Source organism: Xiphophorus maculatus, unplaced genomic scaffold (genome assembly GCF_002775205.1).
Source record: "Xiphophorus maculatus strain JP 163 A unplaced genomic scaffold, X_maculatus-5.0-male Unplaced_Scaffold_BN000159F, whole genome shotgun sequence".
Classification (NCBI taxonomy): domain Eukaryota; kingdom Metazoa; phylum Chordata; class Actinopteri; order Cyprinodontiformes; family Poeciliidae; genus Xiphophorus; species Xiphophorus maculatus.
In genome coordinates this window covers 38601-99548 of record NW_019369760.1, presented here as the reverse complement: position 1 = coordinate 99548, position 60948 = coordinate 38601, and the positions used below count along the sequence as shown (strand labels likewise).

At 40.3% G+C, this 60948-nt stretch overlaps 1 protein-coding gene and 1 long non-coding RNA gene across 2 annotated transcripts; one reads left to right on the top strand and one right to left on the bottom strand.

Annotated features, from left to right (window-relative positions):
• Positions 1-660: 660 nt before the first annotated feature.
• Positions 661-24817, bottom strand: LOC102228937 (melanoma receptor tyrosine-protein kinase). Its single transcript, XM_023330044.1, has 26 exons — positions 24652-24817; positions 14369-14511; positions 13657-13861; positions 12775-12909; positions 12627-12695; positions 12421-12539; positions 11125-11266; positions 10775-10888; positions 10573-10699; positions 9992-10065; positions 9814-9907; positions 9432-9743; positions 9232-9322; positions 8837-8994; positions 8724-8756; positions 8132-8279; positions 7892-8014; positions 7703-7801; positions 6151-6336; positions 5678-5833; positions 5514-5589; positions 4442-4588; positions 4262-4359; positions 3913-4050; positions 2304-2394; positions 661-2146 (listed from the first exon to the last, which is right to left on the bottom strand). The coding sequence occupies exons 1-26, from the start codon at positions 24740-24742 to the stop codon at positions 1812-1814; spliced, it is 3504 nt and encodes a 1167-aa protein (XP_023185812.1). The 5' UTR covers positions 24743-24817; the 3' UTR covers positions 661-1811.
• A 31331-nt stretch (positions 24818-56148) lies between these two features.
• LOC111607832 lies at positions 56149-57196 on the top strand. Its single transcript, XR_002752441.1, has 4 exons — positions 56149-56190; positions 56273-56364; positions 56795-56905; positions 57035-57196. It is a non-coding gene; the product is annotated as an uncharacterized LOC111607832 (long non-coding RNA).
• Positions 57197-60948: the final 3752 nt, after the last annotated feature.

Here is a 60948-nt window from a genome sequence, read left to right as displayed (position 1 = left end):
ACTTCCGTACAAAGCCTGTCGACAGGCTCATCTCTGTCACGCTGTGGAAATCTTTTAAAATCCTCGTCGCCAGTTGTGATATTCTGGGGTTGGAAAGAACAAGCAGAGGGAATGTGGAGACGAAGTCTTTTTAATGGTGGAACGCAGGAACCGAACAGCTACTACAGTACAGTTTTTCTGGCTAACCCCACCTAATAAGTTGGCCTACTAAGAACTATACCTAGAACAGGTATATCTGTATTTCTACCACTAGGAGCAAACAAACCACTCTATTACAAAGACTATTTTAAGTAATTCTTATTTCACGGACTTCCGTTTTAGCACGTCCGCATTTTATTAGTCACATAGACACTTCCGGTGTGCAGGCAACATGTTAGCAGTCGCTGCAGAGCTATTAATATTAATAATGCTTATAGAATTATTCATACGTCCTTAAAAGCTTCAACAACGACACAGGATTTAAGCTGGATGTGAAACTTCAGAAAGAACTCAAAGGTAAATTAAATCATTTATGTGTTCACCATAATGTTATGTAAACCTTTAGTGTTTTTATATATATATATATATATATATATATATATATATATATATATATATATATATATATATATAGTATCTTATAGATACTAAGTATAAAAACCAGCAACCACAGTCAGAAACTTCACTTTGTTTTTTTTTAATCAATAAACATTAAAGACAAACAGAGACTAGCAGTAATATTCAGCAGCAGGACGTCAGGGTTTGGCTCATTTGTGTCAAGTAAAGCAAACTTTCTTTCAAAAATTCAACAACACAAACAATCAAGAGTGAATATTTCAAGTCAGACAACAACAGGAGGTTCTCCTTGTGCTACAGTTTGGACTGAAATGGTTCCGTGAAGTTTAGCTGAACCGCGTTCCTTATTCCAGATTACTGAATAATCTTTAAAAAATTAGTAAACTCTTCAAATCTCCCCACCAACTCTGATGTTTAGTAAAATTAAAATTTTTCCACTTCATCTCCACGTCTCCTGTCGACATGCACACAGATTTTGGTGAGATTTTTAAAAACACTGATGTATCTGTGGGAACGTGATGTCCAAAGAGGATTAAAAAACATGGTGGACATGTCCTCCTCTGTCCTTCTACAACCTATAAAACGGAACCATTTGTGTTATTTCGTTCACCCAACGTTGTCTTCTACAAAATTTCAATTTTAGTAAGCTTAATTTTATTTCCACCTGCTCTTGCAAGGCTTGTATAAAATTGTTCTGATAGAAAACCAACAGATTGTGTGAATGCAGATTCTTTTTTTTATTACAAAATGGCAGTTATAAATATCTGGAGTAGAGCAGTGTGGCCTGAGAATCCAGTTTCACCTGTTTTCTCTTATTCTGAAAGATTTAAGGTTGCATACATCATGTTGACTGACAGTCAAATCATATCTTCAGAAAACTTAAATGTTTTCAGTTCATGAATGTAAATGTTGGAAACAGAAGCGCCCAGGATTAAAACATCTGCATCGTCCTGCAGCATCCAAACCCACATGTGAGAGCAGGAGAGTTGAGCGAGTCTTTTTTAATGTAACCTGAATTAGCTTATGTTTTTACAGTTTATCTGGGTAATGTTCATTTTCCAGATGCGTTCATCCCGTCAGCTTAGAGCCAAAGATTGGACCTTTGCCTGAAGGAACAGGAAGTTCTTGTTCTGTTTCAGTTCCTCTGGAGAACCGACAGTGAACCATCTGAGTTAAATCCAGTTATCTGTCCAATTTAAAACAGACCACCGTTTATCTGAGCAAAGCCACAGCTTCAGTCGGAGCGCTGCTGCCCCCTAGCGGACAGGAGTGTACAGTGCGCCTCCCTGTCCCAGGTACTCCAGGTTCTCTGCTGCAGGGAGGAACATGCCGTTCCCAGTGAGCGCTCCAGTCTGCGGTAGGAAGGCAGCCTGGTAGCCGGCCTGGTAGTCGGGGTCGTCCATGCTGCCACTGGACACCAGGGGGAGCGAGTTTTGGTTGGTGTTCAGGTACTCTGGTCTGGCGAAGTTGGTCTCCGCCTCCTGGGAGGACAGCGACACGGGGCCCCAGCCGTCTGTCAGGTCCTCGTAGTTGGGATTGTAGATATCCGACAGCCTGCTGCTGGTTTCACTCCCAGGCTGGTTAACGTACTCTGGAACACAAACATCAGGAAGATTTATTTAGAGCCTGGACTCGGTTGCTATGGTGAAACTCCTTGTTTGCATCTGACTCGTATCCTGTCTGTTTGACTCCATTATTGTGATCACTTCCTGATTTCTTGAAGAAAGTGATTGCTGGTCAGAACCTACCGTGACCATCCAGGTCTTTCTCCAGCGCGTTCTGGGTCGGGTCGGAGATGTTCCGGAGAGTGATGCTGTTCTCTCTCACTGGATGTCCATTCTAAAAAACACACACAGTTCAGATGGATCAGTGTCCATGTTGGATAAAACATGCCCATTATTTCACTTTACGTATTGTTCTGCCCCCTGGTGGTTGGCAGTAGCAGGACATGTGTGTTAACATCATAGACATAGTAAAGAGTAAACCCCGCATTGGCTGCACAGGAAATACGGCGGCCATCTTGGAGCCGTCGTTCCTCCTACTTGGCTAAACCAAAACAGCAGAAGAAGACTCAGCACTGCCGGATATTTTTGTTGAGATCGACGGACTATTTCCATGAGATCTCAGGGGATAACGTTTCACAAGTAAGATGAACATATTATTGTTTATATTTTATAATTAGAATATTTTTATTGTATTTATGTCCACCATGAAATGCCAGCTAATATTAGCTTTAGTGCTTGATGTAACACCGGTGTTCAGTCCACGCTATGAAGGATAACTGAGATTTTGTAAATTTTCAAAAAGTTTGAATTATTCCCTAACGTTGATTGAAATTATTTGACACAAGAGCGCTATCTTAGAAATAAAACAATTTTATTTATAATTATAAATATATTATTCTAATATTATGTGTTATAACAATCCAAAGCAAATATTACACAAGTGGCAAAGAATATTATTTATATGTCATTCTTTCACAGAAGTAAGACACCAAATCTTCTGTTTTTATTTTGAAGGTTTCATAAAGACACGATGTGAGGAAGAACTGGGAAATGTCTTTAAGGAGAGACGGATTCACTGCTCTACACTCATCAGGTGAGAGAGCTTCTTTACTGTCTACGGCTAAAATCCCAACACCAACTATATTGTAAATTTGAAAACCAGTTAAAATATAAAACACCAAATGTTGATAAATTTATGGTAAATATGTGAATAAATGGAATGTTTTAAATATCTAAGCTGCAAAAACAAGAGACAATGAAAAGAATTGAAAGAAGGAACAAGAAAAGTAATTAAGGAAGGTAGGAAGGACAGGAGAAGAAGGAAGGAAGGAAAAAACAAAAGTACAAATGAAAGAATGACGGACAAAGGAATAAATAAATAAAAGTTTCTCGTTTCCCTTATTCAATGAGACATGAAGACAATGAAGGATTGAAGGACACAAGGAAGTATACTAAGAAGGAACAGGAAAGAAGGAAGAACATGAAACATGGCCAAATGGAAAAGCAGTTACAAATACAACATCCTCCACACTTTAGTTGTTTTTGCTGATCCAGACCTGGAAAGTTACTGAAGTTAAAGTCCAGATTTTCCCAGACTACTCAGAAATCCTGATTTATGTAATTTAATTTTGTGGCAACAGTTTTATTAGCTGGTCTTATGGTTTTATAAGGATCAGATTATTGAGACACAAATTCAAATGAAAATCTTGACAGCTGTCTGTATGAGCGGCAGCCATGTTGGATTCTGAGACCCAGCCGGTGAGGAACCTCGGACTTTCCAGGTCAGAATGAAAACTCCAGAAACTCCAGGACTTGTTTCAGGTTGCTGTTCGGTTAGCATCAGAGTTTTTACCGGCGGGATGCAGGGCTCGCTGCCCTGGCGGTTTATCCGTTTGTATGGCAGCAGGTATTCATCGGCGTCGACCACGTCGTCATCAGAGCTCAGCAGGCGGGAGAAAAGCCTCCGATCAGACAGACTCGGCAGGTTGCCCTGGGAAACAAGTCAGAGGCAACCAAAACAGTCAAATATACTTTATTATTCCATATTTGATTAGATTCGCTTTTTAATGTTCAGTTACTTAATGAAAAACATTTAGATTTTGATTTGAACTCTTTGGATATATTTTCTGAAACATAAAGTGAAAACCCAGAATTGTTCTGTTAGTGTTTTATAGTAGGGTCAGGTGGGGGCAGTGGCGTACCTGTATGACCAGGTACCTGGACGGGTCCCGGGCCATCTGGGAGAACTCGCCCACCAGCTCTCTGAACCTGGGTCTGCTGGACGGGTCGATCATCCAGCCTGCAGGGAGACGGGGACAACACACTACCATGAGGAAACAGCCCAGCCAGCCTGCAGCGCCGCCTGCAGGGTCAGCTCTTACACTTCAGGATGATCATGTAGACTTCGATGGTGCAGATGGGAGGCTGCGGCAGCCGCTCCCCGTTCTCCAGCACCGAGGCGATCTCCTTGGCCGGGATGCCGTCGTATGGTTTGGATCCGAATGTCATCAACTCCCAAACCGTCACACCTGCAGAGACAGGAGTGACTTTAGCTTGGTTAGCCTAGCCTAGCAATAACACCGCACAAAAGGAAAAAGAACAATTTTCTCATTTTCTGCAGGAACACACTTAGCCATTTATAGTTAGAATGACTCGTAGCTGTCCTGTCAACGGACTCGTCTACCTGATTTGTGGACCTCAGGTAGATAAAATATCACCTGAACTTTGACCCCAAATCCCAGATGAGGTAGAAAGGAGGCTTCATGGATGCAGAGCAGAGAGAGAAGGAAGAAGTTCAAGTTCCATCGATCATATCCCCTACTCCAACATCTTTCTGACCTCACAGCCAACCAGAGGTTTAAAGACGAGCAGCAAAAGCAAATGAGGCGGATTAGCAGAGTATGCTAACGGATGGAGTCATCCAGGATGTGTTGCTATGTTACTAATGTTTCTGGTGCCTGGATGTGGAGCTGTTAAGCTGCAACAGTCTCCAGTCAGAGGCTTCTTCAGATTTGTGGCTTGACTGACTGCTACTGGAGCTCCATAAATGAACGCCACGTCCTTTCAACGTAAGATGGGATTTTAGCTAAACTAAGAGCCCTAAGTTTTAATTTTTAGTAATACAAATCACTCATTCTAATTTCAAACAGGAAAACTGGTAAGATTTCCATGATCAGATTAAATATAATCAGGAATAAATCAATATAATCAGGGTTACATGCTAACACTGATGTTCAGCATCTGTTCAGTGTACAAAAATCTCACTCTGGTTTGAGTCTCAAGCATTTAACATTTTGAACAAGAGATGATAATGTGCAACCAATATTCACTAATAGTGTAGAAGTATTTTATTCAGTCTAAATCCTCTGGCTGTGCGGTTTCAGATGTTTAAACCGGCTAACAGGAAGCAGAGGGTGAAGGCAGGTAGGTGGCGCTGTGGGGACGATTCCTCACCGTAGCTCCACACGTCGCTCTGATGGGTGTAGGTCCACTGGAGGATCGACTCCAAAGCCATCCACTTAATGGGAACCTGCTCACAGAGATGCAGCAGTGATTCATCTCTGACATGTTTTCAGTCCGAAGAGCAAACAGAAACCAGTCAGGCATTGCCATGGCACCTTTCCTCCGTCGGCTTGGTATTCCTTCTCGTCAGCCGTCAGCAGCTTGGACAGACCGAAGTCTGTGATCTTGACGTGGTTCGGGTTTTTCAGCAGGACGTTCCTGGCTGCCAGGTCGCGGTGCACCAGGTGGCGCTCTTCCAGGTAGTTCATCCCCTGAACCAGCAGGACACAGTGTGTCATTTAACAAACCAGAACTAACCGCTAAATAGATAAATAAATATTTGAATTCCATTATTTTGTCCAGCTTATCATGAAATGTTGATTTTAACTTTAAGTCAGTGTTGGGAAAAGTTCCCCAGACCGTGTGATCCAGAACAACCCAAATTCACTCTAATCTCCTGACCCAGTTTACATTTTCCCAGCATCTAAACATTTCAGATGGGACTGAAGAGATTAACAGTCCTTCATCCTGATGCGTTCAGGTTAACGAGCCTCAGCAGGATTACCGAGCGCCGATGTTCCTGGCTCACCTTGGCGATCTGAACACACCAGTTCAGCAGCCACTGGCCACAGATCCGCTCCTGGTGCTGCCGGACGTAGTCCAGCAGGCAGCCGTACGGCATCAGCTGCGTCACCAGCTGCACGGCCGACGTCAGGCAGATGCCCAGCAGGCGGCAGACGTGAGGATGGTCCACGCTCGCCATCACGTACGCCTCCTGCAGGGAAACCCGCAGAGTCACAAACACCAACAGTCCATGAATATCACACAGTCATCAGGTCATATTTAATAAAGAATTAAAACCTGGAGCGTCAGAAACACCGACGGTCCATAAACACAACGGCAGAGCAGGTCAGAAATATCATCTGGTCATCTTTAATAAATAATTACTTTATAAAATAAAACACAGTTTGATGCTATATGTAAGAGTCATATTCACTTCATTAATAATGAACTATTTGTGTACATAAATATGCAGAGAAATACAAAAGTATGAATTGTTTTAGTTTAATAGTCGATAAACAGAAGAACTCTGCAGATATTTAGCTGGTCAGATATATTTACTTAATTAAAAAGTCCTTTATAAATCTACAAAGTAAGAGCTATGATGTGATGTGGAATGTTTGTTCCAAAACTAATAAATACTGCATTATTTTAAAAATGTATAAAGTAATTTTAAATCAGAAATTCACTTTATGAAACCACAAAATAACATTAATTTGTTCATATGCCACATTAATTCTGATTTATGCAACAATATTAAAACAGAGATGGCAGAAAGACAAATAAATATACATTTTATTTATCTTTTTGCTCTTTTTTTATCCTTTGGTTTTTGAATTTAGCAAGTGAAAATTGTCCTAATTGAGTTCCCTTTACATCCAAATGTCTGCACTTGCTAACATTTTCTGACCGTTTACTTTTGAACTTAATATTAATTCTGAAAACATTTCAATACAAATCTCAGTTTATCCAAATGGTTACTGCTACGCTTCACCTTCTGTTTTGTGACAGAAGTTTTCTGTATTTTCTATGTATTATTGTCCAGTTTAACATGTTCAGAGGTATTGTGGCTTAACATCCATTCCCATCAATCACCCGTTAACTGTGAATGCTACATATGCAGCATATTGTCATATGATAGGAAACAGCAGCTCTTAGAGATGTGCTGCACGGATGAGTCCTACATTGATGTACAACATGATCTCTGATGGTTTGAAATGAAGGACAGAGGCAGGAGAGTCCATCAGGAAACTGTTGAATATCATGTTTAAAGAATCCCAGCCAGAATGTAAATCCATTAATATTTCTCTGCTAATGAATCACATCAGCCTGTGGGATCAGCGGTAAGCTCTGGACTGGTTTGTGATTAACGATGAGAAAATCTGGGCAGAAACAGAAACAGTAATCCTAATAAATACTGGTGCTGTCCAAAGGGAACAGACCCAACTTCCAACTGAACCTTGTTCTTTCTGTTCAGAAGAGCCAACACAGTTAAAGACGTAAAACACAAGACAAGATGAAGGTTGGAGTCCCACCACAGCTCTTGAGCAAACCGAACCAGAAGAGAAGCAAAGCCTTACGTCCAGAACTTCCTGGTTGACTTTCGGTGACGTAGACTCTCTCAGAACTTTGATAGCGACTGGGATCCGGATGTTTTCTCCGTCAGGGTTCCATAAACCCTGAACAGAGAGGCATGAAGTCAGTTATTTCATCATCTCAGGAGGAGAGAGTTTCTAACAAGGTCTTCTGCTTTCAGCCATCGCTGGTACCTTGTAGACCGTCCCAAATGCCCCGGAGCCCAGAACTCGGTCCTTCTTGAATTCCGTCTCCTTCAGGATTCTCAGGAAGGCCTGATTGGGAGCCTGACCACTCGGAGTCAACGGCTCCACCAGCTGCAACATGTCCAACAACATCAGACACAACCAGCTTTGGAGTCAGAGAGTTTGTCTCCGTTTGACATTCTCCAGTCACTTCCAACGCCAGAGTTGTGTTTTAAGAGTGACGCTCACCTCCTTCTCTTGGAGCAGGCAGCGTATTGTCCTCTTCCGTTTGATTCGCCGGCGCCGTAGTAGAACCACGATGAGCAGCGCCACAATTACAGTGATCAGGAGTCCACTGACTAACCCCACTGCCAGAGAGGAGTGGGAAACGATATCGCTGGTGGGAAACAAAGAGACCAAAAAACAGATGTGTCAAAAAATGGTCGGGTTTATACACTTTCTTATCCATACTGAACGAAATCATCATGTGAACTTCCAGGGTCATTTACATCGACATAAACAGATTAATTCCTGATCAATATGATGTCATTATTTCTATCCTGCTCAACGACTCACAGGAAGGTTGATTGGTATGAAGAAGGCTAAGCTAACCCAACAGACTGATGCTATGTTTGGACAGAGCATTGCTAATGGATTTGGTGTTGATGTGTAAATTATTATTATTTTTTATTTTCTCTGCAAAGAAGTTGGTAAGTTCACTACAGATCCTGTTAGTTCAGGTGGTTCAGTTCGTCAACCAGTCGACTGTGGCAAATAAACTCAGCATTGTTGATGTTTTTGTTTATGATTCGCTCATGTTTTGCTGTATTTGTAGTTTTACCGTCTGCAGCCAGACAGTCCAGGACCAGAACACCTGCAGACACAAAGACAATAAAATAAACCTTCACTTATTTTCTCTGCTGGTTTAAACTTCTCATGATGAAGAGGTTTTACCCTTGGGTGCAGTTCTGATGACACGGCTGGCATTGGCCCATCTTATCCGCATATTTCCAGATCAGAGTGTCTCCGTCTCCCAGTATGCCGTGAGGACAGCGAGGGATGCATTGGGGGCCATCTTGAAAGTGTGCACTCTTGGAGCAGTTGGCTGGCCCCTGCACAAAAAAGGGTTTACTACTCAGAGATAACAGAAATTCATGCAAAGCATTTAATTCAAATTGCAACAAATTATGGCAAAAGGCCAGTTTATGGAGTCAAAGAGAGTTTCATCTCAGACGAAGATGAGGAATACTTTTTGGATATGCAGTGTTTCTCCTGTGAGTAAATGGATTCTGAATTAAAATGTAAAAGCTCTAATCTTTCAGACATTGGTTGAGTGGATGTGAACTCACCGGACCGTAGCAGGTCAGGCTGTCAGTCTGCACCAAACACTCCTGGTGACACTGAACACACCTGCCGTTCACCTGGGCCTCTCTGGGTTCACTGCACCAAGAAACAAAACAAAACAACTAAATTCATGCAAAAAAAGTGCGTAAAGAATAGTAAAATTACGTCAGAACTATAGCTGATGTACAGACTGCAGGTCTCTCACCCCTGCAGCAGGTTGCAGGATGCCACACAGCGCCCCCCTCTGTCCACATGCAGACAGGAGACACACATTGTGGGCCCCGGGCCCCAGCAGCCATCCTCTGAGCACTCGTTGTTGCAGGTTTGATTCTCAGTCCTGGCGTCATACTCTATGCTCTGGTCCTCAGACCGGAACAAGCGCCTCCAGTTGATGGTGTTGGCGTAGCGCAGCTGCAGCGTGTTCTTCAGGATCACATTCCCAGCGCTCACCTCCTTCAGGGAGCGCAGACCGAGCCACTGCAGATGACTCACCTGAACCACCACAAAGCTGAGCCCTCTGGGAGGAAAACATCACTGTTGGTCCACAGCTGGGAAAACTACAGATAGAAAGAAACACGGAAACTCACCTGGAAAACGTAGTTCTTCCTCTGATAATTTCCAGGTTCTGGAACACCGACAGAGACGTCATGTTTTCAGGCCACCACATGATCACCAGATAACCTGCGACACCAACAAGCTGAACTCTGAGGCTGGTTTCTGCAGACATGTTTCTGATCTAATGACAAAGCTAAGAGGAAAACCTACCAGTGATTTCCTTCACTGTCGTCAGGTTCCACAGATGCTCAGGATCCATCGTCCCGATTTTGTAATGTGGATCCCTGGAAGAACAGCCGTTACATAATCACAGACATCAGAGCAGGATATTCAACCAGAATCAACACTGGACAAAAAGTCATGTACAGTTTTCAGTTTGGACAATTAAACTCTGTATTTCTGAATCATATATTGTTTCTCATGTTGGCATCAATCAAACATTCGATTATGAAGCTTGGTAAAACTTTGGTCATCCTGTTGAACGTGACATGAGAACTCCTGGACTCATTTATGGCTTATTTTCTGAACCAGAGCAGAACCCAAACACTGATCTGTGGCTCACCTCCATTCAGAATAATAACTCTTACTGAATCCATTTGCCTGGATTAATCAGTTGGAAGGAGCTTTCATTTTCAAGATGCAAATTTAAGAGGAGCCTCCGATGGACTGGCGACCTGTCCAGGTTGACCCCTGGAGATCGGTACCTGACCCCTTCCTGACCCCACAGAGGGTCAGAATGATGGATGATGGAAGGACAGAAATGTAAGAAGAAAAGGTGAAAATGTCCTCACCCTTCAAAGGAGTTCCTGTTGAGGATGATGTCGCCGTTGATCTTGGTGCAGTTGCTGAAGGACCTGATGTTGGTTGAGTTGACAGCAATAGTGTTGCTCAGAGACCCGATTCCAATTCCATCACACACTGCAGAAAGGACAAGAACAACTCTGGGAATCTGCGCAAGTATGTGTGTGTGTGTGTGTGTGTGGGTCGGTCTACCTTTGGGACAGACTCCGTCGCATGGCTTGCAGCTTCGTTTGCCATTCTCATCTACCTCAAGCATTCCTGCACTGCAAGAGCGAACACATGCGCCCTCTGTCACCACGTAGTTACCTGTGAACAAAGACAAACATTAAGGCAACATCAGAGACTAAACAACGGGCGACTTACTGACAGACGTTTACCAGCTGCAGGACAGATCTAATCAAGCTGCATTTTCAGGAACCTCAAACATCGTCACATAATCAGTTCTTCATCTGAAGTGAACTATTTCTACATGTAACACTCTGCAGTATACAGAGGCCACTGAAGTCTGGATGATCTGATATGAATATGTTTTTTATACTTACTAGGGCATTCCTTGACACAAGCGGCTCCGAAAGTGTACTTGATGTTGGGGTTGTCCACCACCTGGTGGCTGACGATGTCATAGATTTTCGGCGGAGGACAGGTGTCCTTACAGGTTCCATCATCGTTGAAGTCCCTGCAGGCCTGCACAAAGAAACGAGGAACAAATGGAGTTAGAAACTAAATGAAACCAGAATAAAAATGAAACAAAGACTGAACATGAGCCGCATGTCTGTTAGCTAAACAGTAGAACGGATCTTTGTGACTCACAGGAAGCAAAACTCTTTGGAACTGTTGAGAAGGTTATGTCTGAGCAGAAAAAATTTTATAAAAATCTCAATGAATTTCCACCGGTGATAAAGAAAAGTTCATTCCAAAGCCCAGATAGGAAAACCCACTCACTACCTCCATGATGAGCGCCTATGTTCTTGTTCTTCTTCTGGCTTGTGACTTTTAGACCAAAATACATTGTTTACACTTTTTTAGCTGATATATTGAATATAACCTGGATCCATCCATGATCTTCTACTTAATCCAGGTGAAGCCCAGATTTCCCTTTGCCAGTCACTGGAGTCAGCTCTTCCTGGGGGCCAGACATGGGTGAAGGAACATAGACCGGTAAATCAAGAGGTTAATTTTTTTGACTCTGCTCTTTTTTCACCACAACAGGCCAGTACAGCGCTGGCTTCACTGCAGACGCAGAACCAATCCACCCATCAGTCTCATGCTCAATTTTCCCTTGTTTGTGAACAAAACCTCGAGATATTTCAGCTCTTCCACTTGGGGCAGGACCTCGTCCCTGACATGGCGAAGGCACTCTGCCCTTTTCTGGTCAACACTCGGTTGCAAATCCCTCCAGTTTAAACTGGAGATCACGTTCTGATGAAGGCAGAAGAACCACATCGTCTAGATAAAGCCGATCCTCAAACAATAGATTCTTAAGGTCTGTGCCTAGAAATTCAGTCCATAAAAGTTGCGAACAGAACAGTTACAAGGGGCAACTCTCAGTGGAAACAAGTCTTTTTAACCTCTCCCAGCTCTTGCACCAGTCTAAACCTAACAGCCTGAATCAGAGGACCTGTAACCTCACCCTCCTGCAGTGACCTCACAGCTGAACACATTCTCCAAGTCCATAAAGCACCTGTAGACGGTTTGGCTGAACTCCCAGGCTTTTCCAAGTAATTATGGAAATCAAGAATATTAGTTCATGTGGTGATCAGTAGCAACATTCATGGAAAAAGTCATTGAAGTCAATAGTACTTTTACATGAAATGTGATTATGATCATCTGATACGGACCAGACAGTCTGTGGCTCTGGGTCCGGTGCAGCCGCCAGCACAGTGTTCGTTGCAGCAGTCGATGGGTTTGGGACCGCGGCACCTCCTGTTGCACTGCTCGGCACACAGCAGCTTGGTGACTAACGGGGTCAGAGGCAGATTCATAAACTCACTCAACACAAACAGCCAGGATGGTGGAATGTAAAAGAAACAGTGGAAGACTTTACATTTCTGGCAGTGACCTGGTCCGGGTGCCCAACACGACCCATTAACACAGCCGGGGTCACACTTCTGACCTGCAAACACATTCATGTTACCAACAACGTTCTGCCAGGATGAGAACATTAATGAATATTTTAGAAATGTTTTCCATACATTGGCGTTCAAACGCGTGTGGTATGAGGTTCATGGTGGGATTACTGGTTTTATCCACGATATCCCACCAGTTGATGGTTTCTATGTTGCACAGCAGAGGGTTGTGGCTGACCTTCACTCCTCCTGACAGAATCTCTGTTGGAGGCAAACAAACCGTAACAATGAATTTCTGTAAAAATATAGGTTTCACTCAACAACTGAAAAATTATTCATGATGCATTTCAGCCATTTTAAAAATACATTCAGGATGAACAAGAGACTGAACATGGAATCAGAAACATGACAGCAGACACTAGATTAGATGCCGAGTCGATGTTTCCATCCTTGAACATTGAACAAGAACCTAAACAATCTGGAGGTTTATTCATGAATGTGAAATTTCTGACCAGAGCTTTTTCTTTTTCACTAAACCTTTATGATTCTGTAAAATATGTTATGCATAAATTTGTTAACCAGCCACCAAAAAAGTCCAGCATTATGAAACCATGCGTTCACAGCAGAGGTGTGACTCAACCAAACCAATCAAGGTGAACGTCGTACGTCATCAGGCACAAAGTGCCAAGGAGCGGTCTGTTTCCTGCTGTCAGATCTCAATGTTCTGTTGAAAGAAGACTTTCAAACGATCCTGCAGCTCCACCCACTCAACCAGCTGCCAGGAACTCCAACTGACAAACCTTTATTTGCGCAATCCTGTGGGTTTTAAAGCTCCTCCAGCATGCCTTGTCCTACACATTTATGACACATCAGCTAATATTCCCTCAGCTACAGACTTTCTCTGCAGTTTCTGTTGGTTTGGGACACATCTGTAATGTTGACCCTTCTCCTCCTGATTGGTGACACTTGCTTGTGTTTCTAACATCGTCCAGAAGCTGCTCCACCCACCGGTCAGGTTGCTGAGCTGCAACTGCTTCAGGCCAACCTGGTAAACATCTGGTGATGACGGGTTCTTTTGGTAGTTGGACATGACTAGCAGGGTGAAGTTGCCCTCGTAGAGATTCTGTCCTCGGATCAGACGCAGATTGACCAGAGGGATGGTGGACACCTCGTTCATGGCGATCAGGACGTAACCCCCAACTTCCTGGATGGACTGAAGAGGCAGAGAGAAAGAGCTGAAGACCTGAAAAACTATCCAATAACCTTCAGCCGAGGCATTATGACAGGGTTTACATTAATAAGTCTGTTCAATATGTTATAAGAAACAACTGGAAGCTCAAATCCCAAATTAATGATCACATTTAAAATAGGTTTTATCACAAAAGATTGTTTCTTGAGTTTAGGAGCCTTTCTGTGCCTGAATGATTATTCATTAGAGAAACAGATGAACTACTGAACAAAGATCAGAGGAACATCTGCTTGGAATGAAAACAGAGATGATGTTTGGATCAGGAGCTTTGTTTGCATGTCAAAACCTTTCAGAAGATAAAAATGTAAACCTTAAAAGAACAAAGGACTGAAAGTGACGTGATCAGTTTGACATGTCAGGTGTTGCAGCGTCTTTAGAAACTTTATCGGAGTTTGATCAGAAACATGTCCATCCGGAGGAAAACCAGCGGCGCCTGACGTAGCGTGATGACGTAACATGGACCGGACTCACCTGGAGGAAGGAGAGGTCCTGGTTCTCCTGGGTGTAGGTGATCTCCAGGTTCTCCAGAACCACATTGCAGCCGGAGTACATCTTCTTCATTTTGAGGTAGTGATTGTCCAGCATGGTCATCTGGTTGCTCGTCCCCTGGCACACTGAAAGCAGACACAGAGTTCACTGCAGTTCCTCTACTGGCCACTGAGTGGTGCCGTTTCCCCGGTAACCATGGCAACACAGAGTTTAAGGAGAAAAGATTCAGTTTTAATCTGCTGCAAGATTAAAATCTGAGTTAGAATAATTTAGTGAGAAATTTACTGCAGCATCAAACTTCTGCTCTTAGAAAATTACAGGCAGGTGATAATTCAGAGACTTAAAAAGTATTAGCTCTGTTTTAGATTTTAAAATTAATTATTTCTGGTTAAAAACCAAATATTAATATGAAACAAACTAAATTTCTCTTTATTATGGGAATCCAAATATCCAATTTCATCCTCACTCTTCCTCATTCTTCAGACGCGTGCCGATGTTTTACGGTTACACCCTCTGAGTTGTTCAGGTGAAGTTTCCACTCAGACAATTAAAGGAGCATAAAGAGACGAGGCCAGAGGAGTGGCACATCCCAGTAGCAAAGGCTTAGAGGAGTTGAACAAGTCAGAGAGGAATGAAGCTCTGCAGGCTCACGTCTCTGTTAGAAACAAACTGGCAGCTCAGGAGTCAGAGGTCAAGGGTCGGTAAGATCTCTGAGTGGGTTCTGCTTCTGAACGGTGAACTGAAATCAGTTCCTGTCTCTGAGCAGAACGACTGACATTTTGCTCTGATACAGCCACACAGATCAGATCGAACCATTTCAGGAAGGAAGGAAGCCATGTTGGAACATCAACAGACTCGGCATCCTGATGACAGTCAGAACCAATCATTAGGCCAGAGATCAGAATCAACGAGTTTTACTTTTATCAGCTCTGAACTGGGATCAGCAGTACATTTTTTGAAACTCGTTAAAAGCATCAGAACTAAGAACTTCCACCAATTTCTATCCTTAAATGCATAAACTGAAAGTAAAAATCAGATGCAGGTGAGAAACTTTAGCTTTATTTTTTCCCATTAGGTTTCAAAACGACGTTTCTAAGCAGTCAGGCCTAAAAAAACTGGAAATCAGAAAAGTTGAGACATTTCTGCTGGGAAGGTTCATACCACAGCTGGCTGTAACTAAATCTAAAGGACAAATAACTGAATGATGGTCTGTTCAGGTTAAAGGAGGAGTTATTGGTGACTGGAGGCAGATCGGAGCTGATGGACCCCCGGTTTAATTCTCCCAGGGCCCCGCTGACCTTTGGGCCCCGCTGACCTTTGGGCCGGCCCTGGACGGTCCGTCCACCAGATGAACCAACGTGTGTCCAACACTAACAGCTCAGAGATGAACGGCGGTGTGTTCAGATGTTTCTCCCTGATGAAACTGATGAGTCTTTCCTCTGAACTCTGATTGGCTGACTTCCTGCTGTGATGTCACAGAAACAACACAGCTGAGCTGGGAGTGATCCTGATTGGCTGCCGGCTGGCTGAGGGGCCGTCCCATTGGTCGAAGCCTCATGGGGAACGCTCCACATCTGGACTCAGACGTAATGACTTTTCTTATTTATTTATTTATTTCCATCTCCATTCCTCCTTCTATCATCTATCTTGATCCTCTTTTTTCTTCAGGCTTTCCATCTATTTTCACTCCTTCATTCTTTTCCTTCCAATCTGCTTTCAACCCTTCTTCCTGTTTCTCTTTCCTCAGTGCATCTCCATCTGTCCATCCGTCCTCCCACTCTCCTCCCAGCTGTCTCTCTTCTCTCCCACTTGTTTATTCCCATCCCTACATCGAAGATTCCCAAACATCCTTATTTTCCTTCTCTCCTCAACATCCGTCTGCTTTCATTCCTCATTTCTCCTTTTCTCAGAGTCTCTTCTTCAAACCGGTAACATCTCCAACCTGGAAGGTTCATCAGAATTCCCTCCTGCCGAATCGTTCAGTTATTCCAGAGGAATCGGTTCATACAGGCTGACTGCAGGCGTCTGGTCCAGTTTGTGTTGATTTCACACGGTTCTGTACAGAATCACAACCAGAACAGAACCGGACCAGAACTCGGCCAAAACAATCAAACATGAGAGGAAGAGATAGATGAGCTCAGAGAAACTTCAGCCATGAAACGGACCGTTTCCTCCATGGCAAACTAAACTAGTACAAAAATATTAATTATTATTATGTTTTTTCTTTGGTGGATATTTCTAAAGTAACTGAAACAAAAGTGAATAAAAACCATCATTTTAAAAATGTGCCAAAGCAAATGTGGCGACAAGCTAAAATATTCTGAAAGACGATGAATCTGATCATGTAAATCCACAAAGCAGCAGTCAGGGAACAAAATGCCATAAATTCCTGAATGTTTTCATCTCTGGATGTAAAACGACAAAATAATCAGAACGTTTAACGATCCAAGCCGACCCGTCAGCTTCCAGCTTCAGATTTCCAGACCATTGTTAAAATACTGAGGATGGTTCTGCACAGACGGAGTCACATGGAAACAACAAAAACTTCTTTCCTTCCTGTTTTCTATATTTGCTGGTTTTATTCCCTACAGTGTGATTTTTCCAAAACTAAAGTGTAGTCATTGTTCTCTGAGTGGCTGTAAATTCTGTAAAGTGCCAGATAACTCAGTCAGCTGCTGCAGCAGAAACATCCCTGTCGGGTTTGAATAGAAAACTCAGTGGAAGGTGAAGTGTGGTGATAAACAGTTTGTTTGTTCAGGAACAGGTCGGGCCTGTCTGCGTCTGCTGCAGCTCCTCTGAAACCCGACGCAGGCTGAGAGTAAAAGATAGAACCGCGTGACGGAAAAATTCATCATGACAAACATTACAGTCACAAACTAAAGACTAAGAGTTCATATTCATGTTCAGCTCCATCAGTGCAAACACACAAAACCTTAACAAGTGTTTAGTTACACATAATGCATGATTCAGAGGATTTAACAGCAGGATCATTATAGCATTACTTACACAATATAATAACACAGTTGACCTTCAGTTACACCCTGTTTTGTCCATTTTAATGTAATTATGCACAATTATAAAAACAATGAAGCTGATGTACCAAAACAGGAAATATCACTGGAACATCCCAAAGCACAGCTCAACATTTCATCTGATGTGTCAATATGAAATCTTGATGGTTTTCTATTCGTCACTGAACTTCATATTAACAGTTTTTCTGTCTGTGCTGCAAAATGAAACTTTTTAAACTCCTTCCTCTTTTCTGAAACCCTAAAAGTCAAAATTTTCCACAAAAAGCGAAGAACTGAGGCAGACGGACCAAAATGCGTCACATGTTGGTTTAACACACTCCGTTCTGTTATCACATGTGAATCTCTGCTTGTTTTACTCGCTGCCATCAGATTAGTGGAAATGAACGTTCCTGAAACTCTCGACCTGCAGCAGATCACAATCACAGCGCCGGCCAATCAGAGCCAAGATGGTTCAGCCTTTTTCTCAAAAAACACAGGAGATGGAGGTAGAGATAAGAATCACACACAGTTCTTACAGGCTGTTTGATGGAGCAGAGAGTAGAAAGTGGCTCGATGGCAGCAGATTATTTTTGACTGGAAACCTTAAAAAGTGTCTCTAATGAAAGTTTGCTGACATGGAATCGATAGTTTTACGCTCTGACCGCCTGCAGCTCCAATCAGTGGAAACGTTTGTCGTTTCAAATCGTTCTGGTTTTAAACTGCAGTTAAAAGCTTTTATTGATTCGTATGAGAGGCAAATCGACTGACCTCGGCTCTGACCTTCCAGATGAACTGATTCCAGAATCATCTTTAAAATCCACCAGCAGGATTTTGTTAAGTTTTTACTCATTTCTGGTTGGGTTTAACACACAGCTGAGGCTGTAAAAACAGATTCAAAAAATAAACAAAGTCTTCAAGAGAATCTATAAAATACAAAAAGCCTAAAGATCCAATAAAAACCCGGATTATTCCTGGAGTTTATGACTGAATGACTCATAGATCAGTTTATTGTGTTTAAAACGTTTTTCTATAAATGTTCATGAACTGAAAAAGAAGCCAAACAAAATCCAGGAAATCCGAACAAATCCACCGAGAACCAGGAACCTGAGCTGGTTCCAGAAAACTACAAAAATCTATTTAAGTGAATAAAATGTTTTTTATGAACCTCAAAAAAGCAGCACTGAATAACGGAGTTCATTGTGGTTTGAACCTAAACCAAAATAATCATCATTCTGATTTTCTTTGTCGTCACAGACATTTCTCCTACTTTAAATAGGACAATGAGTTCAGATGAGTCTTTGAAAAGTAACGACTGCATGTTGTTCCCCTGAGTGTGTCTGCAGGTTGGTGACCTTGACCTCTGACCCTCGGTGTTGGACTGAGACAGAGATGTTCTCTGATCAACAGCTGAGAATCTGCAAAGTCAGATTCAGTCTCAGCTGATCCGACCCAGAAAAACACTCAGAGCTGCTTCATCCTGCAGGATGGAAGCTGCAGCTCCATGACCTTTGCTCCTGAAGGTCACAGCAGGTCGAATAGGAAGCGGGTCGATTTCCCTGAACAGAACCGGGCAGAAGAGAACCTGTTGGAACATCAGCAGCTAATCACTAAATCTTCCCTGTGTGGATCGTGTTTGACTTGTGTGAGCGGGGTGTGTGTGTTAGCAGTGTGTGTGAGCGGGGTGTGTGTTAGCGGGGTGTGTGAGCGGTGTGTGTGTTAGCGGGGTGTGTGTGAGCGGTGTGTGTGTGAGCGGTGTGTGTGTGAGCGGGGTGTGTGTTAGCGGGGTGTGTGAGCGGTGTGTGTGTTAGCGGGGTGTGTGTGAGCGGGGTGTGTGTTAGCGGGGTGTGTGTGAGCGGTGTGTGTGTGAGCGGTGTGTGTGTGAGCGGTGTGTGTGTGAGCGGGGTGTGTGTTAGCGGGGTGTGTGAGCGGTGTGTGTGTTAGCGGGGTGTGTGAGCGGTGTGTGTGTTAGCGGGGTGTGTGTGAGCGGGGTGTGTGTTAGCGGGGTGTGTGTGAGCGGTGTGTGTGTGAGCGGTGTGTGTGTGTGTTAGCGGTGTGTGTGTTAGCGGTGTGTGTGCCTTGCCTGCAGCGCTGTGCGCGGCTCGGAGCGAGACGCTGCTTGTCCTCGGCCTGCAGCTCCGTCTCTCTCTGAGGAAAATTCCAGCATCGGTTTCATCCTGACAGTTAAACCGTAAAGCTGCGTTTCCTGAACACAGCAGCTTCCTAGAGCAACCGGGTCGGGGTTCTGCTGCAGAACCGGGTCGGGGTTCTGCTGCAGAACCGGGTCGGGGTTCTGCAACAGGCAGATTAGCAGCCGTGACCTCTGACCCAGTGCGTGTCGCGGCAACATGGATCCTGAAAAACTGCGCGGTCACGGCTGACGAAGAAAACTCTGCAGGGTTCAGGTTTCCATGACGACTGCAGCTTTAAGATAACACCGAGGCTTCAGTGAATTCCTCAGAGTCATCATCATCGTCATCGTCATCATGGCTGTGAATTGACCTGCTTCAGGTTCTGCTGGTCAGCAGCTGGATTAATCCTGAGTCTCCGAACCTCAACATGTTTCATCTTTCAATATTCTGCCTCATAAAAGTCCAGATTTATTTCACAAGGCAGGAAAATGGGTAAAAATGGGAGTAAAGAGCAGAAAGAAGAGGACTGGAAGCTGCAGCAGCAGAGCGACGGTGCTGCAGCAGAGCGACGGTGCAGCAGCAGAGCGACGGTGCTGCAGCAGAGCGACGGTGCTGCAGCAGAGCGACGGTGCTGTAGAGTGACGGTGCTGCAGCAGAGTGATGGTGCTGCAGCAGAGTGATGGTGCTGCAGCAGAGTGATGGTGCTGCAGCAGAGTGATGGTGCTGCAGCAGGAACTGATGGATCTCAGGAATAAAGAAACTCTGGAGTCTTTTACTGGTTTCTGTCCTGATTTGTCAGATGAAGAAGAACTGCTGCCCTCCAAACATCCAGAGTTTCTGATTAAATCCTGATCAAATAAATCTGTCAAATCATCATTTTAATGATTTTAATGATTCACCTGCTTTAACACTGTATCAGAGTTTTTATGGCTCAGTGTTTCGCTGAAACACGTTTAGTTTCCTGGAATCAGACGTTTCATGTTCGGCTCAGAAACATTCATCCAGAAAAACTAAAGATTAGAAACCAGAGATGGAGGCTGGAATAATAAATACAACACAAAAATCTAATAATTTAGTAATCAAACACTAAAAGGTTTGTTTATTTCTGTCTAGTTTTATCTCTGTTTATTTTCTGTTAATATTTTTTGTTTCTGATTCATGGTCAGAACCAGAAGCGGCTCTGAGAGCAGAACTCTGCAGCTGCAGGTGTGAAAACAGACGGCGCCGTCCAGCCAGCAGCTCTCAGTGACCTTTGACCTCCTGGGTCTGATCTGCAGGTTGTTGGAACCGGGTCCGGTTCTCTGCCCCAAACAAACCGCCTGCATGTTGCAGAGCCTGTTAAATCCTGCGGACCTTTTCTCAGCTCCATAACTGACATTCCTCACATTCCTGGCAGGAAAATCCCTGGAGTTGCATCAGACGGCGACAAACCGTCAGAACCAACAAACACCAAACCCTGAACCCACTGGGTCTGGTTCTGGTTAGCCCGCCACTCTGATCCACAGATCAGAACAAAATAATCCCACCGGGGCGTTCGGCTTCTTTAGCTGAAGATCATTTTTATAGATTTTAATCTGAATCTGTTTTTGTTCAGAAACGCTGCAAAACGACACAAAAGAGAAACATGAAGAACTGAACAGAACATCCAGCATCACAGAAACATGACAACAAGGTAACAAACTGGGACCCAACAGGAGAAAGACACAAAAAACTCATTAAAGACAAAATGTGTCAACGTGGAAACCACAAAGAAACCAAATCCAGGAAGAGAAACTAAATTAAACACAAAGTCTTAAAAATAAAAACTGACAAAAAGTATTAAAAAATAAAACTTCAGACTTCAGGCCCAAGAATCCATGTTAGCAGATAAACTTTTCCTCAGACTGATCAGCTGACAGACAATAAATTAAATTAGTAAAGTTCACTAAGCCCCGCCCCTTCTGAGCCACGAGCCAATCAGATCTCCAGGATCCACCAGATCAGCTGAATGGTTTTTCTTTTTCCCTTTCAGTTAAAAAGTCCTGCTCTTTATGCCAACAGCGTTGCTGTGGTTACCATTTAAGGTTTTCAGCATGTATCTGTTTTCAGTTGACAGCGGCCCCAATGAAAAACAAGCACAAACACACACACACACACACCCCTACATAAAGCCAAGGTCCTTCCAAAGAGTCAACACACACACACACACCCACACACACACACGCGCACACACACACACACACACACACACACACACACACACACACACACACAGGCTGTCTGATCCTGGGATCTTCAGCTCCAGACTCAACAATCAGAAGTTTTACTGAAGTTCAGGAACAAAAAACAAAAATCCTGATAAAAGCAGAAAGTGAAGGTTATTAACGCCTCACTCAGCTTAACATTAATGATTTTAATGTTGAACATTTTCACTAACATAATAAAACCAGATCTGTCTCCATGACAACACAGTTTGTCTCATATTTCTCTCTATTTGCTGTAGTTAATTAAAGAATCGTTCCGGGTCGTTGAGCCACTTCAGGTTTTATATTTCAGGTGAATCCATTTTTACCTCAGACTCCCAGCATGCATTGCGCCACACAACGTTCTGGACAGCAAGCTAAGCATGATGAGTGTTTCTCTAAGTGAATCACATGTCTGGTCATATTTCAGAGGGTTTATTGTTAATTATTTTAAGGTTGTGAGTCGATGTAAAGGCCGCGCCGTCCCTTTAAGAAGCTGTTCTGGAAGGAGGATCTCAGTCTGAGTCAGTCTGACTTTTCAGAGCCAAACTCCTGCAGCTTCTGAGTCATTTCTGCTCCTGATCCAGAACCTTCACAGACCAAACCGGAACACAGCAGATCCATGTGTTAGAACGGCCTAGTCAAAGTCCAGACCCAAATCCAGCTGAGAATCTGTCACAAACTTTAAAACAGATATGAACAGACATTCTCCATCTGAGTTTATGAAGCTTTACAGAGAAAAATGGGCAAAAGTTTTTGGTCTGCAGACGTAAAATCTGGAGGTTAAAACAGAATCAGTGATAAAAATATTTACAAATATATTTTCTTTACTGTATCTAATATTATCTGTGTTGCTTCGTCTCATAAGATCTTATAAAACAGCAAAACCTTCTGATTGTAACCAAACATGGAATAATCTAAGGGTGTGAATAATTTTATATTTAGTCTGAACTTCAAAATGTCTCGAGATGCATCCGGCGTCCTCTAAAACCTCAACAGGTTAAAATAACTTTTATTTCATTTCTGGAAAACCAGAAGTTTCTGGAAAATGTTCTGAACTTTCCAGACGTTCTGCTGCTTGTTGATCAGCCAGGATTTAACTTTAAACCGTCTTCCTCCTGAACGTCCTGCAGGAGAATTTCTCTGGATCCTAGAATTTCTCTGTCTGAAACGCAGACAGCGGTCCATTCAGAACCAGAACCGTCCTGCTAACTGAATATCTGCCAGACAAAGACTTGGTCCTGTCAGCTGCCTCTCAAACAGCAGAGCTCAACGATCCTCATTGCTCCCTGATTTCAGCCGAACTGATTCCATCGCAGCGAATCGTCCTGGTTTTATTCTCAGACGATGACGAGGATTCAGTTCCTCCATCTTCCTCTCACTGATCATTTCAGCTTTAAATAATGAAACATCTAAAGGCTGAGAGTTTCACCAGAGAACCGCTGAGTCCAGATCAAACCCAGGAGACCATCGAGTTGGACCCAAAGAGCCCAAACGATCAGAACATTTAAATTCTGGAAGAAAACCCGGTTCTGATCTAAACCCTGACGCTCAGACGGTTCTCAGAACGACACAAACTGAAAGACCAGATTCATCCTGAATTATAAAACTGATCAACCAGAAAACAAAACTTTTTACTTTACATCAAATCATCTGATAACATGATTCTTGTTCAGGAAGACGTAAAAATTTACCTTAAAATCAAAATATGCAAATAAAAATAAATATCAAAAAACACGTTTGAGTTCCTCTAAACTTTCAGCTTCAGTTTTATTCATGAAGTTGTAATAAAATGTAAATATCAGCAGAAATAACAATATTTCTGTTAAAAACATCAAATTTCTCCTGAACTCACAGCAACAGATTAAATTCACTTTGATTTAATTATTCACTAAAATCTTCATCACTAAAAGTTTCACAGAATCTGAAGGATCCGAGACGTTTGGTCCTGAAATGATGTTTCTGTTTATTAATAATCCAGACATGGATCAGAAAATCTGATCTGATTTTTCTTTCATTCAGAGAAAAACTGAAACATCCTCAGATTCATTTAAATCTGTTTTATTCTCCGATGTTTGATCCTCTATCTATTTAAACTGGACCCAATCAGAACCGCTGGGTCGGGTTCTGTTGGTTTAGTTAATCAGAACCTGGAGAACCGCAGAAACAAACCAGCTGTAGAGGAAATAAAGTGATAAATGTTTTCAGAGGCAGTTTAATGTCTGAGTCAATAAATGATTATTTATTTTAAATAAATATTTTAAATGTATTTAGAATAAAAGTTGGTTGATTCACAGTCTGGAGGTCAGAACTGGAACCTGGACAGATTCTGATCAATAATAATAACTGATAAACTGATAACAACCTGCAGATAAACTTTATCAACCAGAAACAACAAACTGAATCTCCAGAGAAAATTTATTTTCTCCTGAGAAAATATCTGAGAATCCAGTGGAAATAAAAAGTGAAGCTGAAGTTTGTTGAGATTCTGGATCAGAACCAACAACAGAAACGACTTTAATTCTTTAAGATCCTCAACATGAAGCAGATTTTAAAGTTTCTGTCTGAACTTTTATTAAATCTGATCATCATTTCTTTACAGTTTTACTGCAGACATTTAAATCTTGTTTTAAAGGTTTCATCTCATGTTGGTTCTGATCATAAAATGATCTAAAATCATTTTCAGTTTTAGAGAAATTATTTTACAAACCATTTAATTTATTGAAATAAATGTTTCATATTATCAGAGAAAGGAAATATAAACAGAACTTTTCTCAATAACAAGTTTGTGGAAATAAACCTGAACTCAGTGAAACTGCAGAAACATGAAGGGAACAAACGACGGAACCTGTCAGAGCAGAACCGATCCCGATCAGAACCAGAGTTTGAACCCGCAGCCTCACCCTTTCTGTCCGGGTCTGTGCTGCAGCAGCGGCTGATGCTGAGCAGCAGCAGCAGCTGCAGCAGCGCCGCTCCTCCGCGCAGAAACTCCATGAAGACGGTCCGGTTAGAAACTAGAGTCCGGCAGGTCGGACTGCTGCTCCATGCGCCGAAGGTGTCAGAAGTCCTCGCAGCGCTCTCATTATATAAGGTAGAGGGGCGGGTCCTCAGAAGAGGGTCGGGCCAGAAGAGGATGGCAGGACAGGGAATGTCAGAGTTTTCTTCACCGACAAAATATCGAGCCAGCAGCGAGATTTTCGGAACAGTTCTGAAATCCGATCCCCGACTTCCGTCATTTTCTCAGACCAGGCCTCAAATGGGAGAGCCAGCATGGTTCTGAATATACCACAGTCCACATTGAAAGCCTCCAACACAAACAGGTCTGGGGAATTCAGGCTCTCGCCCCTCCGTCTGCTCGCCCGAGTCTTGGGTCTAAATGGCCGTTTTGGTCTAATTTTGAATTTACCCTTATATTTTCACCATAAAAACTATTTACCTTACCTTGTTTGGTATCATTCTTTTCAGAACATCCTAAACTTTGTGATTTTACAGTGTTTGTTTCATTTTGACAAAATTTATTATCACATTGGAGCAAAAAACACACACAGAAACAAAATCCGAGTAGAAAAAATATTGATATTTTTACTATAATATTCACAAAAATGTTGAACAAACCATTTTTACAGCCTAACATGAAAAGTTTTTGGGTAAATTTTAAGAACTTTTGTACAAACTTAGTAAAAAACAAATTACTAGTCATATTTTCACCATATTGTGGGTAATTTCCCAGGCGTTTTTTTTACAACTATTTACAATATTTGCAAAATGGGTGCCACAAGACAAAACAAATTACTTGTGCCATTGTGCAAAGCAGTTTCTGTCAATCAGAAGGCACAATGGCACATCACAGCCCTCACATTTCCATTGCGTGTCCTTCCTGACTTTGTTCACCTGGAGGCAGTGTCTGCACAGCAGTCTGCCGTTTCTGGCATTTTGCTAAGCACTAATGGGCACAGGAATGTGTTCAGCTGCCTTTCTCCTTGGAACACCTGCCATGTCCACACTACAAAGCTGACTGGCCATCTCCACATTGAAGTCTTTGTGTGTCATGGGCTTCACTCCTTTGGCTTTGCACAACTCTTGGTGTAGGATGTAGGCATTTGCTGTGGCAATGTCAACCAAATGCATAAGCACAGTCTTGTACCAACGATAAGTTTTCCGTTGTGCAGAGTAATACTGGATGAGTTGATCAGACAGGTCAACCCCACCCATGTATTTATTGTACGCCAATAAATGTTCCTCCTCCTCCTCCTCCTCCTCCTCCCTGAATAGAATGGAGGGATCACCAAGCTGGAGATGGAAATTAGCATATAATGTGTTTCAGTGTGCATCTACTCCGATTATAATAATTTACTGTACATATCCCATGCCAAACAAAGAAATGAAACAAGAAAAAAAAAACAAAAAAAACTCATCGTCAAGCTCAAACTCCGAGTCCGAACCTTCTGGCAGCGCGCCTTCGTCCTCTTCACATTCGTACATGTACTTCAGGGCTTGCTGCGCAGTCATGTAGCGACTCATTTTGACACACACTAAACACTAAAAACCGTCTACACACACTAATGCACACTAACTAACACACGTATGATCTCAAAATCTAATACAAAACACTACTTCCAAAAAATCTAATACAAAACACTACTAGTAAAATCCGAAATCTCAACAGCACACCGTTCTCTTCCGCCACAAAACTCTCTCCCCGCGCTGCTGTTCCGATCTCAAGTCAAAATGCCCGAAAATGCTTTCTGATTGGTTGCTTCGGAAATGTGGTGCACTTGGAGGAACTCGGAAAAATGGCTTTCATGTTGCATTCGTTCACTTTTTGGTCATAAAACAACTACTGATTGCACTCAACATGCGTAAAATGCGCACTACGCTATGGCTAAAATGATCGATCATATTCCTGGTTTTATTTGGAAGTAAATATAAAACAAAATCAATATAAAAACACTACTTTTACAAAGTTTGAAGTCTCTACTGTCCAACAGAAATGAAGTGCACACTTCTCATGGCGTCTTGTTTTTATACAGAAGTCTTTTAAATGCATGACGTCATGCCCGCCGCAGGGCGGGCGTCGACCTCTGAGAGGGACCAGCGCCCAGATTCTGTAGTTTTCGATTCCCACACTGCGCTGAAAAGAATTTGTCCCTTTCCAATTTCAGTATCGGTTGGGAAACACCGTCTTCTGGTTTTCTTTGCAGATCGAGGGTCAGCCTCATCTTCTCTTGTATTTCGCTCTAAGACCAATTCCATATCTTCATTGGCACGAGGAATTGCAAGCCTTAGCACTGCCCAGTCATTATAGGTGAGGCTGCATGTATCCGATATTGGTGAAAGCTCCTCATCCTTGTCCAGCTGGTACAGGTAAAGCTCTCCGGTCTCATAACGGAAAACATAACCCCATGACCCCCATAGACCATGAGGTTTTAAAGACCAGTCTGCCTTGAGGGATCCAAGTACCGGGCTCTGCATGCGGCACAAATAAAATTTCGATTTCTTTGGGGCATCCGCTCTAAGCCTGGAGTTGTCATAGATGGATATCGGGGTCTCGCATAGAAGAGACGTTCCGCCTGTCGGTATTTCTCTTTTATCCACAGTTTTTGAGGCAGATGCATCAGGCGACGAAGGTGAGCTTACAGGTTTATCCAACACTGGGCCCAAATCTGGTTTCACTGCGATTGGGATCTCATATACAACAGCACGTTCTTCTTCTTGTTCAGCAAGCAGGTATTTGTTCGTTAACGGTGTTGACTTCATCATCTTAGCGAATGTCTTAGGGCTAGGTAACTTCGAATCCGTATCAGCTGATGCAGAGGAGGTAGGTCCATTTTTCTCAGCAGCAGGATGAACTCGTTTAGTTCCATTCATTGTAAAGTTCTTGAACAACTCTTACAAGTAGAGTGCTTGATTTTTTCCGACATTACTTATAGCAGAAACACTAAAGGCCGAACCCCTTGTCTCTGTTTCTATTGGCTAATTCAAACCCCCTAGAGGTCAGAAGGTGAAGGAATAACAGGTGTCGTAACAGATGGAGTGGGGGAGGGGCGGATATTAATACCAATTAATGATTAGGGTCATAAATCACTCATCCATCAAACTCAGTTCTTTAATTGTACTGTTTTTAAAACACATAGTGGGAACAACAGTTGGCGTAACAGGTGTGAGTGGGGGATGGGTGGGAAAGGGTGGGGTGGAGGTGGGGGTGTGGGGGTGAAGGGGGGTGGATATTAATAGCAATTAATGATTAGGGTCATAAATCACTCATCCATCAAACTCCGATTAAAATTTGACAGAAGGGTGCCCATGTAGTCTCTCTTATGAATATTTCATTAATATCTAAAAACAGATAAAAAATATACAACCAGATAAAAATGAAGATCAAAAGATTTAATAAAGTTTTTAGTTTCTTTATGGACATCAGAACAGATGAGCACAGCGCCACCTACCGGCCATGAAATGTCCAGCAGCTGCTCAGTTTGAAAACTTAATAAATTCAAATGACTGGCAAGAAAAATATGAATTTCTGAAAATAAAGTTATGAAACATTTATAAAAGCTGAATTTTTATTCTCTCTGGACTCCAGAACTAAAGTAACATCAGATATTCAGATCTTATGTTTTATTTTCATAGTTAAATTATCTTTGAGATATTTAAATATAATTAAATGTTTAACTAGAACTTTATTCGTTGCAGTAATAATCAGTCATGATTTAATCCATTTATCTGTTTTGCTCAACATTGTATTAGAAAGTAAACCATTTTTCAGATTTAATTAGGCCCGAGCAGCAAAGCGCTGCGAAGGCCTATTGTATCTGTACTGTTTATTATTATTATTATTATTAGGCCCGAGCAGCAAAGCGCTGCGAAGGCCTATTGTATCTGTACTGTTTATTATTATTATTATTATTAGGCCCGAGCAGCAAAGCGCTGCGAAGGCCTATTGTATCTGTACTGTTTATTAGGCCCGAGCAGCAAAGCGCTGCGAAGGCCTATTGTATCTGTACTGTTTATTATTATTATTAGGCCCGAGCAGCAAAGCGCTGCGAAGACCTATTGTATCTGTACTGTTTATTATTACGATTCTTCCACCCTATTCGCGTGCCTTTTTGGGGGCTTTATCATATTCAAAAACTCACCAAACTTGGCGGTCGCGACTAGAAAATTTTAAAATTTTGAATTTTAAGGTTGTCGCAAAAATCGCAAAAAAAATGGCTCAACGGCGTCAACTAGCAATTTTCTGTTGACACAATGGTATGAACGTACTTCATCGTAGAGACATGAAATTTGGTACACTTGTAGAGCTCACCAAAAGACTCAGAACTTACATTTAATGTTATAAGCCAACTATCACAGGAAGTCAACCATTTTAGATTGAATTCAGATTTTGACCGCGATTTTGACGTTTACAGCCTTCGTATTTGATCGAACTCCTCCTAGGGATTTTGATTGATCGGCTTCAAACTCGGTCAGTCTGATCATAAGGCATGTTTGATTTAAAGTTATCCAAACGGTGACTGTAAGAGCTTGCTGAAGGGGGGTTACCAGGGGTCAAAGTTTACCTACTCGCCATGAAACACGAAACTCTTATATATCCAGAAACTCACAGAGACACCAAACTTTCAGTAATTGATCATCATTAGGTGTCCTAAAATACCCTGTGGTGAAATCATGACATCGCTTAGTCCACGCCCCCTGAGAACAGGAAGTGTCATGTTTTACTGTGAACGGTCGCTATCTTAGCCCTTTGACCTAATCAACATGAAACTGTGTCCAGAGACAGAAGACATGTTGGTGTGTTGTGGATCCAAGCCCTGACCGGCTGCTATGAAGCAGCTGGCTGTGGCGGCGTGGCGAAGTGACCTGTAACGCCGATGCCATACGTTTGCTTCTAGATTCCACATGTTTCCGAGCTGCACCAAACTTGGCCTGAGTGATCCTGTTGTGATGCCTGACAATGCTATGTCATCCTATTATGACGTCATCTAAGCCCCGCCCCCTCAGAATGAATTAGAGAGATCTTCTGTGTAATTACATAATAAACAGTCCATGTTCGTCGTTTGTAGGGCAATGCTGCCCTCTGCTGGCCACTGAAATAGTTTCATTATTTCAGTAATTCGACACCAGAGGGCAGCATTGCCCTACGGAATGAAAGTTCAATGTTGTAATGTAGAGGAAAAAATTAAATAATTTGTAATTCTAACACTAAAACTCACAGAGACACCAAACCTTCAGTTATTGATCATCATCTTGTGTCCAATAATATCCAATGGTTAAATGATGACATCACTTAGGCCACGCCCCCTGACAACAGGAAGTCTCATATTTTACTGTGAACGGTCGATAGCTTCTGCACCAAACTTGGCATGAGTGAATCTGGTGGGATGCTCGTCGATCCTACGTCATCATATTATGACGTCATCTAAGCCCCGCCCCCTCAGAACAGGAAGTGCCGTTTTTTTCCTTGGAAAGCTCTGTTTATGGCTCTTTTGACCTAATCAAGATGATTCGGATGATAAACTCTGTCAATGCTCGCTGCTGGCTGAACCGTGTGGCCGTGGCCAAATGGCGAATATCAGTCCCTCGCCATATGCATACGTTTGGCTCTTATTCACGCATAGATCATCCGATTGGCGCCAAACTGGATATGTATGACCTTTGTTCACCTCTAAAGAGCCCAACGAGGTTGAAATGTAATTTGGCTCCACTGCGCCCCCTAAGTTAATACATCGGCTGTATCTCCTCGATGCATCGACCAATCTTCACCAGATTTTTTGACAGTCGTCGGGGAGCGCCGCCGAAAGCATTCACGGATGTCGCCCGGTGGACGGGCGGGGAAAATGCGCGACAGCATCTGCGGCGGCTGGCAGGCGGCGGTGCTGGAAACTGCGGCAGAGCTTCTGCGGTGGCGAGCGGGCTGCGGCTCTGGAAACGGTGCGAGAGCTTCTGCGGTGGCTGGAACCCCCGTGGTGGCCAATAGGCCGGAGCGGCGCTTGCTGCGAGGGCCGCCCGAGGCTGCTTGCAGCTTTAATTATTCTTACCGCCTCTTCGCGGGCCTTTTTGGGGGCTTTATCATATTCAAAAACTCACCAAACTTGGCGGCCGCGACTAGGCGGTTTAAAAATTTTGAATTTTAAGGTCGTCGCAAAAATTGCAAAAAAAATTGCTCAACGACGTCAACTAGCAATTTTCAAGAGACCCTTTGCTATTAACTTACTTCATCGTAGAGACTTGAAATTCGGTACAGTTGTAGAGCTCACTAAGACGCTCAGAATTTACAAGTAATGTCATAGTGCAAGTATCGCAGGAAGTCGGCCATGTTGGATTGAAGGTCCATTTTTGACCCTATTTGGGCCGTTTACAGCCTTCGTATTTGATCGAACTCCTCCTAGGGATTTCGATTGATCGGCTTCAAACTCGGTCAGTCTGATTATAAGGCATGGCCAATTAAAATTTATCAAAATAGTGAGTTTTTGAGCATGTTGAAGGGGGGTTACCAGGGGTCAAAGTTCACCTACACGCCATGAAACAAAAACCTCTTATATTTCCTATACAAAAACACATAGAGGGACCAAACTTTCAGTGATTGATCATCATTGGGTGTCCTAAAATACCCTGTGGTGAATTTTTTTTTACGTAGGCCACGCCCTCTGAGAGCAGGAAGCGTAATGTTTTACTGTGAACGGTCGCTATCTTAGCCCTTTGACCTAATCAACATGAAACTGTGTCCAGAGACAGAAGACATGTTGGTGTGTTGAGGATTCCAACCCCGACCGGCTGCGATGAAGCAGGTGGGCGTGGCGGCGTTGCGAACACCGTCGAAATTTGTTTGGCTCTGAATTCCACAGTTTCGGGGTGAGCTGCTCCAAGTTCACTAGGATGGAACCTTATCCACCAGCCAACAGGAATCCATAGCGAAATTTGGTGGGCGTGACCTAATTTCTCTTTAGCGGACCCTAGGAGATTTTAAATGATCAGCCCAAGCCATGCTTTAACCTAGAATTACCAAACTTAGTACACATGTGTATCTTGTCAGGACGTACAAAAAAGTCTCTTGGAGCCATGCTCTAAACCCAACAGGAGGTCGGCCATTTTGGATTGAAGTTCGAATTTTGACCCTGATTTTGACATTTCCAGCCTTTGCATTTGATCGAACTCCTCCTAAGGATTTCGATTGATCGGCTTCAAACTCGGTCAGTCTGATCATAAGGCATGTCCAATTCAATGTTATCAAAATGGTGAGATTTCAGCAGGTTGAAGGGGGGTTAGCAGGGCTCAAAGTTCCCCTGTGATCGACTGTGTAATATGTAATTACAAAGGGGATCCTTGTCATGTGTAGGGCAATGCTGCCCTCTGGTGTCGAATTACTTAAATAATGAAACTATTTCAGTAATTCGACACCAGAGGGCAGCATTGCCCTACGGAATGACAGAGTTCAATTTTGTAATGAAGAGGAAAAAATTAAAAATTTGTAATTCTAACACAAAAACTCACAGAGACACCAAACTTTCAGTAATTGATCATCGTCGGGTGTCCAATAATATCCAATGGTCAAATGATGACATCACTTAGGCCACGCCCCCTGACAACAGGAAGTCTCATATTTTACTGTGAAGGGTCGATAGCTTCTGCACCAACTTTGCATGAGTGATCCTGACAATGCTATGTCATCATATTATGACGTCATCTAAGCCCCGCCCCCTCAGAACAGGAAGTGTCATTTTTTTCCTTGGAAAGCTCCGTTTATGGCTCTCTTGACCTAATCAATATGATTCGGATGATGAGCTCTGTCATTGCTCGCTGCTGGCTGAACCGTGTGGGCGTGGCCAAATGGCGAATATCGGTCCCTCGCCATATTCATACGTTTGGCTCTAATTCACACATGGATCATCCGATTGGCGACAATCTGGATATGTATGACGTTTGTTCACCTCTAAAGAGTCCAACTGGTTTGAGATGTAATTTGACTCCACTGCGCCCCCTAAGTTGATACATCGGCTATATTTCCTCGATGCATCGACCGATCTGCACCAGATTTTTTGACAGTGTTGGATCAGAAAAGGTCTTAATTATAATTATAGATGAGAAATAACACTCAGAGACGAGTTCTTCAACTGCAGGCCACGGTGGGTGGAGATTTATTACACTGTTCCACAGATCAACTTACAATACAAAGTCAATTCTGAAAATTCTCCCCAAAATCTCATCGTATTCTTAGTCAGTCTGTTTTATAGAATCTCATTTTCATTGGTGTAAGTTGGTAAGTTTTGACCAATAGCATTACTGCCCGTGTTTGACGTGTGTCTTTACATAAGAACTCTATCAGCTTTCAAATGAGTGTGTATTGGAGTTTCTTTGGGAATGTTAAGACTTATTGACCTCCAACATCTGCTCCATTTCAAAGGTGCAAAACAAGCCCATTATTATTCTTATCTATCCAAACAGTTTATTTCTCAGACATTCTTTCCGTCTCACTTCGGCTTCGCACACACAAGGAACTGGGAGCCAGGTCAAATCGACCTTCTTTGGCGCCAGATTTCCTTAGCAAAAAACAACCCTATAAGGAATATTTCCGCTCTTACATAATCCCCCCTATTCCGCTTTCAAGTGGAATCTAGTTATTCTTAGCAGTTGTTTTTTATCCATTGCTATAGTAAGTGCCATGACTACATGTGAATATAATCCTCAATTATAAACCCTTATAAATGTATATAAAGTTCACTTAAAAGCTGATAGAAATTGGTGAAAATATAATATTGTCTTCATGTGTGAATCAACCAATATAATAATTCCAATACATAGATTAAACATAATTGTCCATTGCTTCCATGATTATCCTTCCATTTGTATAAGATCGAAAAACCCTGATGGCCCTTTGTCCATGTCTTGTCTCAGGGAAAAAACTAGCTTAAGGTCCCCGCCGCCTCGGGCAACCGCCAATAACAGATTGTTTTTGGCACAAATGTAATACAATCATGGATCCACAGTGGACTAAAATTAGAGTATTCATGACAATGAGTAATACATCAATTAACACATCAACATTGATACATAATCTTGATGACAGTTACGAAGGAATGTCCAAAACACACGCATAATTCCTGGAGAAGCCTTTACAGATCCTGTCTGTTTCCTTTGTAATTACATATTACACAGTCGATCACAGGGGAACTTTGAGCCCTGCTAACCCCCGCTTCAACATGCTCCAAAACTCACCATATTGATAACTTTAAATCAGACATGCCTTATGATCAGACTGGCCGAGTTTGAAGCCGATCAATCGAAATCCCAAGGAGGAGTTCGATCAAATACGCAGGCTCTAAATGTCAAAATCGAGGTCAAATGAACTTCAATCTAAAATGGCCGACTTCCTGTTGGGTTTAGAGCATGGCTCCAAGAGACTTTTTTGTACGTCCTGACAAGATACACATGTGTACCAAGTTTCGTAATTCTAAGTTAAAGCATCGCTTGGGGCTGATTTTTTAAAATATTCTAGGGGACCGTATAGAGAAATTAGGCCACGCCCACCAAATTTCGCTATGGATTCCTGTTAGCGGGTGGATAAGGATCCATCCTAGTGAGTTTGGAGCAGCTCATCCCGAAACTGTGGAATTCAGAGCCAAACGAAATTCGACAGCGTTCGCAACGCCGCCACGCCCACCTGCTTCATCGCAGCCGGTCGGGGTTGGAATCCACAACACACCAACATGTCTTCTGTCTCTGGACACAGTTTCATGTTGATTAGGTCAAAGGGCTAAGATAGCGACCATTCACAGTAAAACATTACACTTCCTGCTCTCAGGGGGCGTGGCCTACGTAAAAAAAAAATTTCACCGCAGGGTATTATAGGACACCCGATGACGATCAATCACTGAAAGTTTGGTCCCTCTATGTGTTTTTGTATAGGAAATATAAGAGGTTTTGTTTCATGGCGTGTAGGTGAACTTTGACCCCTGGTAACCCCCCTTCAACATGCTCCAAAACTCACCAATTTGATAACTTTAAATCAGACATGCCTTATGATCAGACTGGCCGAGTGATTCAAATTGACCCGCTGATTAAAATCAATATAAATGAGTCATACAGAAAGTATTTATGTTTTCCTCCATTTCTGCTGAGTGTCACTCAGTGTGGGTGGAGTTTGTCCACGGGAACAGAAAAGATTTCCATCAAAAGTTGTGTGAACACTTTCTGCTTTCTCGCAGTTTCCTACTGAAGTAAGGAGAATAGTGAGAAAGTGGGCTTGTGTGTGTGTGTGCAGAAGCGTTATAATTTCTTCCTAATAAATTGCACTAAACACATTTTTCTTTTTAATTTGTGTTGATATTAGCAGGTTGCGACTTCAGCAGATTCTCATTTTTCTTGATGGAACGGCTGTTTCGCACTTTATTAGCCCAAACTTATTGGAAATCTTTCTGCTAACCAACCATGTCTGCAGAGACAAACAGATTCTCTTCTGCCCTCTAGTGGCAGCAGACAGGTAGCGCTGTTAAAAACAGGTTTCTTCTATTTTTGCTTTTTATTCCAGGAAATCAAACTAATCTTAATACCAGACAACAATAAATACAAAAAGCAATGCTAAATATATTATTTCATGTTTATTTATATCCTTCTAACTGCTACTGGTGACAACTGGGAATACATTTTTCCATTGTTGGGAATTTCTTAAACTGATAGATGCCACAGTTAAAAAAAAATTGTTGTCTAGTTTCCGGTATGAATATCTTAATTTACTTGAAATAAGACAAAATGTATTTACAAGTAACTTTTCAGCAAGATAAAGAGCTTGTTTTAAGTCAATAATTCCTTAATATTGATGAAAAAGAACAAGTTTCTCTGGCAGATTATTTAATTTAAAATATGGGAAATATGTCTTGTCAAAAGTTTTATAATCTGCCAGTGAAACTAGAACTTTTTCACCAATATTTAGGAATTATTGATGTAAAATAAGCTCTTTATCTTGCTGAAAAGTTACTTGTAAATAAAATGTTGTCATATTTCAACTGTACTGAGATATTTGAGTTGATTCTATGTTGCATTGTGTTTCTGTGTTTGATATGATGTAAAGCACTTTGAAATGCCTTGCTGCTGAAATGTGCTATACAAATAAAATTTGATTGATTTGCACTGTAAACTTGACGAAAATACTTGGCAAGATTTTGTGTTTTTGCAGTGCAGTGATCGGTTTCTCACCTGTTGTTTGGGGCATGATGCAGTGGTTTTTCAGGTTCTATTTAAACTCTATACTCTATACTAAACTCTATACATCTGCCAATGGAACTAGAGCAATATTTAAAATCCTGCCAATGTCAACAACACAAAGTGTAAACTTAAAAAAGTGTGGTGGAAGAATGAAAACAGCTCAGTCTTTCTTGTATATTTTTTAAAACGTGTCTCAAATTAATTAACACAACCTCAATATGCTTCATGTTTAAAAAATAAACTACATTTACTTGTAAAAGTTGGTTTATTTACAGAAACGGAGCGGTGCAGTTCTGATCTCATCCACCAGATGGAGCGCTATTTCCACATGAGTACAGTTTCATCTGAGACCATAACAGATTAACATTTTCACAAATGTTTGACAGAAATCAAATGGAAAGAAGTGAAGAAATGTTTTATTTTCTGTTAAATGTTGAACAAGAATTCAACTAAATTAAAACATTTTACTTTTAGCAACTCAGAGGAAATAGCATTTTACCTTTAAATAGGTTAGAAAATAGAATTTTTTCTTTGATTGTTTACCTTGAAATATTCATAACTGGTATACTTGAGTGGTGAATAGATTTATTAGGTGAGCTGGGAGAGTTTTTAGCTTCTTATTTCTTTAAAAACCAAGACGTAGATGTTGTGATGATTGCCTTCAGAAGCTTCCTACACGCCGCCCGCCCACACGCTGACCGCTGTGGCGTTAACCTGACACACCTCAGGACGGGCTGACGATGCGTTCAGGGACCTCTGCTGTTTGGGATCAGCTCATTAGGCTGCAGGGTTCCTGATTAGTCTTACGGTGTTGTGCTGTTGAAAGGCCTCGTTTTTAACCCTGAAGACTGAGCTGGCCTGTAATTAACCTTCTGCTAAATGTCACTGTGGGCGTTTTAAAGCTTTAGGAGGGAAAGTGGCAGCTTTCAGGTAGTCCAGTGAAAAAATTGAGTCTTTCGCTGAGTCCACTTAAATTTATTAAAGGAGACCTGTGACTCAAAATGTACATTTTGCTCGTTTTGTTCTTCCATTTGTGTTTCTGTTGCTTCTAAAAACAAACAATGCACTTAAAAAACCTACCCAGCTGTTTTTGCCAACAAGTTCATGTCTTTTGGTGCCTTGAAAATGAGCCAATTTAAAACCTCACAATTTTTAAAACGCACTCAATTGGCGCTGTGCCGTTGCCTAGCAACCCCAGCAAAGCCCAGCCACATTAACTCGGCTTTGGTTGTTAGCTACATTTTTCTTTTTAAGCTTCAGGATTGCTTTGAATTTCTGACACAAAATCGCCACAATGTATCACATCTTCTCTTCAGAACCTTAAATGAACAAAACCAGCATTCAGTGAGGAACCAACTTACCTTTTCCTGATTTACTTCCGTTATTCGGTGAAAAGAAATGTTAGAGGAGATTTGTTATGCAAAATTCACAATTTTCCATGTTTTCGTTCTTCCATTTGAGTATTATCTGCTTCTAAAAACAGTCCAGCACTTAAAAAAAAAACTTCCAGCTGTTTTTTGGTGTCTGGAAAAGGAGCCTTTTCACAAAGTCTCTCTATTATCAAGTCACATTCCAAAGACGTTGCACCGTTACCTAGCAACCCCAGCAGAGTTCCACGTGTTACTTACCATCCAGAAACCACTTGCTGCATTCTTGTTGGTTATGCAGGAGGCGCCACTCCTGCTTTTCAAAGCTATATGCTTGTATATTTGCGCATCTGTTTGCAGCCATTTTCACATGGAACTGTAAACACCGAGTTAGAAACAGCTAATTTGGTTTTACAGTGACAAAGGCCCTAAAACAACTCATTCTGACTAATGCCTCACAATCTAAAGATGTGCAAAAACATGTTTTGTTTAGGCCATAGACTTTCCTAACCTGTTCAAGGACGCATGATAGGTTACCAGAAACCACTGGCTGCATTCTTGTTGGTTGTGCAGGAGGCTCCACTTTTGCTTTTCAAAGATGTAAGGTTTGTATAACTGTGCAACATAAAATGAAATAAAAAGTATGGATGTTGTTATATAATTCAGGAACATAAAACATCACAACTCATGAAAGCACATTAAGGATGTCCTGTAATTGTTAAATGTTGGAAAAATGTTTTAGTAAAAAAACTGTGAAAGCAACAAAAAAAAAACATCTTTAATGGACTTACTTGTTTCCTCCAGAGCTGCTTTTCTGCATGAATGAGGTCTTTTTTCTGATGCTCACTGTGGATACATGGAGACACATAATTACCTCAAGTGACACAAAGAGCAGAAAACACATTTTCCACTTGAGACAGAAGATGGTGTGTTGCGTCGAGGTGCAGAGAAGAGGAAATAAATTTCAGAGGAAAAACAACGGTCAGCAAGTGTATTCTGATGTTCCCAGCCTAAGTGCCGAGGCGCTCGTTGCTGCTGTGATTATGAGTAATTCCTCAAAACGTTCAGGCAGATGAAGAAGCAGCACATGGATGTGAACAGGTTGTGTTCATGTAAGACTTCAGGTCAGAAATAGGTTCTGTGAATTGTGTCTAAATCAGAAAATGTGCAAGATTCAGCTGCATGTTGAGTCTTTGAAGAGAGGAAAGTTTATTTAAATACATTTTAAGTTAACCAATGTGAGATAAAAAGCATTAAACAAAGGTATAGAGTAAATTTTAGTTTCAAAGAATAAATCATTTCCTCTTTTTTCATAAAATAATTATGGGATCTTCATTAACTGTTTCTTCATACATTTTTTAATAACTGTTCTTAGTATGTTTTCCCACCTGATAGTCTGGTAAACTCAGTTCAATTTGCTACATTTCTCTTTGCACTGCAATATATCAAACCAAACAAGCTATTTGAAAAACCTGTTCCCCTCCTCGCCTGTGGGGGCGCTGCAACAAGAACCACTAGAGGAAATGACATGAAAACCACTGAAGAAGACAATGAGAGCATTTTCTTGTGTTATATCAGCAAAAGTGGAGTAGCATCAGATTTTAGCCATTTCTTTTTTGTTTAGAAAAAAACAAGAGTAATTTCTTCTGCTAGCACTAGGCGAACATGTTTGCTTTGGTTGTATTTACCCAAAATGCCCTGCGCTGTAGTCCACTTCCTGTGTCTGGTCCGCTTGGTGTTCATATATGCATTCAAACCGCATTCATGGCTCCCATGTGTTTGCTGACTGTGGCTGTTGTGCTTCAAGGATTTTCTCCTAGCCTCTTTAGCATCGCTAAAACAGCAGAGGGTTAAAATATTCTCAAAAATATCCATAAAATCCCATTGGTTTAATTAAAAGAATGTCTTACATTTGTCAAAACTCAACACTTTTTAAAACTAAGTAGATTTTTCCCCAGTGTTTTCATCTGCTTTAGTTAGAGCAAGTGTAAATGCAGATTAGCAGGTGGAATTCAAGCATGTTTACATGTGCATGTTTTGAGCAGCCATTTAGGTTCAAATAAACTTAATCTGACTTGATAATTAGCATCTGCTTTTTGAACAAGAATTTAGTTATCAGGAATAAGACTTGCCTGATGAATTCCTTTATAAATGCACTAAAAAACATGATCATTCTAATTGTCAGAATTCCTTCTGGGGGATTTAAAATGATTTTATTCACACAGACTGAGCTGGAAGTTGGAACTGCAGCAGTTAAATTTGACATTTTGCCAAATTCTTACCACTGTGTGAATCTGTCAGAGGAAAGGAAGCGCTCATTTTGTTTCCTCCTGTAATTAAAGAACCACTGCGAATAAAAATGTGAAGGTTTGACAGCTTTTTAGAAAAGCACTGTTATCCTTTGTAGGTTCAAACCTACATGCAGATGCAACACAAAGAACTGAAAGTGGTTTATTTACAAAGTGAAAAGGTCATTTCTGGGGGAATATTGGTTCTGTATGTTCTCGATTCTGGATTTAAGGTCTCGAAGTGAAGAGATGTGAATGTTTCGTGATTCGATTCCAATTTTTAGGGTCATGATTCAATTCTGAAGCAATTTTTAACTCAGAAATCAATTTTTCTATTCAAATGGTTTTGAAATTCTAGTTTAAAATATGACTGAGACGAAGAAAAGAAAGTGGAAACAATCAGTTCAGATTTAAACAAAAACAGGTTTGTGATTATCATTCTGTAACTGGCTCTTAAAAATGGCAAAAGTATAGTTTTACAACATTTTTTGTAGATTTCAGTCTAACATAATGAATTATGTTAAAATAAGACAGACTTTACAGTTGTAGTGCATTTAACGTTACCTTAAAACTAAAAGAGTACATTTCTGCTAAAACACAGAAATTAATGAGTTTCAAAGATTGCCATTTTTAGACTTTTGAAATTCTCAACATTTCTGATTTTTTTCTAGCAAATTGTAAACTTTTCATCCTCTGAAATTTCCTAGTTTTCTAGAAATTTTCTCAGATTAGTCTGGCCTTCTCCGCTTAATAATTGCTGTTTCAAATACTATTTTATGCAATGAAGAAAGTTACTTTTTAATAATATTGAGATGCTCACATAACGACTAAACTAAATTACTCCCTCTATAAGAAAACCTGAAAAGAAAGCAGCCTCTAGTGAACAGAAATAAATACCAATGAAAGCATCCACACTGCCCCAAGTTGTTCAAACCACCTACCGGCATTCTCCAGCACACCACCTCTCCTTCAGCCCCCCATTCCTCCCTCCTCCCCCATTTTCACTGCAGACAACAACACCTACCCCCAGCTAACGGTGACTACAGGCCAGGATAAGAGACAGTTGGAGCGATTACACCAGGGGAAGGCTGCAGGACCTGATGGCATTACAACACGGATCCTGAAGACCTGCTCCGGCCAGCTGTCCCCTGTAGTGGCACACATGTACAACCTGAGCTTGAGGCTGGAGAGAGTCCTGCTGCGGTGGAAGACATCACATGTGGTTCCTGTTCCCAAGAAGCCAAGGCCATCCGACCCAGAGGACTACAGACCAGTTGCTCTCAAATCTCATGTAATGAACGTCATGGAGAGACTGGTCCTGGCCCTGCTGAGGCCTCAGGTGAGAACGTTTCTAGACCCCCTGCAATTTGCCTACCAGCCCCACTTAGGAGTTGACGATGCCGTCATCTTCCTGCTGCAACGAGCACTTTCGCATCTGGATGGTGGAGGAGACACTGTGAGAATCACATTCTTTGATTTCTCCAGTGCCTTCAACACCATCCAGCCTCTGCTGCTGGGTGAGAAGCTGCGGAGGATGGGTGTCAACGACTCGGTGATCTCCTGGGTGACTGACTACTTGACAGGCAGGCCACAGTTTGTCCGTCTGGGCAGTGTCCTGTCTGATGTGGTGGTCAGTGACGTAGGAGCTCCACAGGGAACTGCGCTTTCTCCCTTTCTCTTCACCTTGTACACCACTGACTTCCAGTACAACTCTGAGTCATGTCACCTACAGAAGTTTTCTGATGACTCAGCGGTTGTCGGGTGTATAGGGGATGGAGGGGAGGGGGAGTACAGGACACTGGTGGACGGCTTTGTGGAGTGGTCTGAGCAGAATCACCTGAGGCTCAACATTAGTAAGACCAGAGAGATGGTGATTGACTTCAGAAGGAAGAAGATACCTTCACGGCCACTAAAGGTCAAAGGGGAAGTGGTGGAGGAGGTGGAGGATTACAAATACCTGGGAGTTGTAATCGGCAACAGACTGGACTGGGCATCTAACACTGACGCTGTGTGCAGGAAAGGGATGAGCAGACTCTATTTTTTAAGGAAGCTGAGATCCTTCAATGTGTGCAGCAAGATGTTGGAGACCTTTTATCACAGTGTTGTTGCCGGCGCCATCTTCTTTGCTGCTGTGTGTTGGGGAAGCAGCATCAGAGCCAGCGACTCTAATAGACTGGACAAAATCATCAGGAAAGCTGGCTCTGTACTGGGACTAAGGCTGGAGTCCCTGGAAACTGTGGTGGAGAGGAGGACACTGAAGAAGGTTCTGTCTGTTATGGACAATAAACAGCCCCCTCTCCACCACATAGTGGACAGACAGCGGAGCACCTTCTCACATAGGCTGCTCCAGCTCCGCTGTCGTAGGGACAGATACAGGAAATCCTTCCTGAAACATGCCATCTCACTGTACAATAAAAACTAAATCATTGTTCTGCACTAATCAGTCTGATTTTGCACAACTGCACTGAGGCACACTTGCTGTACATATATTTACATATACATATCTGCTTTTTTTTTTAATCTTTGTAAGGACTGCTCTTAAGTTGCTTTTTATATTAACAGCATTTTATATTTTTACAATTTATAGCATTTTATATTTTATTTTCTATTTTTCTATCTTATCTACCACTACTACTTAGTGGTAGTTGTTATTGTGTCTTGTCTCTATGCTGTAACTGCAAAGTAATTTCCCTGCTGGGATGAATAAAGTATTTCTATTCTATTCTATTCTATTCTATTCTATTCTATTCTATTCTATTCTATTCTATTCTATTCTATTCTATTCTATTCTATTCTTTCTATTAGTCATTCCTGATCAATACAACAAGCAGAACTCATAAACATTAAAATGGACAAAATACTCCTGTTCATTTGCTAGGACATTTATCATTAATAATATTCCTAAACGCCTGAAGGCCGAACTCGTCCTGAGGTCAGGTTCATTTTAAATAAGACGTACATGTGGTGGAGTTAAATTATTAAACATTTTTAGAGCATAATTAGTATAAAGTGGATCAGTAAAGCAGTGAAGTGAAAGCCTTCAAGAGTTTGTCCTCTAATTACAACAAAAAACTGTAGTTATGTAACTGTTTATTCTCTTATAAAAGTACCTTATCATCTATTTCATGGCTCATTAATCATCTGCTTTTTTCAGTTTCCTTTCATTGTTTTTCACAAAGAAAATTTAATCGGTTCTACTCAGTGGACAAAGCAATTCCTGTTAGTCACTGAATATCCTGTTATTTTCTGACAAAATTAATTTCTAACAATAAATAAAGGACAATTTAAAAAATAAAAATGATGTGAAAACAGAAGATCATAAGCTTTAGAACAAATAAAAATCTAAAAGACTTCAAATTCAGTTTCATTAAAACATAAACATTTTGGTTATGAATGGAAAGTATTGACAAAAGGAAACATTTCTACTAGTTTCAAAACACAAACCGAGATAATCAATTAATAATTCATATTTATCTGAAACCACATCTGAAAAGCATGTTCCATAAGATGATTATGCATGACATTTAATTATTATTTAACTTTTTTAATTAGCCCTGCAGACTCCAAGTAAAATCAGTTTTTCAACATACAAACTTTTGAAATTTTGCCAAGTTTGATCTGATCTGCTGCTCAGAAAAAACAGGATGTTTTAATGAAAAAGACAAACTTCAGCATCTCTGAGAAAAGTTATTTAAATGCAGGAATGTGTTTCAATCAGCAACTGCAACCCTGAAACCAGCAGCAAAACAATGCTGAAAATTTCTGTTAATTCTGACCCTGACATTAGCAGGAGATGCTGAAAAACAATTTTCACGTCACACTTTTCATTTTCTTGAATTTTCCTCCCTCAGATCTTTTATACATCAACTAAGAAGGTCAGGAAAAAGTCAGTGCAGCTGAATTTGCGTGTCTGTAAGTGCTTGTTAACATATTGCACAAGGTCGTGTAAGAAATCTTTAATGACTGGTTAAAATGTTCATCTGTTAAAAACAATCAAATCTGGAAAAAACATTGAGGGTTTAAAATCATTGCGCATCTTCTGAAGTTCATCTTTTGAGATTTCATGAAAGCTGAAGAGAATAAAGAGCAGAATATTTCTGACGTGATGATGATCCTCCAGAAGCGCCTAAACTCCATTATTCTGCTGATGTTTAAACTACAATAAAGAAAAATTTAGTTACTAAAAAAATTTTTGTTCTTTGAAAAACTCCAAATTTATTTTTAATTAGTAAATTAGTAAAAAAAATATTTTGGGGGCTGAAATTCTTTTATGGGGCCAAAATATTTTTGGGGGGCCAGAATAAAGTAACACTGTAACTTGCTGTGAGTTCATGGTTTTGTTCTTTGAGCAAAGGTAACGTTGATGCATTGCTCATTTTGTTCACCAGCAAAAAAACATCTACCTATGTCTTGAATTTGGAAAATTTTTGTTATTTTATTCATCACTAAAAAGGGTTTGGTGACTGCGCATATGAAGCTGATGGGTTCGGTACCTCATAAAAGGTTAAGAACCACTGATCTAGATCGTTCCTCTTTAGGTCCAAAAATAATAAATTCAGTTTTGTTTCTGTTCAGCTGGAGAAAGTTTTGGCTCATCCACACATTTATCTGTTCTAAGCATCTGTTCAGTGATTGGATGGGGTCAAAGGTCACCTGGTGACATCGTAATGTAGAGCTGTGTGTCATCTGCATAGTTATGGTAGCTAATATTATTTCCTGTTATAACCTGAGCTAGTGGGAGCATATAAATATTGAATAAAAGGGGTCCTAGGATTGAACCTTGGGGTACCCCACATGTGACCTTTGACCTCTTTGATAAAAGTTTTCAATTGAAACAAAGAAATCCCTGTTCTTTATGTAGGATTCAAACCAGTTAAGCAATGGACCGGAGAGTCCGACCCAACTCTCCAGTCGATTCAGTAATATGTCATCAACAGTGTCAAAAGCTGCACTGAGGTCCAACAGAACCAGCACTGTGGTTCTGCCACATTCCGTATTTTTATGGATGTCATTAAACACTTTTACGAGGGCGGTCGCTGTGCTGTGGTAATCATGGAAACCAGACTGGAAGGAGTCAAAGAGGTTGTTTATAGTTAGGAAGCACACAGCTTTTTCAATAAGTTTGCTGATAAATGGGAGGCCTGTAATTCTGCAGTAGTGATTTGTCCAGATTGTTCTTTTTTATAAGTGGTTTGATTACTGCTGTTTTCAGAGCCTGGGGGAAAACGCCTGATGAGAGCGATGAGTTTACTATTTGGATCAGATCAGCAGCAATAACAGGCAGGACTTTCTTAAAGAAATGTGAGGATAAACATCCAGACAGCAGGAACTGGAGCTTAGTTGACTTATAATTTCCTGTAGGGTTTTATAATTAAGTAGTTGAAATTGGGTCATTTTTCCTGTATTTGTTTTGTTTGGGCTCAGCATTGGTACTGACTTTATAGTGGATGTACAGATTAATCCTCTGATTTTTTGAATTTTCTCTGAAAAGAAGCTGGAAAACTGGTTGCAATACATTGGAATTCAGGCGGTAACGTCACAGGAGGGTTTGTGATTCTGTCAACTGTTGCAAATAAAGCTGGAGCATTGTTGATGTTTTTGTTTATGACATCTGCAAAGAAAGGCTCCCTTGCATGTTTTAGTGTTAAATGATAGTTACGTAGTCTTTCTTTATAGATGTCACAATGAACGTGGAGTTGAGTTTTACGCCATTTTCGTTCTGCCCTACGGCAGAGTTGTCTTGCAGATCTAACTGTTTGTGCATTTCTCCATGGAGATTTCTTTTTACCAGACACAAGATGAAACCAAGCTGCCCAAGGACTAAGCTCTGAGGAACAGCAGAAGTAAGAGGAGAAGTGGGAACAGAAAGTTTGATAGAAGTTTCTAAAACACTCAGACAAAGCTGTCTGGCAACAACAACCTTAATACATTTAAAGTAATTTAAATTCTCTTTCTAATTTTGAGTCTTCAGCGGGTCTAGATGCCTGAATACGATAAGTCGCTGCCATAATCAACCATATCTTCCTGTTAAGGTGAAGGTGTTACCATGGAGACAAAATAAGCCTCTGTACGCGCTGCAACTCATATTTCTGTGTAACTGTGTGCTACTGGTACTGTTGGGCCTACAGAATGCTACATTCATCAGATAAACCTTAACTCTGACGTTTAGATTGGGCGTTCCCACCATGTTGGACTGAATACCAGCCAGCAGATCATATTGTTCATGACTTCTAACTGAAGATCCATTTGTGATGTGATTTTTCTGACTGGTCAGGCCTGCAGCAGCCGGTGGTGCTCCGGTTTCAGAGCGCTCTCCCTCCACTCTGCAAGACACTCGTGTTGCTGCTCAGAAACAACTCAGATCATCAAAGACGGGAGAAGAGAATAAATGCATCAAAGCAAAACAGCTGCTAAAGCTGCTCAGGCTTTTAGCTGCTGCTGTTTTTCCAAAGAGAGAACAAACCACTTCACAAACTCAAAACATCTGCTGGTTTCTTTATCCTGATCATATTGGGATGTACGTCTTTTAAACTGGAACAAAACAGCATTGTTGTGTTTTCTTTTATGTAGTTTCTCAGTTCCTCCCATTTGAAACACATGAGTGTGTGGCTTTTGGTTTTTTATTATAATTATTTTAAATGTACAAAAAGCAAAGAGGAAGACGAGACTTTCATCCACAGCTACTGATAATCTTCTGCATGGCCGTTACAATAACTACAGTAACTCTTTGTAGAATTTGAATTACTAAGAGTTACAATAACATTTATTTTACATTAAAGTAGTTTAAAGTTAAATTTAATTTGAATTACTGAGTCTGGTCTGTGTTGGTCCATTAACTGCAGAGTTTTGCACATTGAAATTATAAAATAAATCTGTTTAATGAAAACTAAAATGTTTTGCTAAAAAGTTTATAAGCTTTTTGGCCGTCTCAAAATATTTTTATTTGCAAAATTGCAATGAAAACAGTTTTCTCGCATCAGATGAATCACATGATCAACAGCAGGATGTTACTACTGCTGGAAATGCAGAAGAAGATGACAGGAAGTAGTAGGATGATGAATATATGTCATATAACTGTTTACATTCGTCGCTGCCATGATTTTTAATAACTTATCGCGTGAACGACCTTATTCACATGTGATTTAATTTATTTTTCTTATGTAATGGACACTCTACAATTGCAAAATTGTGTTTTTTACGCTAGAATATAGAAAAAGATTTTCACACATTTGTAATGGAAACACAGTTACTGTGTGGTTTGGCTCATCCATCCTGCTGATTATCAGAACTGACTTTCCTTCCATGTTTTATTTTAATTCTCCTAAAACTTTGTTATTTATACTTAATGTATATAAGCTGCTGAATGTGTAGAAAAATCAATTTATGCACAAAATCCTGGCCAATAATGTTGATTTTGATAAGTGGGTTTATACTGAAAACAACTTTCAAGTTGGTTACCACTACCCTGATTCTCTAAAATCCTCACAAACACCATTTATATCTAAAAGACCCTCAAAGCCTGTTCTGTGGAGACTGAAAAAAACTTTAAAACTTTTAAAAGAAGCTAAAAACTCCAGCACTCTGATTCACTCACAGCTACATTTTACAAAGAAAGAGTTACAGAATTAAAAAAGTCATTTAATCGCTCACTACATACTAAATACTAAGGAACTTTACATTTGGTTGGAGCTCAAACGTTCATCCATTCACAGATTCCCAAACATAGACGATGATTTCTGAAAACAAAAAAGCCAAGCGCCAAACCAAGGCTATTTCTGTTTTAATGCAAGGCCTTTTTAAATCTGTTTCCATGGCAAACCTGCAAAGACATGCAGAAAATAAAACCTTGAATTCATTGTTGACACCTGAATATCAACCTCAGATTGTTGCCTTTTAAACACAGGAATTTGGGATTAAAATATTTGTCACATAGAAAGACTCAAATTTCTACCTTTGCAAGGAAGCAGATATTCCAAACATGATGGCAATAAGCACAGTTGTTTTTGAGAGATATTGTGAGTTAATGCATTAACATTCCTTCAACCAGACAAAACTTCTGTATGAATCTTTAATTTTCATTGAGCAACCTGCGAGGTTCCTGTATTATTTATAAATGCGTCTAATTATGTGAGAAAACCAAAATTTTCTGTTTATTCAGTCAGTATTTAATACAGCTGACAAAATAATCGAAACATTTAGCAATAGAGAACTCAAGTTTTGTAAGAAAATGGCCACTTAATAAGATCTACAAGATCAATTAACTTTAGATTAAATAATTAATCGATCATTTTCCATCTCCTCTCTTGTCGATCCTGTTGTGTTAGCAAATATTTCTAAATATACTTATTTGGGATGACTAAAGGAAGATTATTTAGTAAAAACAGTTAATTTATAAACTATATAAATATTTTTTTCCAGCTCAAGAGGTTTAGCAGTAAATATGTTCTGAATAACGAAGCATGCTGACGGATTTTAATTTAGATTTTGAAGAGATTAAGTTTATGAAAGCTGTTAATATCTTGTCTTGCAAAACAGAAGCAGAACAATGAAATGAAGTTAGTGATTTAGTCCCTCTGCTTCTTCAAATATCCTCTCTGTGATTTATGAAGGTTTCCAGCAAAATGCAATAAAAAATTTAAAAAATCCCCAGAAAAAAAAAGAAACGATTCCGAGTGGAATTTGATAGGAGAAGCAATTTTGAACGTTTGCTAAATGATTACACTTCACTGGAGCTGCAGAGATATGAGGAGGAAACATTCTTGTAGATTCAGGGATGATGTTTTTATTTCCTAATAAAGGAAACATCGTTGACCTTCCCAGGCTGGTGGAGAGAAAGCAGCACTTGGTTTCTGAGTGTCTCCTGATTACAGAGAGCGAAACCTCGCTGACTTCTTCCTGAAAGGTCGGGTCAGAAATCATCGCTACGCTGCCGGCTGCTGATCTACGATCTCAGGAAACAAGCTGAGTGAAACACAAATTGAAACGTCGTTTCTCTGAACTGACAAAGTTAGAGAAACAACATCCGCTGTTTAGACCAGTAAATGGATTCGGAAATAACGAAAACATTCAGAGGAATAGAGGGAAATAAGGGTTTTTTCTACTGATTCTGAAGCAATAAAGTCAAAGCAACCTGTGAAAATGAAATCATTTTATAAGTAAAATGTTCAAGATGAAGAGTTTTGTTAATGTGTAACGCAAAATTACCATTTACTGACTCTTAAAACTGACCTTTGTATTTGTCTTTGATTGTAGCTTGTTTTAAAATCAATACGTTTTAGCCAAATGTATTGATTAGCATAGCTACTTGCAGAGTTTTGCAAAAAAAAAATTGCAGAGTTTTTTAAAAATAAAGTTTCAAAACACTTTATTTTTAAAAAGGTTTGTCACAAAAGTAATAATTTAGGTTTTACATTTGAATGAGCAAACCTAATTTTTCTAGACATAAAACAACAAACATAACCAACTAGAAGTTGAAGCAAATTTGATTTTTTTCCTTGTGGAGGAAGATAAAGAGACAGAATCCGGAGTATTTCAGAAAACAGCTGGGAAACGCATTTAGATCAGCTTTTAGAGGCTTTTCTGCTTCCTGCGTTTGAATTTTTCCAGCAGTGTGGTGCCGTCTGAGTGGATCTCATCCTTCCTGTTTTGTTTTTCCTGCAGCTAAACTCGGCTTTGGCTCAGCAGCAGGACGTCAGGTCTCGCTGATGAAGACGTTGTTCAAACCAAGACTGCAAAAACAAACCAACCAACGCAAATCGAGTCTGGTCATTTCGACCTCACAAACACACTGCAGAAGAAATTATGTTTCTGAACATCTGCTACCTGGAAACACTGGGCTCATATTGTTCCATTTGTTGAAAACTAAAGCATCTTCCTCTGTAGATATTAAGAGAGGCTGTTACTCAGGGATGTAATTAAACCTTTTGATTTCCAACATGCAGGTGTTCCTGATTGATAGACTGTCATTATTTGTGTGTAGCTGCAGCATCATTAGTATTCTAACAAGGCTAAAACACAATTAGTGCCGAGACAAAGCATCAATAATTACATTTCTAAGTAATTACCTTGGACTCGTTATCAGTTTAGTTTGTGACTCCTCATTTGGAGCTGAGTGACTCAGGAGTTTGCCGGTTTTCCCGTTTGGCAGAGATGAGTGAGGATGAGGAGCAGAAATTCATCCTGAAATCAGGCGAAAGGCAGGAAGGATTCCCCACTGCGGCAACACAAACAGTCTGCTGCACCGTGTCTCTAAGTCAATATTGTGCTTTTTTATTTTGTCAGGTTTGACACCTATTAAAGACAAATTGAACAAACACAGAAAAGACAAGAGAGTTAGATTCTTTTGTACTCGCGAGGAGAACAGACAGAGATGTGTTTACAGTTACAAATCTCCAACCGCTCTGAAACACATTTGTCCGCTCCTCTCTTTTTATTACTTTCAGAGTCCCTATCACAGAGAGCACTGCAACTCTAAGGGGTTTGGGCAAAACACTTCATTACTTAGTTGCAGCGCTAATGACAATCGCTAACTAAACACATGTTATCTTGCATTAGATTATTCGGCTCCAGACACAGAGTAAAACAGAACAAGTCGTACATCTTCAAGGCGACGGTTTTACTGCTATCTAACAGTTCAATCGAAGAAGAAGTTCCTGCTGAGCAATAAACCCTGTGAGCCCGGTTGTCACTGCTTCTTTTCAGGGAGGCCCTCTTGTAAAAAGGAAATAAAGTAAATCAAACAATACAGAAACATTCTTATGCTGAAGGAAAAGAAAACAATAAAGGCATATAAGACGGAAACATCATATAAGTAACACTATTGTTATAAATGAAACAACAAATATATGATAATATATATACATTTCACCTAACATATTTCAATTAGGGAAAAAACTAATTGTGTTCATGTTATGACTATTGTTTTCAGTTTAACCCAATTATGATGATACAATTTTGGATTTTGGTCACATAAAAATAATTCTGGTGTTTGACTTTTGTTCACATTATTGAACAGAAGCTTTAAAATCTGCTGAATTATGTGAAAACTTTTAACTAACTGAACAGATGGATGGATGGATGGATGGATGGATGGATGGATGGATGGATGGATGGATGGATGGATGGATGGATGGATGGATGGATGACTGGATAGATGGATGATGGATGGATGGATAGACAGACGGACGGACGGTTGGTTGGATGATGGATGGATGAACTGATAAATGGATGGATGAACTAATTGATAAATAGGTCATGTTTAATTGAATAGATATAATTTTTATACAACAGAAAAGACGACCAACTCCAGTAACTAATATATTTTCCCATATCAGATCTTAAAAATAACCAGAAGTCCATATTTTCCAGACATCATGATGAATATTTTCATTAATGATCCAGCAGTTTTAGTCGTTTTAGACGCTAAATAAATATTCATGTAAATATTCTGTATTATTTGTTCCTGCTGCTGGACGTTATTCCGTCTCCCGTTGAGCAGGAAACTCATTTCCTCCAGCAGCCTGTAAACGAGGAGGCGATGCTGCATCTTGTGAGCCGCCAGAGAATAACTCTGAATTGATTATTTGAGAATGAACCAAGCAACTGTTCATGGACGCTTACAGGCTGCAGAGATCTCCATTATCCCTGGAGCTGCACTCCTTAATCTGCTGTGCTGATCCACTGAAGGACGTGGATGGAAACAATCAGCTCAGAAATTTCATTTACAGGTTCTAGTCTCTGCTGCATCTCCTGATGTTTAACATGTAAATACACCGATAGGTTTGCTAATGTTTTATGACTTTAACAGACTGATGGAGCTTTAAATTACTGGAGAAACATTATTTTTTTAAATTGTCTCACATTAAAACTACACTTGCAAAGCTGTTCAAACTCTAAAGAGAAAAAGTTTTAGTACTTTTTGGTATATTTTGTTTCAACAGACCAGAAATAATGAACTGCCTTCATTAATATCCATTTTTATCATTAATTTATTATTAATTTCAAAACACAGACACAGTTTTGATTGCATTTCCGTTAAAAACACAAAATAAAAAGTAAAGACGCACTACAACTAAGAGTTTAAGCACAAAATCCAAGTGTGGTAACACAAAACAACTTCATCTATAATCTTATTCATGTTTTATTGTAGTGCTGCCAATCAATTAAAACATTTAATCAGATTAAATACTTTTTACTTTCACTCGAGTAAACAAAAGTTGAAGTAATGCTACTTTTATGTGAGTACAGTTTGAGGTTCAGAAGAATCTATCTGAAGAAATGTCTCCACTTTTAAAGTCTGAATGTGTCTGATTAAAATATTCTGTGGTCAGAGGATAAAACTGATGGCCTCTGACATTTTGCATTAAAAGCACTTAAAAAGTAATTCAGGTGGAAGGTTGAAGGGTAAATGGATGGGTCTGTTCTTTTGTTCTGGTTCTACTTTCAAAAAATCATCCCACCATCTCTGCTGCTGCCTTAAATTTCATAAAATCACCCAAATTATTCACCGCAGGACCACGTACGGGGAAAGAAAATGGTCCAAAATGAGCTAAAATTATAATTATTGGAGACTTTTCAGTGAAAATTGATCCAGGTGTAGGTGACCAATCCGACTTATTTTTGGTTGATTGATGCCATTACTTTTTTGGAGTGTTATAAATGTGACAGGACCAACTCTGAGTGCTGCTGCTGCTTAAAACTATCGGAACAAATGATAATCAACACATCTGAGTAACATCAAACACAAACAGTCGGCACTCTGACGAGGCAGAACTTACTGACTTTCAGCTCACAAACAAACTCCAAACATGTCCTGCTTTCCGTGCAGCTTCTGCAAAGTTAATGGCATCTCATCTAGAGATAAAAGCTGCAAATGGCACAGGCAGACGTCAACGCTGCTTCAGCTCCATAATTAGCTTTAATAGAGGCCAATTTCTTTTATTTTTCAGAGGTTATTCTGTGCCATTGTTGCTTTGATTCCCACCGTTAGCAACAGTCCGCCTCAAAGAAATTTGCGCGTGAATCACAGAGCGGGAACGGCAAAAAACACGGCAAGTTATGCAGACACATGTTTAAAGAGCAGAGTTCGTACGGCTGAATTTAAATTAAGTAGCTTGATTTCTGTACAAAGTGCTTAATATTTCAACCTGCAAAAGTTGTAATAAAGTGCAATCAACAGTTTGATTAAAAGTTGGAATGTGGAAAACATTATTTACGACTAAAACCAGGTAAAAGACACAGACACATTTTCTCCTCCTGTCTAAAGTTAAATCACTTTCTGTGTTTTAGGTCAATTAAAATCACCAAAATTATTTCTATTTACTATGTGCCAGCAAAACACAAAACTAACTTAAAAGTAACTTTCAGTAGAATGTGAGTTTGTTTTAAGTCAATAATTACTTAATATTTATGAAAAGTTCTAGTTCCAATGGCAGATTATTTATAAGGAAAAAAATCTCGTTATAAGTGAAATAATCTGCCAGAGGAACTTGTACTTTTATATTAATACTAGCAAATTATCCACTTAACACAAACTCCTATTTGTTATAAGTTAGTTTTGTTTTGTTTCTACTGTACAAAGAAATCTGCACTTGAAACTCGTCCAAAATACTTGGCAGGATTTTATGATTTAGCAGTGAGAAAACTTAGGGAGAAATTTTTTATTTTTTGTAGCTTTTTTTGCAAACTGTTTAGCATTTAACAATATTTGTTTGGGTTGATTCAGTATAATTAGGCCCGAGCAGCAAAGCGCTGCGAAGGCCTATTGTATCTGTACTGTTTTATTATTATTCTTATTCTGCCCCCCTCTTCGGGCCGTCGCAAAAATCGCAAAAAAAATGGCTCAACGGCGCCACCTAGCAATTTTCAAAAGACCCATTGCTATTCACTTACTTCATCGTAGAGACTTGAAATTCGGTACAGTTGTAGAGCTCACTAAGACGCTCAGAATTTACAAGTAATGTCATAGTGCAAGTATCGCAGGAAGTTGGCCATGTTGGATTGAAGGTCCATTTTTGACCCTATTTTTGGCCGTTTACAGCCTTCGTATTTGATCGAACTCCTCCTAGGGATTTCGATTGATCGGCTTCAAACTCGGTCAGTCTGATTATAAGGCATGGCCAATTAAAATTTATCAAAATAGTGAGTTTTTGAGCATGTTGAAGGGGGGTTACCAGGGGTCAAAGTTCACCTACTCGCCATGAAACAAAAACCTCTTATATTTCCTATATAAAAACACATAGAGGGACCAAACTTTCAGTGATTTCTGTAGTATATTTTATTTGCGCATGAAGTTTGATACATTACCTTAAATCTTGATTTAAAACACGGTTTTGGGCCGTTGTTAATCTTACACCATGTAGTGCTAGCATATTACCTCTAGCTACCTACTAGCCCCCCCAGCCCCTCCCCGCTGCCCCTCACCCAATTTACCCCGTTTTATTTCTAAAAGAAATACCACTTGCGTCAAGTCTAGAATCTTGAAAGAGAACTGATGGGTGGCGACTTTCTGGGTTGTTTGTATGTTGTCTTAGGTGAGACTGAGACAGGCAGTCTTAGTAAAGTGTAATTTTTCAGGAGATGCTACCGCTAATGTACTAAGCTAATATGGCTGCTGCCTTGTGTGCTTCAAGGAGGGGCTGTGATAACTACCGACATTAATTATAACCACAACCCCATTCTGTTCAGCTACTGTATTGTTCAGGTGACTTCATTTATGAATGAATTAAGACATTTATTGTCATTACAACATCATCCAAAATACTGCTTCTCTTATCTGACAAATGTTGATATACAATATTAATTTACATTCTTTTTACTTTGCGGTATAAAACCTCGTTCTGTTACTTAGCAACACTATAAACAACTCCTTTGTTTTTTCAATTGATTTTAACTCATTTTCAAGAAAAATATATGCTTGTAAGTACATCTGTTAACTTATTTTAGACTAAATATCATAATTTAATTTATATTACTGTGATTTCTCAATACTGACCTACTGATTTCAAAATGTTTTATTTTACTGACAATTCTTTTGACATGTTTTTCTTTCTCTCTCTTTTCAAGGAACTTTTGCTGGATCATATTTTTGATAGACTCCGTGATCGTTTGGAGCATGTTCTTGACCGTATGCCCCTGGATCTGGATTTCCTGGACTTTATCTGCACTCAAGAACTAGTTTTTTTAAATGCCATGTCTTGTCAGATAGATGTTCCTTCAAATATTTTGGATGCGCTGGCTCATTTGCACAGACTAATTAATTTAGAAAAACAAAGTGAAGAACAACAAACAACTGTTGTGCATATTGAGCAAGGACCAGCTGGGCGACAACGGATAGTCGTATCCTCAGACTACCTTTGCAGTCTTTTAGAACTCCATCTCCCTGTCCCATGCATCGCCAAACTCTTGGGTATATCTAGACGGACTGTATATCGACGGATGGCAGAATCTGGTCTTTCAGTGAGGGCATTATACACCACCATGTCAGATGATGACTTAGACCAATGTGTGAGAGACATTAAATCCAGGCAGTCTCACTCTGGGTACCGAATGTAAAGGCCCTTCTGCAAGCCAGAGGACTGAGGGTGCAGTATGATAGAGTCAGAGTGTCCATGCATCGTGTAGACACCATTGGAATGGCATCACGTATGGTCCAGCTAGGATGCATAGCTCGACGGACGTACTCAGTTCCTGGCCCTCAGTCTTTGATGCACATTGACACCAACCACAAATTAATACGGTAAATCATTTATCTTTTTCAGTGAGGGGCTTCTAACTTTGAAGTGTGCTTGTTAAATAGATTCAACTCATGTAGCATTTTTTTTCTTTCATAGCATGTCTTATACCTTTTGGAAATAAAAGCACAACTTTTTTCAGTATTATATACATTGGTGTATAAAGTGTGACCACACCAGCCAATGTCCTGCATGTTGTGCTTCAATATAGCCAAATATAAGCAGTACCTGATCTTCCTCTGCAGACCTCGCTTCAAATTAAATTCAAATATTTTCTTATTCTAAAGGAAAATTAAATGTTGTAACTCATTAATTTAGGTTATTCAAAGAGTTATTGCAGATGGTGATGACTGCTGGCAGGAAAGATCTCTTGTAGTGTTCTGTATCACAGTCAGTCTAAAGAAGCCTTTGACTGTAAATACTCTATTTTCTCAAGATAGTTTCATGAAGATGTTGTCAGAGTCAGGGTTGCCCAGCATTTTCTATTTATGAAGAATCCTTCTTTGCATAAGTATCTCCAGAGGTTCCACATTTGTCCCCAGAACAGAACCAGCTTCTTATTAGCCTTTTTAGTTCCCTGGTTCTGATATTGCTGCCCCAACAGATGACGGCTGAAGAGATGAAGCTCTCAACAACAGACTGATAGAAGATCTGCAGCATCTTCCTGCAAACTTTGAAAAAACTTAACTTATTCAATAAGTCCAATTTGCTCTGTCCCTTCTTACAGACATGCGTAATGCAAGAGAAGCAAGCCTTTTAGTGATGATATTTAATGATGATGATGACATACTGTATTTTCTGTTCTTTTTAGGTACAACATTGTTATCTTTGGTGGCATTGATGGTTTTTCTCGAAAGGTGCAGTATCTTCTATAAATTCATAAATGCAGAATTTCATAAGCTATGAAATTGACTGTTACATTTTTGCTGTGTTGTGCAGATAATGTATCTTGGTACAGCTCCCAACAACCTGGCATCTACCACACTCGCTTTCTTTCAAGGTTCAGTGGAGGAGTTTGGTTTCCCCCTCAGGTAAAGGTTTACAGTCCATCTTAATCCTTTTGAGCCAAGGAAGAAAGATTAAAAGTCAGCATCAACAAACTTTTCTCCAAAATATAGGAGCTTGTTTTATATCAATAGGTTTTGAGTAATGATGAAAAAGTGAAACCTTACCGTAGAACAAGACATTTTCCAATATTATAACTTAGAATTTTGGAATAATATGTAGTTCCACTGTCAGATTATGTCGCTTATAACTATTACTTTTTCATCAATATTAAGAACTTATAGACTTAAAAAGAGCTTGCTGAAAAGTTACTTGTAAGTTAGTTTTGTCTAATCCCCACTATTTTGTATCTCCAAAATATATTTTTGGTTACAAAGAATGTTTGAGCTATGCTAAAATTTGTCATTAATGTTGTAATTATAGGCAAAATATGAATACGTTACACACTTATTTTAGGGTACGTGCTGATCAAGGGGTGGAAAATGTGGACGTGGCACGACTTATGTTTATGATTCGTGGAACAGGAAGAAGCAGTTTCATATCTGGAAAAAGTGTGCACAATCAAAGGTTTGTACAAATGACAAGTTTCAATATGTGATGCTTTTCAATGTCTATAGTAACATTACCTTTGTGTGGTTTTCAATATGACATGATTTGAAGGGCAGTTTTTAACCATTTATTACTAAATAATTGAAGGATTGAGCGACTGTGGAGAGATCTGTGGACAGCTGTAACGTGCATCTATTATGATGTGCTACACTACCTTGAAGAAGAGGGATACCTGGACATTTCAAATGAAGCACACCTCTTCTGTTGCCATTATGTCTTCCTGCCACGTCTGCAGGATGATCTGGATACTTTCCGCAGTTATTATTGCATTCGAATTTTGAAAAGTTGAAATTTTTATATGCTGAATTTTTTAACACTGAAAATTTAAACTGTGAAAAATATGTATATTGAAAATTTGATCACTTTGAAATAGGAATGTGAATTTTTTTAATAAATGAAAATTGCAACCATGTACAAATAATGACACTGAATTTTTTTTTCATGTACAAATAATGACACTGAATTTTTTTTAGGTTAAAAATATATTCTGAATTTATTTTAACACTGAAAAAGTAAGCACTAATATACAACATTCAAATTTCAGAGGCATTTTTTATTCAAATTCTGATGGCACATATTTACTTCCATAAATGAGTTCAATCCAGTACAACATTTTAATACATGTTAAAGCAAAGAAAAAACTTACTTAATGCACGATGGGTTTCTTATGCAAGAAAAAGTAGTGAGATTATTTTACTAACGTACTAACCTTCTCTCAGGAATACATCAAATGTTAGGTCAGAAAGTTTCACGTACTTCTGCTCCCCACCAAACAAAACACGCAGTAGCATGGTCTGTTAAAAAAAGAACGAAAATAAACAACCATGACATTTTAATAGTTAATAAATGTGCTTCAAAGTAAATGCCATTTGAAAACTGAGTTTATATTCTCGATACACTTGAACATAATCTGTACAAGCAATATGGCGCCTGTTAGCCGCTACATCCATGGTGCTAACCATGCTAACGTGACTCGGTGGGTGCTACGACCCGAAGTACCCACGGAATCTGGGCCTATGGCATAAGGCACAGTGATTAATACTATTACAATTTATAACAGTTACGTATTCTTACCTTGACAGCCTTCAGAAAAAAACAGCAAATATTGTGAGGTGGACAACGTGTCTAGCATAGGGCTAACCCTCGGCTCTCGCCCTAACACAATACAACTTTCTCCCGCTGCCCTAAATAACAACGGAATAAAACGGATACAAAAATGAGGAGACATGAAGGTTTGTTTTTTTCACCACTAACAAACTAAACCATGGTACCAAAACCATTTGCTACGCTAGTATTCACGCATAATAGTTGCGAACATATTTAACGGATAACAACAGAAGCTATAATATAATTCTTCATCACAATTAATATTAAAATAAGTTACCAACACCGGATTGTTAAAAGTTACTTGCCTTTTCTGTAGCACAACTCCGTTCAGAATCCAAAATAGAAATAGCCTCACGAACTTCAGAAAACTGGTGCTTCGTCTTTCTTCCTCCTCCTCCTCTTGGCGGTTGCCAAAAATCTTTACTGGCGCGTTATTGACACTTGACAGAGTCAAAAGTTTCACTGCGTGAATGTAGCATTTTACTCTGGCTTTTAACTCCGATGTCAGAGCTGATTTACACTCTGTATAGTTATAAATACTCTATTTAGATTAAATTAGGTTAACACTGAAATATTAACACCGCATTTTTTACTGTGCAGAAAGGTGCAGATGAGGGAGAGGACGAGCAGAGAGGACTAGATGATGAAGAGAGAGAGAGGCACAGAGCTGCGGAGGAGAGAGCCGAGACGAGGCTTTATTCAGAAGAACCATCTGAATGGCCTTTACCACACAAAATGGGGGACACATTTAGGCAGTACATGGTTGTAAATGGCCCACAGAAAGTTTCTGATGGTCCATATCCAAGATCAGAGAAGAATAAGAGGTGTTTTTCCAAAGCATACTGTTTTCGTTTACTGTCTAATGGAGAGAAAGTTGAACGAGATTGGTTACTGTATTCTAAAAATACTAACAGAGTCTATTGTTTTGCATGTAAGCTTTTTGGTGAAGCTAAAGTTCTTGACACATGCCTTGTGGAGGGGTATAATAACTGGCGATGTCTTTCAAAAACACGGAAGCACCATGAAACCAGTAGTTCTCACATAAATGCTTATCTGACGTGGAAAGAAATGGCATCTCGCTTACGCCTAGGTAAAACTATTGATAGTGAACTGCAGAAAACCATGGCAGCTGAAAAAACACACTGGAGAAGTGTGTTGACTAGAGTTATCGACTGCATACTTTTCCTTGCAGAGAGAAACTTGCCACTAAGGGGGAAAAATTCTCAGTTAGGAAATCCTAAAAATGGAAATTTTCTGGGAATCCTTGAGCTCATAGCGCGATATGATGTAACACTGGCAGAGCATCTTAGAAAGGCTGCCTCCAAACAAACCACTGGATATCTGACATGGTGCACTCAGAATGAATTTTTAGATTCAATATCAGTGTTTTGAGTAAAATATCTGCCAAGATCAAGTCCTCTAAGTACTTTGCAGTGGAACTGGACTGCACACCTGATATTTCAAAGCAAGAGCAGGCCTCAGTCATCATTCGATATATGGGGGGGCGCCGAAGATATGTTCGCATCCACCTCAAAAATATGGAGTTGCGCCCCTGCATCCATGGGTGGTTTTTCAAAACGTTCTGCATGGTAGCAGTTCCCAGAACTTTTGCAAAAATGGCTTTGATGTCTCCCAGTGCCAAAATTTTGCCAACTGTCTCTTCTTCTAGTATTCTTATCCATTTTCCTGCGCCGTTATGAATGTCTGGCAGCCGCGAGACTAACCCGATCAGATCCATCGAGGCTAATGGTATGTATTGAGCAACGTCTTCCTTTAATATGATTGGTAATTGTTTTGAGGGGTCGTAACGATCAGGTTTGCGTATGTTAGCTCTGGATCTCAAATAGTATTCTCTTCGTTTTGGGGCTGGGTGTTGAATTTTATTAGGTGTGCTCGTACATGGACCAGCTCCGTCTTGGTCATCTTCGCATCCATGCTCCTGTTCAACTAATCGTGCAAGGCTTTCATCAATTTCCATTTCCGCTTCCTGTATCAGCGTCTGATTGTTATCATTTTGCAAATCAATGCCTTTGTGGTCTAAGTTTAACCAATAAGCATCTCCGCTTCTGCGACTTTCTGCATGACCAGCGTAGCAGTCAAGAATTTTATTATTTCCAACTGTCCGCGTTGTGGAGCATCCAACATTAGTGGTTTGAATTCCGGTTGGAATTGGTGGCATTGATGTAGAATGTCTGCCAGCTGGCTTGTAGCCATCTGCATTAGCATGTGATGTTGATGGTTGCATACTTTTTGCATGCTCATTAATTATGCTATAATTTCGTTGAGGTGGACCTTCATCTTCCGGTGAAATTAAGTTTGTCTGTGGTGCACCTCTGGGTGGAACTGGTGTTTGAACTACTGTTGGCAGTGCTGCATGCACTGTAGATGATGCGTCTGATTGAGCTTCCGGCTCTTTATTTTGAGGTGATGCAACATTACTTTCGCTGGAATTTATTAGTTGGTCATCAGTCCTGTACCCAAAATCACCTGTAATGTTCAGGACTCCTTTCAGGGCTGGATACAACCCTGCGGGAATCATTCCATCATCCTTTGGCTTTTCATAATTATTTTTGAGCTCAATGAGCTGCTGCTTTAAGTTCTTCCTGTATTTTTCACCTTCCTCCTTGAATAGTTGTAAAATGTTAAATTCTAATTCTCTTTTAGCTTGTCTTTTCTTACTTTTATTTTTTGCTTTGTAGTCGGTGATTCTCGCTTCCATTTGTTCCCAAAGGGATAAGTCAAAGCTCCCATTCTCCGGCCACGGTGATGGAAGTCCTTTTGTTCGCTTCTGCCATTTCTTGGAAATTTTAGGAATTTGATCAGCATATTCCGGGTTTTTTGAACCAACGATCACTGTCGGTATGTTACTCATTTTATATGTTTAAGCAGTTGTT

Excerpts from the sequence above, each read along its gene's own strand:
- LOC102228937 (XM_023330044.1), bottom strand. The coding sequence starts at position 24,742 with ATGGAGTTTCTGCGCGGAGGAGCGGCGCTGCTGCAGCTGCTGCTGCTG. Across the intron at positions 8,280-8,723 it reads GGACTGTCTGGCTGCAGACG|CGATATCGTTTCCCACTCCT; the intron begins GTAAAACTACAA and ends GTTTCCCACCAG. Across the intron at positions 4,051-4,261 it reads CCAGGTACCTGGTCATACAG|GGCAACCTGCCGAGTCTGTC; the intron begins GTACGCCACTGC and ends CTTGTTTCCCAG.